General features: G+C 36.9%; 8 protein-coding genes and 2 pseudogenes across 14 annotated transcripts in view; 4 read left to right on the top strand and 6 right to left on the bottom strand.

The window, feature by feature from the left end:
* Nucleotides 1-2,153, top strand: part of LOC119983195 (NADH:quinone reductase-like) — a 4,297-nt gene extending 2,144 nt beyond the window's left edge. The window contains exons 4-7 of one of the 2 annotated variants that reach the window (XM_038826903.1): nt 899-1,044; nt 1,332-1,548; nt 1,769-1,971; nt 2,012-2,153. In XM_038826903.1, coding sequence (XP_038682831.1) covers nt 899-1,044; nt 1,332-1,548; nt 1,769-1,957 — 552 coding nt within the window. In that variant the 3' untranslated portion in view covers nt 1,958-1,971; nt 2,012-2,153. Of the gene's footprint in view, nt 1-898; nt 1,045-1,331; nt 1,549-1,768 lie in introns of both variants that reach the window. The other variant, XM_038826902.1, reaches the window with a different exon arrangement.
* Nucleotides 2,154-2,614: 461 nt separating this feature from the next.
* LOC119981780 lies at nt 2,615-7,359 on the top strand (annotated as a pseudogene).
* A 10,478-nt stretch (nt 7,360-17,837) lies between these two features.
* On the bottom strand, nt 17,838-20,751 carry LOC119982310 (annotated as a pseudogene).
* Nucleotides 20,752-21,451: 700 nt separating this feature from the next.
* LOC119982373 (chaperone protein dnaJ A7A, chloroplastic-like) lies at nt 21,452-26,958 on the bottom strand. Of its 2 annotated transcripts, none has more exons than XM_038825702.1 (8): nt 26,809-26,958; nt 26,281-26,401; nt 25,585-25,726; nt 25,383-25,440; nt 23,144-23,186; nt 22,851-22,899; nt 22,610-22,690; nt 21,452-22,490 (listed from the first exon to the last, which is right to left on the bottom strand). In XM_038825702.1, the coding sequence occupies exons 2-8, from the start codon at nt 26,358-26,360 to the stop codon at nt 21,654-21,656; spliced, it is 1,290 nt and encodes a 429-aa protein (XP_038681630.1). In that variant the 5' UTR covers nt 26,361-26,401; nt 26,809-26,958; the 3' UTR covers nt 21,452-21,653. The 2 variants fall into 2 exon arrangements, with proteins under 2 accessions (XP_038681630.1, XP_038681631.1); XM_038825703.1 differs by having other exon boundaries at nt 26,281-26,387; nt 26,809-26,934.
* Nucleotides 26,959-27,001: 43 nt separating this feature from the next.
* On the top strand, nt 27,002-33,702 carry LOC119982371. Of its 2 annotated transcripts, none has more exons than XM_038825698.1 (5): nt 27,002-27,982; nt 28,598-28,736; nt 28,801-29,940; nt 32,056-32,517; nt 33,373-33,702. In XM_038825698.1, exons 1-4 carry the CDS (start codon nt 27,156-27,158, stop codon nt 32,440-32,442), a joined length of 2,493 nt encoding a protein of 830 aa, XP_038681626.1. In that variant the 5' UTR covers nt 27,002-27,155; the 3' UTR covers nt 32,443-32,517; nt 33,373-33,702. The 2 variants fall into 2 exon arrangements, with proteins under 2 accessions (XP_038681626.1, XP_038681627.1); XM_038825699.1 differs by having other exon boundaries at nt 33,370-33,702.
* Nucleotides 33,703-34,976: 1,274 nt separating this feature from the next.
* LOC119983140 (metacaspase-1-like) lies at nt 34,977-36,980 on the top strand. Its single transcript, XM_038826824.1, has 5 exons — nt 34,977-35,506; nt 35,812-36,142; nt 36,224-36,344; nt 36,457-36,657; nt 36,738-36,980. Exons 1-5 carry the CDS (start codon nt 35,029-35,031, stop codon nt 36,795-36,797), a joined length of 1,191 nt encoding a protein of 396 aa, XP_038682752.1. The 5' UTR covers nt 34,977-35,028; the 3' UTR covers nt 36,798-36,980.
* Nucleotides 36,919-39,292, bottom strand: LOC119983141. The gene is made up of 2 exons (XM_038826825.1): nt 38,343-39,292; nt 36,919-37,431 (listed from the first exon to the last, which is right to left on the bottom strand). The coding sequence occupies exons 1-2, from the start codon at nt 39,133-39,135 to the stop codon at nt 37,082-37,084; spliced, it is 1,143 nt and encodes a 380-aa protein (XP_038682753.1). The 5' UTR covers nt 39,136-39,292; the 3' UTR covers nt 36,919-37,081.
* Nucleotides 39,293-42,170: 2,878 nt separating this feature from the next.
* On the bottom strand, nt 42,171-43,770 carry LOC119982896 (monoacylglycerol lipase abhd6-A). Its single transcript, XM_038826492.1, has 4 exons — nt 43,068-43,770; nt 42,702-42,794; nt 42,495-42,562; nt 42,171-42,360 (listed from the first exon to the last, which is right to left on the bottom strand). The coding sequence occupies exons 1-4, from the start codon at nt 43,704-43,706 to the stop codon at nt 42,225-42,227; spliced, it is 936 nt and encodes a 311-aa protein (XP_038682420.1). The 5' UTR covers nt 43,707-43,770; the 3' UTR covers nt 42,171-42,224.
* A 125-nt stretch (nt 43,771-43,895) lies between these two features.
* LOC119982895 (outer envelope protein 64, mitochondrial) lies at nt 43,896-52,311 on the bottom strand. 3 transcript variants are annotated; one of them, XM_038826489.1, is made up of 14 exons: nt 51,882-52,308; nt 51,528-51,680; nt 51,321-51,445; nt 51,077-51,136; nt 50,857-50,982; nt 50,210-50,392; nt 49,862-50,006; nt 48,705-48,873; nt 47,736-47,870; nt 47,434-47,634; nt 46,398-46,525; nt 46,256-46,307; nt 45,095-45,164; nt 43,896-44,217 (listed from the first exon to the last, which is right to left on the bottom strand). In XM_038826489.1, the coding sequence occupies exons 1-14, from the start codon at nt 52,130-52,132 to the stop codon at nt 44,135-44,137; spliced, it is 1,881 nt and encodes a 626-aa protein (XP_038682417.1). In that variant the 5' UTR covers nt 52,133-52,308; the 3' UTR covers nt 43,896-44,134. The 3 variants fall into 3 exon arrangements, with proteins under 3 accessions (XP_038682417.1, XP_038682418.1, XP_038682419.1); XM_038826490.1 differs by lacking the exon at nt 51,077-51,136 and having other exon boundaries at nt 51,882-52,306; XM_038826491.1 differs by lacking the exons at nt 43,896-44,217; nt 45,095-45,164; nt 46,256-46,307; nt 46,398-46,525 and adding an exon at nt 46,537-47,353 and having other exon boundaries at nt 51,882-52,311.
* A 994-nt stretch (nt 52,312-53,305) lies between these two features.
* LOC119982211 (calmodulin-binding transcription activator 2-like) lies at nt 53,306-65,131 on the bottom strand. 2 transcript variants are annotated; one of them, XM_038825459.1, is made up of 13 exons: nt 64,842-65,131; nt 62,949-63,068; nt 62,266-62,381; nt 61,971-62,059; nt 61,716-61,758; nt 59,756-59,885; nt 59,468-59,593; nt 59,054-59,316; nt 57,868-58,389; nt 56,482-57,173; nt 55,357-55,930; nt 54,501-54,815; nt 53,306-53,799 (listed from the first exon to the last, which is right to left on the bottom strand). In XM_038825459.1, the coding sequence occupies exons 1-13, from the start codon at nt 64,879-64,881 to the stop codon at nt 53,686-53,688; spliced, it is 3,144 nt and encodes a 1,047-aa protein (XP_038681387.1). In that variant the 5' UTR covers nt 64,882-65,131; the 3' UTR covers nt 53,306-53,685. The 2 variants fall into 2 exon arrangements, with proteins under 2 accessions (XP_038681387.1, XP_038681388.1); XM_038825460.1 differs by having other exon boundaries at nt 59,054-59,313.
* Nucleotides 65,132-69,380: the final 4,249 nt, after the last annotated feature.

The raw sequence follows: 69,380 nt of genomic DNA, 5'->3' as shown, positions 1-69,380 counted from the left end.
TTTCTGAGTAAAGAATCGTAATAAGTATATCATTCATCATCCTTATTGGAAAGGCGTGATGTATGTTTGGAATCATTAATATTCTGTACGTTATAGAGAGTCTTAATCACCTTTTTTAGGCATTCTGTTGTTTCCAGTAAGTGAAGCTTATTATCAACCATAGGATTTTTCTATGCTTGCTGGAAAAAATTTTGAAATTTGCCCACTATTTACCTTTTTTAATTGACAAATCCTGTGGTTGTCCTTTTTATGCCTTGGCATCTTTCATATATCATTAATTTTGTGTAGAAGAATGTACCTACTTTCATGAACTATGTTCTACTACTAAGTTCTCGTTTCAGATGTTTTATCCAATTGTTGTACTTAGCATTATGATCTTTGCTTGCATTGTTCATTTCAATTCTGATATAGATTTATGCTTGCTTGCCTCTCAGTACGAGCTCCTCAAGATGAACCTTCATAAAATCCATTATGCTGCCACATTTGTGTGTTTCTCATTTTCTTCTCTTTACTAGGTAGTAGTGTTTTATAAGCTAACATTTGTGATGTAGCCTAGTGGTAAAATTGCAGGGATGCAATCTAGAGGTCACAATTTGAATTCTTGGAAACAACCTCTCCACATATTATGTGAGGGGTAAGGTCTGCATTCATCCTGGAAGTTCCCAACCCTGCCCACTGCGGGAGCCTTGTGTACGAGAGTTCTTTACTTTTTAGTTTTTACTTGCTACTAAGTAGTTGTGTTTTCCGTTGGTTTCTGGTGCTAGTCATTCTATGTGTTGAATTATATTTTTTTGATGAGAGTAGTTAATAATTTTCTATTAACCAGTGAACTGATGTTTAAATATTTTGTTGATGTGACCTTCTCCTTCTCCCCTTTTTTTTTCCTTTAATTTTTCAGGAGGGTTTGATTTCATTGTTGCCAAGGGTCGTTGATCTTGTCGGAGACCACAACATACCTGTAATTGCTGCTGGGGGTATTGTGGATGCACGTGGTTATGTTGCAGCATTGGCTCTAGGTGCTCATGGTGTCTGCTTGGGCACAAGGTTGATCTGAAGTATATCTATAATTTTTTAAAATTACATGGAGTATATCTAGGAAAATCGTTTTGAAAATCCGGCTACATGTATCAAGTTTACATACTATGCATCTCAAGAACAGTGCCACTGATAGAAAAGAGTTGCCAAGTTGCCACAGAGAGAGGAAATAGTATTTTTTAGCTGAATTCATATTGTATTCTATAGTTCATTTTGCCCTAGTTGAATCTCTAAATTGTATTCTTCATAATTCTTGTGACGGCTCCTCAATCTTCTAATTTAAGTAATTTTTGCAGGTTCGTTGCTACTGTAGAAAGCCATGCTCATCCTTTATACAAGAGGAAATTGGTTGAACTGGAGAAAACTGAGTACACAGATGTATTTGGCAGGGCAAGGTGGCCTGATGCTCCACAACGGGCCCTTGCTACTCCTTTCTTCAGCAATTGGGAATTGCTTCCTCATGAAAATGAGTTGAACCAGCCTGTCATAGGCCATTCGACGATACATGGACAGGTGAAAACTTTTTCCCTTTCTACTTAAAATACATAAATTTCTATACTTCTTGTTAGCACTTCAAATTGGAATAAAAAGGAAAGGAAGTAAATGAGTTTAAATTACGTCTGTGGTTTGTTCTTCCTTCCAGATAGTTTTGCACTCCTGGAGTCTATTTATGCTCTATATAAGCTTTTATGCCTAATTGCTTTGTGCTCAAAATATATTTCTTTCCTTATAGGAAAAAGAGATTCGACGTTTTGCTGGTAACGTTCCAAATGCAATAGCAACTGGCGATGTTGAGAGTATGGCTATGTATGCTGGAGAAGGTGTAGGCCTTATCAAAGAAATCATACCTGCCGGTGAAGTGGTTAGGAGACTTGTTGAAGGGGCTCAGCTTTTGATCCAGCAAAAATTCTCAGACATGTAAATTGCGGGTGACTTCACACTGTATAACCCCCAATGACCACAATTATTGCAACCCAAGTTGTGATCGATGTGAAGACATGATTGGATTTACTCTGTAATGTTCTGTGTCTGTTTTTAATCTTCTGTTTCTATGTGAGAATATTGGTGTGTGGATTCTTATTTCAAACAATGGAACCCATTATCAGAAGCTTCTTTCTTGATCTGAGTAATAAAAATGATAGTCTTCTGCTCTCTTTGAGAATGAGGGGGGGGGGGGGGGTGTGTTCTTTTTGTTGATAGAATCAGTTGATAATTGTGCTGCAAGCCATGCCATCCATGGATGGTCTGCAACATATTAGTCATAGGTTTTTCTGTAAGTTTCAAATTGAAACTACAATAATCCATGTTTTAAATCATTCATTTAAACATTATTAATTTATGAGTGTGAGTGATTTCAACTCATACTGAGAACTGAAAATTTTGTTATCTGGTGTTGGGCTTGAAATCATTATTTATAAGGGCCTTTTGTATTAGAGCATTGGGCTTGGTCCCTAGATGGGCCTTGGGCCTGGGGTTTTTAATCCACTTTTTTTTTTTTTTTTTTTTTTCAGATAATATGACAAAAATACATCTTCTTCAGTTCTTCTTAAGACAAAAATACAGACTTCGTAAAATAATGTATTTGATTGATTATTATACAGTACATGTATGGAGAGTTTAAAAAAGGAAGAGCAATCATAGACACCATCAGAGAGAGAGAAGAAGAAGAAATGGGTTGGAAAGAGATTTTAGGGTTTGAATATGGAATCATTCAAGCACCATTGCGGCCTGATATCTCCGGTCCTGAATTTGTAGCCGCAGTTGCAAATGCTGGTGTACTTGGGTTTCTCAGAGCCCCTGATTGGGTATGTTGTTTTCTTTTCTTTTGAAGTTTTTATTCTTTCGGATTCTCTTTGAATTTGAGTGATCAGATTGAGATGGGTTTTCTTGAATTGTGCTTCTACTGTTTATGAAGATGCTTATGTGAGTGTTGACGTCTCTATGCGGCAAAATTTTTATATAATTGAAGATGTGTAGATCACCCAGGATTGAGATAAATCCTTATGGAGGGTTTCTTTAAGGAATTTGAAATGGGTGGTACATAATTGGGGGTTTACTTCATTCTGAAATGCCACTTCTTTATCAATTCTGAAGTTCTGCAAATTAAAAATTGGAAAATATGAGTAGAAAATTAACTGAGCATATGTTATTGATAAAAATGGAAGTTCTGCATCCGTATAATTGGAAGTTGAATAATTCTCTTTTAATTCTAGTTAGAACTATGTTGTTAATTCACATAATAGTAAAGTAAACTACTTTATATGACATCACGGTATGTTATAGTTTACTTGTTCTGGATTTGGTATACTTTTCTTTCCTTTTCTTTAGTGGATCATGGTTGATGCTTGTGCTGGTGGGCGGGGAACAGGATGGAGGGATTCATTTTAATGATCCTTCACAGTTGCTGTCCATTAATATGTGGAAGAAAGTTGGTTTTCTCAAACACATTTTTCCCAGGGAAATCGGTTACAATAATTCTCTATTTTCTATGAGCTTTTGATTGTTTACATTGTATGCTTTTACTCACTGACGAGTGACGAAGTCAGTTTTCTCCAAACACACTTGTGCCAGGAGTCACCAGATTTCTTGCATGGGCTGATAAGGAAGACATGTACTTAACCGACAAAGCCATTTGTGAGTGGAGTTATTCTGGCATTTCCCCATGAAGAAAACTTAAGGGCTATCTTGGATGAAAATGTTGCAGCTTTGCAAGTGTATTGGAGAAAGTGTTCAAAGGAGCTTGTACTTGAAGCTCATCGTGTTGGGATCAAGGTTGTTCTCCAAGTAAGTTTTATATAACCATATTTGCTGACTGAATAGAATTTTACTAGTGCCAACAGCGGGGGGGCTTGCCCCCGTACTGGTGCTCTTTTACCAACTTCATTGGCATAAAGTGTCAGTTCGTCGCAGTGTATAGATACTTGCATATTTGATAAGTTGATTTGTGATATACCATTTTATTTGCCTCATATTTATATTGAGTGCAAGGACTATGCGAGACCACGTTCTTCTTTGCTGCTTAAATAATTGAGAGCCTAGCCCTTAATTACAATTTTAATACAAAAATGGTAATCTTTATATCTTGCATGAAATGTTGTATAGCATTTAGTCCACCATGCAGGCATATATGATATATGTGCTTTTAAGGAATGGAATTTGGGCAGTGAAGAAAGGTTAGAAGTTCTACACTGCAAAAAAATATCATTGATATTTGAGCAAACTACGTGAAACCACTTTTAGGCTTAGGCTCTATGTTGGGCAACTCTCAGTCCATTTCTAGAGCCTCATAACTTAGACGGCATTTTTATCGTAAAGTATCTCATGAAGTGTATATGTTTTCAATGTAGGTTGAGAGTGTTGAAGAAGCAAGAGAAGCAATCAATGATGGTGTAGATGCAATTATTGTCCAAGGACGTGAGGCAGGATGACATGCAATTGGTCAGGTATGAGTGCTTGTTTCTTTTGAAAATATATTGATATGTGGATCATGCAATACTATAGCTCATGTGTCCTGTGTGTCTAAAATGGGAAATAATAAAATGTTACAACTTACAAAATTTTCCCTTTTTCTTTTTCGTTTTTGGAGCTGAAAAGGTTACCGTTTTTAAAGGAAGAAGAAAAAGGGGAAGAAAAATTTGACATATGGGAATGGTGTGGAAAAGGAAGTAGAAGAGAGGTACAGGAACAACTCAAACACCTTCACACCGTGGTACTTGTGACTAGATTTTTGTTTGTAGATAATTTTTTTTAATATTCATGCAAAACAAACTGAATTCTCAGGCATGAAAATCATGTTTCATGGTTACCTCAAAGAAACGCTATAATTTAGCTCTTTTTTATGATTTAGATGACTGCTATATAAGTTTACCGACTAACTTTTCCTCGTTGATCATTCTCACCAGTTCACAAGTAATGTTCAAATTTTTTTGTTCCGATATTTTAGAAATCTTGATTTGAAGATTGATTGAAGTATAAAAGAATCATCCAAATAAAAATTTGATATTTATAAAAGAATATGTAAGTTTTGTTTCTAATTCGTTGTCTTATTGTAGTTTCACTGAAAACATATGCAGATCACTCAGGTTTGGTATTTTCATTCATCATCCCGAAGTTATAACCAAAGAAAGGAGTTTTTTTAATGAAAAATAATCACAAAGCAGAATTAATTGAAAATAGGATATAATATTAGAAAATGAAATCACATTATACATACTACATCATTTTTAGTAATATGTACATATGATATGGTAGACTTAAAATCTTGCCATTGTCTAAAAGTTTACCAAAGCCTTCGGTATTTTATTGTTGGACACTAGAGGTGATCAAAGGCAATGAACTTGAGATTCTTTCAATTTTAAAAAGCTGACCTGAAACTGGACAAACATTTAAAGAAAGCCTTTATTAACATGACTCAAAGTCTGAATATAGCATCTTAATATTTTTTACATCTTCTTTATTGGGAAAGACTTGATGTGTCTGTGCCACCATTTTATGTCTTCTACGTGGTAGAAAGAGTCTCAATCACCTTGTTTAGGCAATCTATTGGTTCTAGTATGTGAAGCTTGTTATCATCCATATTCCGCTGCTCGTTGGAAATAAATTTTAATTTACCCACTTTTTACCTTTTTATATGACATGTCCTGTGGTTTTCCTTCTTAGGCTTCAGTCTCTTTTGTATAGCACGTTTCATGCAAAGGAACGTGCTTAGTTTCATGAACTGACACGCTCTTCTCTAAAAGGTCTATACTTTCTTCAATGGGATTGCTCTCAAAATTTTAGGTTTTCCTTCATAGTGTTTTATTGGATCATTAAAGAAATAATGAGTGTTTCCTATTCTCTTTGTTGACATGAAAAAAGGAAGCTGTAACTTTCATCCAAGTCTTGTAGCGAGCATTATGATATTTTTCTTGTGTTGTTCTTTCCAATTCGATGTATATTTTTGCTCGTATGCATCTCAGTACTAGCTGCTCAAGATGGACCTTCATAAAATACATATTAGTTTTCAGGAAGGTTTGATTTCGTTGTTGCGAGGATGGTTGATCATGTCAGGGACCAATATACCTGTAATTGCTGCTGGGGGTATCTTGGATGCACGTGGTTATGTTGCAGCATTGGCTCTTGGTGCTCATGGTGTGTGCTTGGGTACAAGGTCTGAGATATTTGTTTTATATGAAGCATATCTGGTCAAATTATTTTGGAAATCTTGCTAAATGTACCAAGTTAACATACCATATGCCTATATAAAAAGGTTAACATACCATCCCTCCGTAGAGATGGGTTATCAAGTTGCCACAGACGGAGGAATGTTATATACTTATATTCCTTTTGAGCTGAGTTTATATCGTTTCAAGGGTGGTAGTTTTGGTCGAAATCAGAAATTTAAAAGCATTAAAGTATCCATTAGGATCATTCTTGATAATTCTTGTTACGGCTCCTCATTAGTCTTTCATGTTCATAGCTCTGTAGAAAGCTATGCTCATCCTTTATACAATATGAAATTGGTTAAACTGGACAAAACTGAATACACAGATGTATTTGGCAGGGTGAGGTGGCCTGATGCACGTCAACGAGCCCTTGTAACATCTTTCTTCATTGCTTCCTCATGAAAATGAGGTGAACCAGCCTGTCATTGGCCATTCGACGATAAATGGAAAGGTGAAACTTGTTTCCCTTTGCACATAGAAAACATAAATTTCTATATGTTTTGGACTTCAAATCATTTCGTAAAACAGGCAAAAGAAGTTTGCAAGTTTCAATTACAATTTACAACTGTATCAGTATGGTTTTATTCAGGATAGTTTACCACTTCTGTAACCCTAAAATTGATCTATGCTCGAGGAATTCAAGTATTATTCTATAACTTGAAGCTTTTGTGACCAATTGCTTTGTGTTTCACACTTTTTTTATTTTTTTACAGCAAAAAGATATTCGCCGGTTTGCAGGTACTGTTCCAAATGCAACAGCAACTGGTGACGTTGAGAGGATGGCCATGTATGCTGCCCAAGGTGTAGGTCTTAGTAGTTAGGACACTTGTCGAAGGGGCTCAACTTTTGATCCAGAAAAGGAAAAACCAAAGACATGAATTGAATGAATGACAAGGAGAAATTCTTACTTCAAAAAGATGGATCGACTCTGCCAGAAACCTCTTTTTTGATCCCAGTGAGAAAATTTCTAGTTCTATCTTTCTCTTTCAGGATGAGAGATGTCTTTTTGTATGTTTGTTTTTGGTGTCTTGAATTGCTATAGCCTATATGGACTTGACAAGGCAAAGAACTCATCGATAGAAATCGACCATTTATGCATATGAATATCTTTGTTTCCATATCTGTTAAAAGTCTTGCGCATTCTTCTCTTGCCACAATTTTGTTTTGCATGAAGAATGCGATTCTCTGTTGGTGCTTGCATGCCACCCTTGCACAGAATCCATGAGATCTTTTTTGCATACATGTTCCATGGATTCTCTGTAGCATATTCATCATAAATTTTATCTTAGTTGTCACTTGTCAGTGAAAATACAGCAATACCATAGGTGATGATTTTGTTAATATTTGTTGATGTGTTTTACTAAGAATGTATTTTTATCTCTGTTTGTGATTATCTTCAATAAAGTGAAAGGAAGATCAACTGGCAGAATCTGGATCATATTTTGTTCTTCATTCCATAAAAAGGGGGGTTGGGGGATAGTTGATACAGCCCTGGATAGCTAAAATTTAAATCTAACCTAAGTTGCAGAAAGCATAATTGAAAAAAAAAAAATTTCATTTCCCATGCATTCCCCCCAACAGCAGCTTCAGACCTCTGGTTCTGGCTTCACACTGGTCATCACTCTTGCTCGCTTTTCATTGCTTGGACCAACCGTTGCTCCACCATTGTTACCCTGCAACGTAGTCCGACTCCTTTTGTGAACTCTGGCAGCAAGTCTAGCGTGCTTCTCCTGGAAAGTTTCTTCCTTGTAATGACTCTTCACATGATTGGCAAATAACTGTGAAGTTTCAGATGAATAGTTGCATTTTGGACAGACATAGGGTCCATATTTCTGGGTAGGAAGACTGTGAGTCCTACCATCCCAAGACCTTGCGGGTCCAGATGAGCTCTGACTGCTCATGGCAGTACCAGTTGAAGAGGAAAAGCCCCACCCCTTTGGTGTTTCTTGAGGAACACTCAGAAAGTCATGATAAGTTGGCAAGCCTTGATTTGCAGGGATATGGGTGTAGAGAGTCCCTGGATAGACTTGAGAGAATACAGAAAACCCATTTGGATGGACTGGCTGATAGGGGAGATACCCATACCTATTTGTTACTTTGTGTGAGTAAATTTTAGTTGGAGCAACAACTGTTGTACTCCTGATTTCTACGTTTCTGCTATATACGTGGTTATACAGAACATATGCATGACTAATGCGAGTGGTGTAAGTGTTGGAGTTGGCTGCCATTGATGGGGAGAAGACTTGAGCTTTGAGATTGCAGTGATTGTTAGGGTTTTCAGGTGAGTTTAGTTCATTTTTGGCCAACCAATTTATAGGGTTATGAAGGTAAGTTTTCTGGAAGTAAAATTAAGAAGACAGAGCCAAAAGACTTTAAACCAACCCAGATTTTTCCTGCCAAAATCGGCTCAAAATGAATCCTCTAGTTTGAAGCAAATATGGTGATTAGTAATGAGAAAATTAAAGGAGCATTTAATGATGGAATGTGAGGGAGATGAGGACGAGTCCATTGTCTAAATGTGTGTGTTATGTAAAGAATTATCTCTATATTTGGTAATAAAACGACTTACCTAAATATGGAATGTCATCTTACATGATTTATTAAGGTTTTGATTGCTGGATTTGAAAAACATGTGGGAAACAAATACCATAAAAATTCTTCCATTTATGGGGGAGATATGGTGAACGCAAATATAAGAGGCTAAAACTCAAATCCAAGCTTAAGTTGCATGCAAAGGCGATGGCTAAAAAAAATACATGAAATAGCCTGCAATGTTAATATGTTAACTTAATGCAAATTATAGCACGATTCATTTACCAGAGAACATATATTGTATCTTGATTGATTCGCATGTGTTGAAGACTGGTTAAATATCCCACATTGCTTGGGCGTAGTTTATAAGGAAAGTCCCACTCAATCTCCATCAACAAAGCGGGCAACCCAATGTTTCTACGAGAACCGGTAAACCCAAGGCGATCAATATTGTCGATGTGAAGTGGGTTGGGAAAAAGTGGACAGTATTTCATCAATGTAGAACATCAGAAGAGTAGTAAAGGGTGTAAAGAAATACCAAGAAGTTAATACCAGAGAATTAAGGCCTACTCCCACATTGAAGTGGCTCTTTTCAATAGTCGATCCACGGCTGAAAAAACTGCATCAAGTCCAACAATTTTGCAGTTTCTAGCATTGGCAGCGGTTCAGAAACCACCTGTTGCAGGGGGAAAATGGTTCAGCTGACTACTGCGTCCATTAAGCACCCTTTTTGAAGCAGTAGTAGCTAAGAAACAGAGAGAGAAGTGAAGCAGAAGGAAAAGGAAGAGAGAGAGAGAGGTGTAGCTGGATAGAAGCACTGCTTGTATTATTGACACATATTTGTGATGGAGAGTAGTCTCCTTTATACACATGAAATACAACCAACCTCATAACTAAGATTCAGATCATTGCAACCAACCTATCTTCGGCCCATTATATCTTCAGCATGCACACCATATCTCATAAATATAATTCATACAATTCTAACACAAACGAAATTAATTTCTGGAGTCTCTGTTTCATTGAGCAGTTTGCTCCAAAAGACTTCATCCTCATTCAGGTTTGATGCTCTCATGAGTTCTATTACTCGCTCCAAGGTTTGCCACATTCCGACCAGCACCACAACGCATGGCAGTGCAGCACCAACCGCATTGGCAACTGCTAATGTATTCACTGCAGGTATGTCATGAATAAAACCAAAAGCAATCGCAGCTACAAAACTATCACCAGTCACCACAAACAACGGTGCCAATGATTTTCACCTGATCACATTTCAAGAGAATGGTTCGTTACATTAAGATATGATACACTAATGGAAAGATAACCACTTAGGTTAAACTACAATAAGTTTAAGTAATTTCCTCCCATCTGAAATTCTTGATTCTTCAACTGTTGAAAGAATATCTGATCCAAACTTCATTAAGAAGATAGGTTGAAGAAAAGAATAAATACATACTAATGATTTTGACGGTTTAGGGTTTTGCTAATTTGAATTCATTGAAACAAAATTTTAGAATAGAAAAAAAGTAAAAACGATGTACATTAAACTGTTTTAGAAACACTCAAATGAACCATCTCCAAAAACAACACCCGAGTAGGCATTCTAGTACTGAACGGACATGATTATAATAATGGAAAGTATCATCATAGCTTTATGTCAAAAAAATCTCCAATTTTTCTTTTTTTCCCTCTCTTTTGATCAACTGAGTCACAGACTCACAGTTGATAAAGAAAAATATCAATACCAACCACTTGGACAATGACTTAATTCTTGGCAGGAAGAATATCAGATTGTGGATTGGTACCTTGAAAGCAGGAGCAGAAGATGTAGTCGATATTGTGATCAGCAAGGAACCTCTACCAACCAATTTAATAGTCACCCATTTTGTGCGGACCCCTTTTTAAGCAACTCCTGCCCAGTCCGTACCGGATTTCCTATGCCTGTAAGTGATTCAACCTGCATGAAAAACAACCCTGACAAGTTAAATCAACAGAATAGCCGATAAACTAATAAAAAAGAATAAATTGCAGTGCAAATCAACTAAATCGCGTATATAACAACTAATCTTCAACAAAAAAGAAAAGGCATATCAATGGCCACAATAAGATTAAACTTAGCTACATTATTCTGGAAACTCCAAAAAACATTGCTGATTCAACAAAAAAAATGAATTTAATAATTTTCATGCGCATGCCTGGTGCACGTGGTTTGCAAGCTATTGGCGAGCAGAGGGGTTTTCCAATGCACACCCAAGGGGTAGTGGCCGCAGGTTCCTTGTAAAAAAATGGAAAAAGAAAAAAGTGATCAAAAGGAATGGATGAAAGGAACTATGACCATCATCATACCTAGTGCCCCACTAAAAGTCTTACAGTAATTTTAGGTGATGCTCTGATATCTCTTGGTCATTCACGAACTGATACCATCCTCAGTCATTTTTTAAGTTACCTAGGATATATAATAGTAAACTTTTCAAGTACGTCAGGAGATTTTAAGTTTATTGGTAGTTGCTTAAAAATTGGAGATACCTAAGTCATCACGTTATACAAAATTACGTAAACTTGGACAGCTTAAGTAACAACATTACCACACCTTTATATTATCGTAGAATTTTCTCTAATTTCTTGGTGAGAAGTGTTGCAAACAATTTCGAATATCTTACTGTAAGGCTTTATTAGATCGATGTATTTCCACTGTCACGATTCTTTGAACAGTTTAGGCACAAAGGAAAAGAAATTGGTGAGACTCACACTTTTTGATAAGAATGGGAATCCCAATATTTGCTTACATTATTGTATATATATGATATGTTTCACATCATCAATATAAAATATCAACTAGTAAACAGTACGAAAGGGGGAGATGGGTGGACCATATATTACGGCACATGACAATTTTAATACAAAGGGAAGCAAATTATTATATTCATGAATTATTGGAATATCAAACTCTTAACATTTCCATATGATAAAACAGAAACTACGTAAATATGATAAGATAGATAGTTGAAAAAACCAGGATAGCTAACATTGGAAATCACGAGATTGCTCAGAGTTTGACATTGCAAAGCAATAACTGCAACCCATGAAGTAATAAGAAGGCAGTACACAACAAAGAGCTTGCAGGTCATCAGAAAGCCAAAGACGGTTCAGGTCAAAGTAGTCAAGAGAGACTAAGGAAATTATGAAACACGAACATTGGCCTTCTAAAGAGTAATCATGAAGCAACAGCAGATGATTGAAACAAGTACAATACTTCAACACAACGAAAGAAACCAAAACATGATCAAACAAAGACAAAAATAAAGAACAAACCCCACGGGAAAACATACCCTTGAAGAGAATAACGGACCACAACAAGGAACAAGTAATCTCACACATTTTGTGAAAAGCCATGTGCCAAACCTCATCAGATATCAGAAGAAGAACATCACTCATCTTCAGGAGGATGGCTTAAAGCTCTCTGTTTTTCAGGTGACCCAATAGATATTACCCTTTTCACATGGTCCAGGATCAAAGAAAATAAATGTCCCAAACTCAACAGTATACTCTAAGGCTGAGGTATCAATCCAGGGGATAGCTCATCAAAACCATATCCATCACATATTAGGATTTTTGACTGTTTTTTCATTTTTACATCTTCAGATAGATTGCTCATCCACATGAATGCAGGCTCCTTATTAAAATCAGTTCGATTGGAAAACAAAACAACTTTATAAAAGATCATCATCCCTCGCAGGGTAGACTAAAGTACTAAACTATTGAGGAAAATAAAAGAAATGATACAAGGGTAGTGCAGTCGATTTGCATGGCATGCATGAAATGAGTACTGGGGTAGTCTGGTGGACGTGTGTGGCATGCATGAAAGACGAAGGCTTTTATGGAAATAAGATAACTAAGCGGAGTAGTAGCTGGCAATCAGCTAAAGAATGGACTACTTTAATTACAAGATTTTTGGTTCGAATAAGGAAATCCCCAGATAGTCTTATTCAAGTTAGTCATTTATGATTTACTTTCCGTTATGTATGCCCTAATCTAGGGATTGATATTTCCGTTATATATGCCCTAATCTAGGGATTGATATATTCCCATGATTATGTAGCTTCTTTACTGACATTGTACGAACTGGACCATAGCCATATAAGGCACTGCTGATTCGTTAAGAGATCCATTACAAAGGCTCGTGAAAGGAAAAAAAAAAGAGTAACTCATATAACTTTCAGAGAAGCAAGATGGAAACATTTTCTGAGCAGCTTGGAAGATAAAATCAATAATTACAGTAAATTTACCTGCAGAAATCATGTCTATGCAAAGGGTCTACTAGAACCCAGCACAGAAGTGTTTCATATGGGGTACCATAACTGTCAACAACATCTGTGCCTTCACTCATCCAACCATTCTGATTCTGTCATCGTGAAGCACATCTAGGAGGAACTACCCGTAAATGTCATTACCCATGTGACCAATGGCAACGCAATGAAGCCCCAATCTTGCAGCTGTTATGGCCATATTGCAAACGCCACCAGCTTCCCAATATCGCTACATGCAAAACGATGTAATAAAAGTTGCAAATCGGTATGAATTACCACTTGTAAAATAAATTTATAAATTATACCAAAAAAGATTGGACAAGGAAAAAAGAAAATGCATATTCCATGCCATGCACACGTCCAGAAGCGAGACCACCAAAGATTTGAGAAGTTCAATAAAGAAATTGCGATAGCACCCATTTGACATAACTTGCTTTCAATAAATAACTTACTAGAGTTAAAACTGGCTGTAACACAACATAAGCTGTTAGAACAGGTTTGATAATTGAATGTGTGTTGCTTGGTTGATAAGAGAATACATAAGGCATTTTTTAACAAGTGTCCCAAACCGAAGTAAGCAACTAAGAGCCCAATCTCAACCTTCAAGATAGTCAATCAGATCAAAACCCAAAAAACCTCAACAAAAAATTGCAAACTGGTTCTGCTCAGCTAAATGTCATTTTCCATTAATTTGAGGGGTGTATTATCCTAAGATTAGAAGGTACCAAATCCATTTTACATAGTTCAAACAGCTCAATTTTCGTCTCCTTTTCCTCTTTCAAACATTAGTGTTTATCTTTTAAATGAGCAATTCATTTAACTTGACTCATCAAGAACTAAAAAAGAATAATCAAACAAGTATTTCACAGCTTCAACCATCTAGCTGCCATTCAGTGATGCTTGAAATGGAAAAACAAAGCCTGAGCCAATTTCACGCAGACCAAAAAAGCCAATGGCCAATCCGCCATCTTGCTTCCATTCTTAAGCAAATCAGCTTACCTAACTTTGGACTTTTTTTAAACTTGATTTATCTTTTTCAAAGAACTAAAGAGCAAAGCCTTGTTGTTCCCTGGTTTTACTGCCTATCAAGCATATAAAAGTTCAAATATTGTACATTTGTACTGTATAGAACAAAAGGGCATTTAAGCATTAGCCCACCCTGTCTCTAAGACTATCGCCAGGATCAAATGTAAACTAGCAATAGAAAACTCAAGTCAAATTCGATTACTACATCAATTAACAAATCAAAACCCAAACACAAGATACTCCGACAGAGACATGTGTCCATATAATGTAGAGGCACTTGAATAAACCTTATCAGAAATGGAAACGGAAAGCTGCTGCAAGTAGGCTTTGCGAGCGTCCATGGAAGGTCGGGTACGTCGAGAACAATATGAACACAGAGGATTCCCAGAATCGCAACATTAATGGCGGTCACGACGGTGATCCCCGATTGAGAGTAAAAAAAGTTCTCTCCGATTGTAGAAAAAGAATCGAGCCAATGTAGGGAGAGCGAGTCTAGATACCGCTAAACTCTGGATCCGGGTTCAGGCCCGGACCCAACAGAAATTTCCAGATGATAACAAATAAATAAATTGGGCGAAAACCCGACACTTGGGATAACAATTTATTTCCACTGGAACTCGAGTTCAGAATTTCTCGAATTCATATGCTTTGTCCAAAACATGTTCAATATTCAACAAATAATTAGAAAAACGAAATGTTTGGTTGGAAAGGGAGTAATAAAAGACATTTAAAATCTAAAATAGACATTTTTAATTAAGAAAATGCTCAATCCCACTTCATAATTTTGACCTAATTTTAATCCATGGAAATAGTTGATAAGGTCAATTTCCACCAACTCTGAAGACCTCATCATTCCATGCATTACAAATAAAATAAAAAAAACATCTTTTGATCTCTTGACTTCACTTGACTCTGTATCCAACTTGCTTCCATACCATGCAAATGCATTCCCCCAAACAGGCAAACAGCAGCTTCAGTCTTCAGACCTCTGGTTCTGGCTTCACTCTGGTCATCACTTTTGCTCGCTTTCCATTGCTCGGACCAACTGTTGCTCCACCATTATTACCCTGCAACATTGTCCGAGTCCTCTTGTGAACTCTGGCAGCGAGTCTAGCGTGCCTCTCCTGGGAAGTTTCTTCCATGTAATGACTCTTCACATGACAGGCAAAAAGTTGTGAAGTTTCAGATGAATAGTTGCATTTTGGACAGACATATGGTCCATGTTTCTGGGTAGGAAGACTGTGAGTCCTACCATCCCAAGACCCAGCTGCCGACCCAGATGAGCCCTGACTGCTCATGGCAGTACCAGTTGGAGAAGAAAAGCCCCATCCCATTGGCGTTTCTTGAGGGACACGCATCAAGTTATGGGAAGGCAAGCCTTGATGAAGGGCTTGAGTTGCAGGGACAAGGGTGTGGAGAGTCCCTGGACAGACTCGAGAAAGCACAGAAAACCCATTTGGATGGACTGGCTGATAGGGGAGATACCTATACCTATTTGTTACTTTGTGTGAGTAAATTTTTGTTGGAGTAACAACTGTTGTACTCCTTATTTCTACGCTTCTGCAATATATATGGTTATAAATAACATAACCAGGAGTACTTTTAATGGTGTAGGTGTTGGAGTTGGTAGCCATTGATGGGGCGAAGATTAGAGCTTTGAGATAGCAGGGATTATTAGGGTTTTCAGGTGTGTTTAGTTCATCTTTCGCCTGCCAATTTATAGGGTTTTGAAGGTAAGTTTTTCTGGAAGTAAAATTAAGAAGACAGAGCCAAAAGACTTTAAATCAACCCAGATTTTTCCTGCCAAATTCGGCTCAAAATGAATCCTCTAGTTTGAAGCAAATATGGAAATTAGTGATAAGAAAATTAAAGGAGCATTTAATGATGGAATGTGAGGGAGATAAGGACATGTCCGCTGTCTAAATGTGTTTTAAGTGACGAATTATCTCTATATTTGGTAGTAAAATACTCACTTACTTAAATACGAAATGTCATCTTGCATGATTTATTAAGGTTTTAATTGCTAGAACTAACGAGAGGTGACTCAGTTGACAATAAACTACGTTAGACATATGTGTGTTCAATGTTTGATTCCAATAAGAAATGTATTTCTCATCGGTATTCAAAAAAAAAAAAAAAATTTAATTGCTGGATGTGAAACAAATATCATAAAAATTCTTCCATTTATGGGAGATATAGACATATAGTGGACGCAACACATGAGGCTAAAACTCAAATTCAAGCCTAAGTTGCATGCAAAGGTAATGGCTAAAAAAATACATGAAATAGACTGCAATATTAATACGTAACTTCATGCAAATTATAGCTTGGATAAAGCCAAGCAATGTGGTTTATTCCACTCCTCTATCAACAATGTCTTTTCTTTGGGTCTAAGTATCATTAAGTGAGATGGTCCAGAAGAACATGCATGCCTCTAATATATCCATGAGAATCGGTAAATCCAAATCCAGAGCAAACAATACTATTAATGTGAAGTGGTCAGGTTGGGAAAAGCGAACTATATTTCATCAATGTAGAATAGCAGAAGAGTAATCCAGGGTGTAAAGAAATAACAAGAAGTTGACACCAGAGATATAACTTATAAGGCCTACTCCCACATTGAAGTGGCTCCTTTCAAAGGAGACTCCCATCTTTATTTCATGCAATATATATATGTATGTATATATGAATGTTATATACTTATATACAAGCTTCTTCGAATTCAATACTGCCACTAAGCAAGTAAACTTTGTCCAAAGGAAACAAAAGAAATAAGAAGACATAAATATGTATACTGGTGAGCAGTATGCAGGAGAAGATAAAGCATCATTTGCTGCCCGGCACAAAAAATCGCTACAATAGTCGATCCATGGAGGAAAAAACTGCATCAAGTCCAGAAAATTTTGCAGTTACGAGCATTGGCAGCAGTTCAGAAACCATCTGCTGCAGGGGAAAACGGTTCAGCTGATTACTGCTGTGTCCATTATAGTACCCTTTTTGAAACAGTAGAAGCTAAGAAACAGAGAGAGAAGTGATGGAGAAGTAAGAGAGATAGAACCACTCCTTGTATTATACTATTATTGATACATATTTGTGATGGAGAGTAGTCTCCTTTAGACACATGAAATACAACCAACCTCATAATTAAGATTTAGATCATTGCAACCAACCTATCTTCGGCCTACACACCATATCTCATAAATATAATTCATGTTTCATACAATTCTAACAGAAATGAAATTAATTTCTGGAGTATTTGTTTCATTTAGCAGTTTGTTCCAAAAGTCATCATCCTCATTCAGGTTTGATGCTCTCATGAGTTCTATTACTTGCTCCAAGGTTGCAACATTCCGACCAGCACCACAACTGATGGCAGTGGCAGCAGCACCAAACGCATTGGCAACTGCTAATGTATTCACTGAAGGAATGTCATGTATAAAACCAAATGCAATCGCAGCTACAAAACTATCACCACAACCAACGGGGACAATGATTCCTTACATTATTTAAGATATGATATACTAATGGAAAGATAACCATAGATGTTACTCTAAAAGAAGTTTAAGCAATTTTCTCCCATCAGAAATTCTTGATTCTTCAACTGTTGAAAGAATATCTGATCTTCTAAGTTTCATTAAGAAGATAAGTTGAAGAAAAGAGAGAGTACGTACTAATGAATTTTCTTACAAAAAATACTAATGAATTTGATGGTTTAGGGTTTTGCTAATTTGAGTTCATTGAAACAAAATTTTAGATAGAAAAAAGTCAAAAAGATGTACATTAAACTCTTTTAGAAACACTTGAATGAACCATCTCCAAAAACAATGCCAGAATAGGCATTCTAGTACTGAACGGACATGATTATAATAATGGAAAGTAGCATCATAGCTGTATGTCAAAAAGATGTCCTATTTTTCCTTTTCAATACCAAATTAGCAACCACTTGAACGACGACTTAATTCTTGGCAAGAAGAATCTCAGATTGTGGATTGGTACCTTGAAAGCAGGAACACAAGATATGGTCAATAGTGCGATTAGCAAGGAACCTCTACCTCCCATTTTAATAATCACCCACTTTGTGCGGAACCCTGTTTAAGCAACTCTTGCCCAGCCAGTACTGGATTTCCTATACCTGTAAGTGATTCAATTTCAACCTGCATGAAGATCAACCCTCACACATTAAATCAAGAGAATAATCGATAAACTAATGAAAAAGAATAAATTGCAGTGCAAACACGTATATAATAACCAACCTTCAACCAAAAAGAGAAGGCATATCAATGGCCACAATAAGCTTAAACTTAGCTACACTATTCTGGAAATTCCAAAAACTGGTGCTGATTCAGCAAAAAGGATGAATTTAATAATTTTCATGTGCTTGCCTGGCGCACGTGGTTTGCAAGCTATTGCTCGAGCAAAGGGGTTTATCCAATGCACACCCAAGGGATAGTGGTCGCAGGTTCCTATGTAAAAAAAAAAGGAAAAAGAAAAAAGTGACCAAAAGGAATGGATGAAACTTGAAAGGAACTGTGACCATCATTATACCTAATGCCCCACTAAAAGACTTGCAGTAATTTTTAGGTGATGCTCTGATATTTCGCTTTTTGGTCAATCATGAACTGATACCATCCTCAGTATTTTTTTAAGTAACCTAGGATATTTAATAGTAAACTTTTCAAGTACATCAAAAGATTTTGAGTTAATTGGTAGTTCCTTAAAAATTGGAGATACCTAAGTCATCACGCTAACCAAAATTACGTAAACAGCCACATTACCACACCTTTATATTATTATAGAATTTTTCCAAATTTCTGGGTGAAATGCTATGAAAGTAAGTTAATCTAAGAATCTTTAAAAAAAAAAAAAAAAAAAAGAGTTTTAAACAATTTCAAGCATCTCATTCTTATAACTGCAACTAAAATCTACTCTTGATAGTTTATCTCCAGAACCAGCAGATACTTAATAAAAAATCTTACTGTAAGGCTTTATTAGATTGATGTATTTCCACTGTCACGATTCTTTGAAGCAATTTAGGCACAAAGGAAAAAATTTCCCTTCAGGTCCTTCACTCTCAAGTAAATGACAATGGGAATTTGCTTACATTATCATATTTATGATATGTTTCACATCATCAATCTAATAAAATCAACTAGTAGACAGTATGAAAGGGCGAGATGGACCATTTTTGGTTCAAATAAGGAAATCCCCAGGTAGTCTTACTCAGGTTAGTTATTTATGATTCACTTTCCATAATATATGCCCTAATATAGGGAATAGGGATTGATATGTTCCCATGATTATGTAACTTCTTTATTGACATTGTACAAACTGGCCTATGGTCACATAAGGCACTGCTGATTCGTTATGAGATCCATCACAAAGGCTAGTTACAGGAAGGAAAAAAAAAGAGTAACTAATAGAAATCTCAGAGAAGCAAGATGAAAACCATTTCTGAGCAGCTTGGAAGATAAAATTATAAATTACAACAAATTTACCTGCAGAAATCATGTCTATGCAAAGGGTGTACTAGAACCCAGCATAGAAGTATTCCATATGGGAGTACTGTAGCTGTCAACAACATCAGTGCCTTCACTCATCCTAACCATTCTGATTCTATCATCATGAAGCACATCTAGAAGGAACTGCCCGTAAATGTCATTACCCACATGACACAATGGAAACACAATGAAGCCTCAATCTTGCAGCTGCTATGGCCATATTGCAAATGCCACTAGCTTCCCAATATCACTACAAGCAAAACAATATAATAAAAGTTGCAAATCGGTATGAATTACCACTTGTGAAAGGAAATTTATTAATTCTACCAAAAAAGACAGGACAAGGAAATAAGGAAATGAATATTCCATGCCATGCACACGTACAGAAGCAAGACCACCAAAGATTTGAGAAGTTCAATAAAGAAATTTTGATAGCACCCATTTGACATAACTTGCTTTCAATGAATAACTTATTAATTTAACTTAACTCATCAAGAACTAAAAAAAAGAATAATCAAACAAGTATTTCACAGGTTCAACCATCTAGCTGCCATTCAGTGATGCTTGAAAAATGGAAAATCAAAGCCCGAGCCAAGATTTGATGATCCATTTTGCGCAGACAAAAACGGCCAATCCGCCATCTTGCTTACATTCTTAATCAACATCAGTTTCCATAACTTTGGGCTTTTTTTTTTTAACTTGATTATCTTTTTCAAAGAATTAAAGAGCAGAGCCTTGCTTGTTCCCTGGTTTTACTGCCTATCAAAGTTCAAATATTGTATTGTGCAGAAGAAGTTCTTGCAAACTAGACATATCAACAAAAAACAAAAAGGGGCATTTAAGCATTAGCCCACCTTATCAGGAGTGTAAGCCGAAAGCTGCTGCAAGTAGGCTTGACGAGCGTCCATGGAAGCCGGAGGAAGGTCGGCTACGTCAATAACAATATCAACGCAGAGGATTCCCAGAATCGGAACACCAATGGCTTTCCCGACGGTGGTCCCCGATTGAGAGTCAAAAATGTTCTGTCCGATTGTGGAAAAAGAATTGAGGGAATGTACGAGGAGTGAGTGTAGGGATTTCAGGTGGTTGATGCGCATTCGAGAGAGACGGAATGTTTTTCTATTTTTGGTAACCGAACACACTTTTGGTCATCCGCATACCTAACTCTGTCCGCGCTCACAAAAATTTCAAAAAAAAAAGAGTTAAAATCCGACGGAAACAGATAATATAAAATTTATCCAATGTCAAATTCATACGATTTGATCTCGGAGAGTAGCACAATTTCCGTTTGTTTACAATGAAATAAAATTACGAAAAATTCTAGAATTTTTTCAAAAATATAATTAAATTTTTTTAGTGTTTTAGACATTTTCATGTATTTAAAAATACATTTTTATTTAAAACAATCCTCAATCCACTTCATATATTTGTCCTAATTTTTATCTATGGAAATAGTTGATAAGGTCAATTTCCGCTAATTCTGAAGACCACATTCCATGCATCGCAAATAAAATAAAAAAGAAAACATCATTTTATTTTATTCCACTATGGATACACTTAGAACAACTACAATAGCGGATGGATCATCGAGACCATTAGATTTCTTTGAGAATTGGGATTTGGTGGCATAACAAGTAATGGATATGTTTTGGTTCAAAATGGTGAATTATTTTTCTTTCAAATGGGACTCTAACATGACATAAAGCAAGTCAACATGGGGCCAACCAAAATCCACACTCCCATGTTTAGTCGAACAAAAAAAGATCACCAAAATGGCACTATTATGCCATCCCTTAAAAGTTAGAACATGGATTGAGAGTTAAAATGCGGGACAATATTCAGGGACTGTAACATTACTAGAACCTGTAAATAAACGAGTCACAATGCTCGCGCAGAAATACAAAAATTCAATCAAGCGGCCATTGATGGTACAGAGAACAACAGATCCAGCTCCTTGATCATTGTATTGATTTGCAGTTGTAAAATTGCATGCAAAGCAGAAAACAAAATTGTTGCTGAAGTTTCCTCCAAATCAGCACAAAAGACTATAATTATCTCCTACTGTTAAGAACTTTGGACTTGTTAAGGTCTGCAAGCTCTTGAATAAGCTGCTTCTCTTCAATCTTGAGCCGTTTCGGGATCTGCACTTGCACCTTTACCAGCTGATCCCCTCTCTTGTTCTTTTTGTTCAGCAAAGGAACACCCTTCTTTGCCATCACCAGTACGGCTCCTGGTTGAGTACCGGCTGGGATCTTCAGTTCAACCGTTCCATCGACGGTGGGAACCTTGATAGTTGTTCCCAGAATTGCATCAACATAAGAAATCTTGCAGGTGTAAAGAATGTTTGCGTCGTCGCGTTTCAGGATAGGGTCTGAAAGCACCTCGATTACAACAAAGAGATCACCTGGATTCCCACCTTTTATTCCAGCATTACCTTCTGATCTTACCCTCAGCCGACTACTAGAATCAACCCCAGCGGGGACCTTCAGGGTAATCCGTTTTGATTTGCTTATACGCCCATTACTGCCACCACATGTGTTGCAAGCAGTCGAGATCTCCCCAGTCCCGTTACAAGCAGAACAGGTTGTTACCTGCTGAAAAATGCCGAGTGGTGTCCTTGCTGATGAAACGACTTGTCCTTGTCCACCACACATGTTACAAGTATATGGGGTGGTCCCTGGTTTGACACCTGATCCATCACAGGTGCTGCAGCTTTCTAATCGAGATATTTCAATCTCCTTCTCCACCCCAAAAACAGCTTCCTTGAAGGGTAAGACCAGATTGTAAATAAGATCTTCACCATCATACACCATATTTCCAGGGCCGTCGTAATTTAGGTTCATCCCATCGAAGATCGAGGAAAATAAATCAAACGGGTTTCCAAAGTCCTATCATGCCCAAATAACTAATATGAGAACCCACATGTACATCGTAAAGAGTAAAACATACAGAAATATGAAAAGAACAATTTGCCATTTTTTTTTTCTGTAAGTTCCGAGGAACTCACCCCCATGCCCATGTTTGAACCTTTAAGCCCGTCCTCTCCATAGTTGTCATATATGGAACGCTTCTGATCATCGGACAAAACCTGCAATAAACTCTTCTTAGTCATTTATTTCCTTGTCTTCATCAGATGTTTGTACACATATATAAGAAGTTAAAATGACATACTACACCACACATCAGGCTAACTGTTGTTCAACCAGGCATAAACACAATAAAAGATCACACAGTATCAGAATATTGACCTCATATGCATTGCCAATCTCCTTGAATTTATCTTCAGCTCCAGATTCCCTGGAGTGGCAAATTATCAGTTCACACAATATCGAAGGACACATAAAGGGAGTTAAACAGTTTATCATGCCCAAAATTACAGTTAGGCAAATATAATACATGATCGTAAGTTGGAGAGGAAAAATCATAATAAAAATGAAAGAAAAAATCATTGAAAACAGAAAAAAGGAAAAAAAATCGTTGAAAACAGAAAAAGCCACAGCTTCTAAAAGCAAAACCTAGGAATTTGTAAGTTAAAACTTACTTGTTCACGTCAGGATGGTAAACCCTGGCAAGCTTGCGATAAGCTGAAAATAAAATAAGATAGAATAAGCAAGCATAACACGAGTGAAAAAATAGTATAGATTAGCTGATGAAAGCACTTCTCAAGCTAAATAAATAACAACAAATGAAAGACTGAATTTCAGAAGAGCTACTTTTTGGTCTGCAAGGATGAATTAGGTAGCAAAAACAAAAAAAGGAATTCAACCACAAACTTCATTTTCAGCAATCAGCACAAAAATCATTGCAGGTGAAGCCCCTATATAATTAATGGATAGCTATGTGCCAGTAAGTCTGTAAGTGTTGCAGGTTCCGAGCAGGAACAATCTCTCCACCATGTAAGAGTAAAGGCAGCATATTTCTGCCATTTCCAGACGCCATAATGGCATGAGCGTTCTTCGTTGATATTGTGATAACTTCTTTTCTCATTTCAGATCAATCTCAATAAGTGATTAGTCCTTGATATTCAAGACAATGAACACAAGTCGACATTTCCAGAAATGGTACATTTAGAAGACATCATACAATTTGAGTTCAAATAGCATCCTGACCATTTTTTTTTTTCCTACACGTTACAAGAGACAAATGTTGTTTTCATTCATCTATCACATACCCAAACATATCCTTACCCATTTTGCTTATGATAAATGCATAGACAAACACCTAGAAATACTTGTAGCAAAGTAGTTATTTCAGGGTTTAAATTTTGATCAATGTCGACAATATGCCTATAATGAATCAATCTTCCATATAAAACTAATATACCCCTTTTCATCCTCCACACCAGATTTCCTGATCACTTTCTTTCCGTCAACACAACCACAAACATGATACATTGCCACAGGTCTATCATATCTCGGTCAAATATAGATACAGGCCTGGCACATAACCAAGAAAACAGCTTTAAAGGGAAAACAAAGGAAAAAAGGAAAACCAAACAAAAATACATAAAATAACCCCATCCTATCTCACTAATATTTCCCGCATGTGCCATCCCCCAGCAACCACAATACAAGTACTGATCCTCCATCATCACTGTCCAGCTCTCAATCTACCGCCCAGGGACCACCATCAAACGCAAGTCATAAGATTGTGATTTTCCCTACAGTACTTAGCTGATAAAAACACAGCATTCACAATCCACAAAAGTATCGGGGTGTAAATTACACAGAAATTCCAAAAATAAGTGCAGAAAATATGTTTTATGAAATCCAAATGCACCATAGGGATGCTGGTATCCACATAGATAAATATGTTTCATCAGTCGTCTTCTTCCCGGCATAAAGAAGGGTTGGTTGGGGGAGCGGAAGGAGAAAGAAGAGCTATTCTCCAAAATCTAATGAAATGGCTGAAAATAAATTCCAAATTCGATAATGACTTGGAACAAATTTTGGATTATAAATTAACCTTAGCTTGCAATGCAACAAGATCCGTTTCCAAATTCTAAAGACAATAGCAGAGGATTAAAATTTAAGACCAAGATATGCAACCTACAAACATGAAAGGAAAACAAATTTAAAATCAAAATAACCTGCAAGATCACCTTCAAAATCGCAGAGCGAAAGGTTTGCTTGCAAAAAAGGATATTGTGAAAAAATTGGAAATTAGAAGAGAACAAATGAAATAAGTCATTTTAAATCTCTGAAGAAACCTAAAGGCTAAAGGTGCTCTTGGGCTTCCTGTGAAGTGTTAAAGAGCGTTGACGCGGTCTAAAGACACATAAAGGTAGCAGTTTGGAAGCTTGTGAAAGTACAGTCTCTGTTAAAGATCGTGTAGGATACAATCATACAAACTTAAATTGGGGGAAAAGAACCAAAGTAATTAACAATTTCTTGCTGAAGACTTTCTAATGACCCAGATAGCGCAGCAATTTCACAAGTCATATGGATTATAATAGGTTACTGGTACAAAAGAACCAAAACCTTCTACTGCCTATTGGTACTGAGATTCTTCATATGGATTATAACAATTCCAACACAAAATACCCGAAAAGAACCAAATTTCAACTTTTTCCAGTATGTGTGCCTGTCCAGGGAGTGTCTAAGTGACGAAGGGGAAATCCGTCAAAAAAAACAGAGAAAATTAGACATTCATAGAATTCAAATCCCAAATTAAACTAGAACATAAGTACTTGCAACAAAACATATATGATTTTGAAAGCAATGAGTGGCACATGAGAGAAGTCATAAAAATATTGTACAATTGTGAGAAAGTGCACTCACCACTCTTGATTTCAGTTTTGTTAGCATTTTTTGATACCCCAAGAACAGAATAGTAATCCTGCATGAAGACGTTATTGAAAGAATTAAGCACATCTATTATCAAAAATTAAATGTAAACAATAGAACATAAGAAGGGAACAGAGACCAAATATTACCAAACTTGTAATTATGACGCAATTGACAAAGTGGAATGCTAACTTACCCTAGAAGCTTTAACAATGAGATGGTTTCTCATATGATGACGTCGCCTTTTAGATGAGTCTGAGTGGATTAACTCATGTAATGAAATTTGAGAAAGTATGCCAGAACTTGAGAACCCAAGAGGTCTTGTCTTGGTGAAGGTGCTGCAAGGGGTAAGTAGGGGGTGCCAAGGAAAAGGGGGAAAAAGAGAGAGGAAAGCACATAACTATTATATAGTTCAAGAAACAACATAAAATTGAAGATAAGAAATAAAAAGAAGATATTAATAACATACATTGGCCACTGGAAACTAAAAGCACAATGACAGGAAGAAAATTTATCATTTGATAACAAAGAAGAAAGAAAATAGAACAAAAACCAACAAAACTTTGCTACGACTTTGGAATTTCAACCTAGAGTTGCAGCCAAGAGGCTATTACCAATGAAGTCTAAGGTGCAGCGAAGCAACATAACTTCATACATGACTTCGATTTTTGGTTTCTACTAAGCTACTCTTGACAAGAGTTTGACTATGATGCTTTGCAGTTTGCATCCAAAACATTACAAACAGTCAAATTATTAGCATTGAACATCATGCTTCCTGTTACGAACTGAATGTGAAATGAAATGCACCATGAACGGCTAGGTATGAAACCATCATTCTGTTTTAATCCTCATAAGTTCTAATTGTACAAAAAATCAATCTCGAGGTTCTTACCAAGATAGCCTTGGCTGCAGCTTGTTTGTCACATCAGGCAATAACATAATTGGCGGCCGAATGCAACTCTGAGCCAGCATTGTACTGCTACAATATTTATTCACCACCTGAAAACCTGTATCTGATAAACAAAAAGCCCAAACAAACAATAAAAGACGCATCAAATCAGTTATGCAAGCATATGATTCATCCTTTCAATAGGAAACAGAAACCAACCAGCCAGTAAAAATTGGGCTTCTCCGGAAGCATGTTTATGACATCATATACAAAACAGGATGCCACAAACAACCACAAGAAACGGTCTTTCAGTGTTTTCTTCTTCTGGGTGTGTATATAAAATCTTCGAAAACAAATTCTCTCTATATAGATACACTCAGAGCACCCAAAATATAGGCCTTTCATTCCCTTTTTTCACGTGAAAGCAGATGCAGAAAACAGTAGTCCAATCGCTTACTATGTGATACATCCAAAATGAATAGAGAAACGCTTTTCCTTAACAAATGGACTCACACTGATTAAGCGACTAACCTGCAGAATCTCAGTTTCCTCCTTTACGTTTCTTCGCTTCGTGGGGGTAACATAACAGTGAGGAAGGAGGAGAAAAGTCGAGAACCCACTTCCCTTCCCGCTCCGGCCAAGGCGAAGAAGCGGCTCCAAAATATATGTTTATGTGAAATGGGGATAATGAGGAGGAATAATTATTATTATTATTAAATTAAATTTATAAAAATCATAAATTTTTATTTAATTTTGCCCTTTTTTTCTCCGCATTTACCTGCTCGTACAAAACCGACAAAATTACCGGGTTGCTCCAGTTCTTCAAAATTATCTACTCACGTCGAAGTACCCAAGTACCCGCAGTTGCTGTAGCCACTATGACTGCCGCTGTCCAGCCGCAAGCACCGCCACGGGCTCCGCCCGAGCTAAACATAAACGTGGGCTCGCTCCCTTATATTGACATGTCCACCTTGACCCAGTCCGAGCTCCAAGCCCTCTCCCTTTGCTCCCTTTCAGCTCCTCGCAATAAGGAAGACATCGTGACACCGATCATTGATCGCTCAGTTTTTAACGAGAGTGCTGGTTCCCGCCGCCAGACGTTCTCCCGCCCCCACCAGCACCCTCATCAGCATCGCCATCGCCTTGCCGGCCTACTCCCACTCTCCAAGCCCCCTCCTAACACTGTCGATCCCGATCCTGTTGAGAACAGCTACATCATTCGCTCCCTCAAACAGTTGCTCACCTCCAATCCTAATTTCAATCAACAAGATTTCGAATTTATCAATTCCGTGAAACCACCGCCCCCTCCATTGTCCATTTTGCCTAGTTTGGGATTGGAGAATTTGAAGAGGAAGAGGGGGCGGAAGCCGAAGGTGAGGACGGTGTCGAGTGTGGAGGATAGGGAGAGGGCGGTAGGGTTGCGGATCACGAACAAAAATGGGGTTGTAGTTGATTTGGTAAAATTGGCGAATTTGGAGGATCCATACGGGGAGGAATTGAGGAGGAGGACGGCAGGGATGGAGAGAGATGATGAGCTATTGGGTTTTTTCAGTCAATTGGGAGGCCAGTGGTGCAGCAGGAGAAAGAAGAGAAAGATTGTTGATGCCTCCGTTTTCGGAAATGCTTTGCCTGATGGTTGGAAGCTATTGCTAGGTCTGAGAAGGAGAGAAGGCCGCGCTTCAGTTTACTGCCGGCGATACATTAGGTGAGCTGGTTTTCTGTTTGGTATTTCACTTCCAAGACCTGTTTGATGTCTGTGAAAATGCAAGAAAGAGAAGAAAGAAAGGGATTCTTTTGATTTTTGAGATTATATGCATAATATGTTTTACAGATGCTAAAGTTGTTTAATCAACCAGCTGTTCTCTAATTTTCTTTGCATTATATCTGGCTCTCTTAGCTCCGAGGGACAGATGCATTTTAGCAACTGATATTATGTGTGCAAAATTTTATCTTCAAATATGATATTATGGTGAAATAGATGGTTCTCTTGTAATTCTTCCTTTTGTATGACATCTTATAGGGCTTTTTTCCTATTATTGGAAAATAGAACAGTGCAAATGCCTTTATGCAATAAGAGTGCACAAGTTATTTTTTCGTTTTTGTCACTTTTCTTCTTCAAGAGATCCTAGTTTATAAATTGCAATTTCAAGATTTTGATCTACTTATTTATTAACCATATACATCTGATGAATCTCAATTTCTCATAAATTTGAATTCTCTAATATAGAAACCTTATTCTCCTTGTATGATTGCATGTGGCTTCCATTCTTAAGTTGCTCTCTCTCTCTCACACACAAAATTTGTGTTAAAATGTTTTCAGTCCTGGAGGGCAACACTTTGTATCGTGCAAAGAAGTTTCTGCATATTTGCAATCCTACTTCGGATGTTCTAACATGCCGCTCATGATTGATCAAGCTGATGACAACATTCAGAAAGACAATGGTGTGGCTTCTGAAAGTGTAAGTAGATCTTTTGCAGTAGGTGAGTTAAGCAGTTTCTTGATGCTTATCATATGTCTAACAGCATGCAGGCATTGTCCATTGTGACGATAGAGGCCCCTCCATTGAATATGAGGAGGAAGACGCTGTGTTAGTGATTGACAATTTGGCAGAGGTTCCAATACTTGAGCTTTTTGAGTGCCATAAATGCAACGTGAAATGTGAAGATAAGGATACATATTTTCAGCACCTTTTGTCCTCATTTCACCGGAAGACTACAAAGAGGCATAGATTTGGTTCTGTTGGCGACGGTGTGATAGTTAAAGATGGAAAGTATGAATGCCAGTTCTGCCATAAGGTCTTTCATGAAAAGCGTCGGTACAACAGTCATGTCGGGATTCACGTGAGGAATTATGTGAGTGGGAGGGAAGAAACACCTGCCAATACGCCTTTGCAAAAAAAAATTGGATCTCCAACTGGGGAAGAGATGCGAGCAAAAATATCTAGGATGGATGCTTTAATTGAAATTGCTCAGAATTCTATTCTTGAAGATTCGTCTGCTGGTCCAAGTGATGAACCCAATAATATGTCCATTTGCGATAAACATCAGATGGTTTCTATTCCTAAAATTCCTGCCTCTATTTCTGATTGTGATATTCATGATGACTCTACTTTTTGCAAACTGGAATTGAGTGATGGAATGATTAATGAGAATCCTGATAAAGATTTAGATCAGCAGAAAATTGATTATACGCTTACTGGTGAAAAGATAGAGGAGATAGACAATGCTGTCAATGAAGAGATTACTATGGATTCCTTATATGTAAATGGGCATAGAACTGGTACATCAGAAGGATCAGGTGAAAAAGATTGTTTGGCGTTCCCCACAATTGGAGTTGATAAGTCAAACCTAGAGCAGGATATAGGTTCACAAAGCCGTTCATCACTCGCTTTGTTGAATGAAGAAATTTTTGGTGTTGAGAATAATGTGAAATGGGTTTCTGCTTTTAGCTCAGAGAATCCAAACCTTGATGAAATGAATGACTGTGGGCAAATCCTGGTTGAAATGGATGTTGGAATTAATAACGGAAGACCAACTAATGATACTATGGAGACTGTACGACAAACTTCAGAAGAAAAAAAATTACACAGTGGCGTCCCTGAGTCTTCCATGCCCTCGGTTCAACCGTTGCATGACGTTACATTCAATGACATCTTAGATCAGGTATTTTTTATTCATTTCCTTTTCTTGGTTACCATATACTATGAGCATAAAAAAGAAATTCACGTGCATGTTGAGATGTGGCATTGAGTTTATGGATTTTAAACTTCAAATAAAGTAATTATTAGTAAGTTTTCCCCCTGGAATGAAAAAATGGACATTCTATCTGATGCTGACCCATTAAAATGCTTTTTTCATTGCTTGAGGCATTCTTCGTCACTCATTTGGTTATTCTTCTTTAAAGAAAAAGACGTACTTCTCTAACTGTACTTTACTTATGATTTCATGAAAATTTTATGATTAACCTATAAATCTTGAAGTCTTCTTTAAAATTAAATTTTCTCATTATGGTCCAATATGACAAGCAAGTTTACTACAATTGTGTTACAATCGCAAATCGCAATGGGCAATCAACTAGAGAGGATATAAAAATCCCTTCTTGGTTGATCTAGAATTAGGGTTAATTCGAGGAAACCCTAGCCCTCCCAGGTAGGTTATTTGAGGTAACATGGCCTCCTTCAAACATGTGTTTAGTTAAATGATTTTTAGAGACTTTTATCCATAAATGATGCAAATCGATTTTCAATCACAGGTGCTGATTTTAGAAAAGCTGGCAGCATGTCTGTTTCATCCAAAAACCTGCGTGAAGCCTATTTAAGCACTTTTAATTAGGGTTTTTAGGGAGTTGTTGATTATTGAATTTGAGACTAATAGACGACCGCTTTTGAGGGAGAGCTGAATTTTCCCATATTCCTAGGGTGATCTAGGTTGGTGGAATAGTTGTGCTCTATCTTTGTGTTTGATTTTCTGCGTCTAACCCCACCGCGCTGCATCAATAAAAGCATCAAATATGTCAACCCTAAATTAAAGTTCGTAGGGAAGATCCAAAAGGAAATACTATTAATTAACGACATACATAGCTACTAAATAGATTACTTATTCATAGCCTAGAATCACCCATAATCCAAACTCACAACATTTCTTCCCTCTTTCGAAAACCTTTTCTGCAAGGTTTGTTTTTGCAAATTCGAAACACGACAACGTGGAAAATACTAAATCAATATTTGCAGCTTCAACACCAGAAAACCTGGCAACTACCAAATGAATGTGTTGGCTAAATTTCATTGCATCCCAGTAAGTGATCATCCATGAATGCCTTTATTGATGCTCGAAACACATATGCAATGCCGAGTTTATTGGAATTCAAAACACAAGATCACTTCATGTTACAATAAAAGACAAAGGTTTATCTCCCTTAATTGAAGCTTAGGTTTTGTTTCATGGATTCATTTTCGTTTCTTTGTCCACTTTAAGTATTGGCTTGATAGCCTACAAAGTAGGTTATTTGGGATAACCTGGCCTCTTCAAACATACATTTGATTAGATGATTTTTCAATACTGTTATTCATAATGTTTTCTTGGTGCAATCCCCGGTGAAATGGTCACAAAGCTAAGTAGTTAATGCTCTCATGAACTTCCTTCTTGGTATCAGTTAATCTAGATTTAGGACTAATTCGAGCACACCCTAGCCTGCAAAGTAGGTTATTCAGGGTATCCTGGCCTTCTTCAAACATACATTTGATTAGATGCCTTTTTTTGATACTTTTATTCATAAGAGTAATGTCTTGTATATAGATAGGTTTTCTTGGTGCAATCCCCAGTGAAAGAGCCACAAAGCTAAGAAGCTAATACTTCATGAAAATTAGTACATATCTGACCCCCAAAACTTAACACGACTAATCCAATTATCCATGAACCAATTGAGAGAAGATTCTTGGTCATTTAAGGTCTTACAATTCCTTTTCTTTCACGCTAGCCAACCAGAGTGCAATTGAAAATAAATCAGCATATCATACAAGTATGTCAACCCAAAGCTAAAGCTCCTAAGAGAGGAAAATACTATTATTTAACCACATACATAGCTACTAAAGTGATTCCTTATTTTTGTCATAGTCTAGAATCACCATGATCCTAAATTGTAACACATTGTATTATTTTTCCTTTGCTAAATTTTATAATGAAGCTTGTTAAATGTTTTTTTCCCCTTGATGATTCTGTTTAGATGTTCTCAGAGGCTTATTTATTTATTATTTGTATTGTTATTATTGTCTTTCGCAGCAAAGAGAAAATGAATTTTGTAGCATTGATCAGAGACTTGACAATACTGCTGGATTTGAGGAGCTAAGATTAGATGAAATGGAACAAATTAAATTCAGTTTTGGGGCTGTGCAAGAATCTTTGTCTCCACCTAAGGCACAGATGGAATTCAAAAACAACTCAGTGATGGGCGGGACATATGGTTCGTCACTTCAATTTGGAGCAGAAAACATGTTGAGTATGGCTTGCAGCCAACAGCTTACGACCACATGTATGTGGTGCGGCATGGAGTTTGACCATCAGGCCATTGAGTCTGAAATACAATCCAATTCAGTTGGTTATATGTGCCCTACCTGCAAGGCAAAGATTTCTGGGCAACTCAACTTTATGGACAATGTTTTACCGTGAGTTCTTGCTTTCGGACAATGTTCAAGGCCTTTTTGTCATTTCAAGTCTGATGAAGTCTGATGATAAATTTTCAGAGTAAGTTTTATTTCTCCTGAGTCTATAATAATATATTTCATGAAGGTATTCATTTATGTTCAGTGTTAAATTTTCTTTTCCAGTTTTTCTAATTCGTTTATCAGGAATGTTTGGAATTTCCAATATTATGAAATTTATGGTTATTATCTTAACATGCAATGGCTGCTGCAGTTAAATAGATAACATTAGTGAATCATTTAAATAATTGAAACACAATGTCCTTTCAGTCCTTTGTTGTCAACAATTTAAAAAAATGATGAGGAAGTCTTTAAAATGTTGACTTACATTGTCTTAATGTGGAAATTTATCAATGTTATGAATTCCTGAAAGCTATTTTATATTTGTGGCTGGTGCAATGGGTTTCTCTTTTAAATTCTCGGGAAAAATATTTTGTATTCAGGCACAATGTTGTATTCTTGTTGCGGTCAAAAAAACATTTCTGACTTTGTGAAATCAGAATATAGTTTTGTTGTTTAAATTGCAATGTAGCTTTTTACTGATAAAGGAAAAAAGGTTGTTGCGTGATTGTCGTATTTCAAGTTCTGTAGTCATTCTGATAAGAAATATTTAGGTAAGCTAATTATGCCTTTGCTTCAATTGAGAACAATATTATATGGAAATGAGATAGAATCTTGCAAACATTAAAATATGAGTAACATTGAAATCACATTGTCGTCATCATCCCAGTGCCAATGCTATGACCGAGATTGTTAAGATAAAAGACTAGGTTGCTGAATAGAATTTTTACATTTTGGTGCAAAGCTTCTACAATCATTAATTCATGTATACGTTTATCACAACTATTGATTTACTGTTATTTTCTACTAATGACGCACGTTCTTTCTGTGGCAGCAGATGCTGGTTGAAGATGCTTAATCAGGACTCAGGACTCAGGTGTAGTGTTGCAATAAAAGGGTTTTTTTCTTCTGATCAATATCAGGCTATCAGCAAATGGGTCTTCCACATGTTGTATCATGTATGTATGTAACTCTATATTCATTGGGCCATTGGCTAAATGCAGAATACCTCATAAATTTTTGGTTTGTTTATACTTTGTGGAATCTTTTATTTTTTTTATTGCAATTATCCAACAGATCTGAAACAGAGGCTGGCTAAATATTTCCAGTGAATTGTGTTCCCTCAGTTCATGTTGAAACTGCAGAAGGAAATGCACATTTTCGCGCTCTTTTTCTGTCGTGTGAATTCTTTGTAGGTTAAAGAAAACATAATGGGATGACAATGTTTGTGGGTTTGTTATTCCTTTTCATGGTTGAATGAATCTTCAAACCTATTCTTCCTAGCTGTATGTTTGGTAGCAAACTGTTCTGGGTGGATGAAGTAGAATCTGCATTCAAATAGAGAAATTGTATGCCAATCCAGGTGGAATGGTGGTACTGATTCGTGAACAGTCTGTGGATAAAGAAGTCTTCGGCTTACAATCCTTGAGCTGCTCTGACCATCTTATCTTGGTTGAGTCTCAGGAAAATCCTACTTTGCATTGATTCTTTTGATTTATTTTATTCCTCCCCATCATGTCCTCATTTCTTGGGAAGCTGAGATTTAGTAAAAACTAGGAAACGTTAGTAAGTTGCATCATAAAACTTTGTAAAAAAGACAATAAATGCCTTTTTACTCAAATGCATATCCCCAAAAGTCACACATAATAAAAGTAGCTATGAATGTTATTTTGTTGTGTGTGGCCTACATTTATTGTATGAATAATGTTTGATGCTATAAAATATGACCCCAAAAAATTCTTAATTGGTGTGAAGTGTTGAATGTTGGGTCGGCCTGACATATTCAAGTATTTTGTCAAGTATAAACCCGTGCATCATATGAGTTGTCGACTAGTTATCTTAATTTGACAAACTGTGTTTAGTTCTTTGGTCAAGGCGAATGGTTCTAAGAGCCTGGAACTTGGTCAACTTATATCCAATGGTGTGAGAGGAGTGTCAAATCACTATGTCAGATTTTGTTCACACCACATCACTCTCTCAGTCATATTTTGTTTACTACCTGTCGTTTTCTTCTTATAATAGCGGTTTAGAAAACGCAGGTAATAGTTACCTATAGTAAAAAAAGCAGGTATTGTTTTCGGTACAATTGCGGTACCCTATTTGTTACCCGCGATCGTCAAGACCTTGCGACGCTCGCTTAGGCTGCGGAAGGTCAACATTTTTGGTACTTTTTAACTGCAACTATAAGCTATTTCTGTTGTAGTGTAGACACATCATTGTTTTAAAAAATTGATATATACACATACATAATCTTTTGTTGGTCATTATAGGAGATTACCACAAAACCACACATATAATTCGAATCGCATTTAACAAGATAAGAGGAATCAAGATCCAGTTAAAAAAGAAAGATACAAAGTAGAAAGAAGAATCAGGTTCTCCACTACACCCCTTACTGCACTTGGGAATCAACTAAATATCGCCATGAAGTGGATAAATATTCCAACTCCCATCACCCCATTCTTTGTTCTTTGCTGGCCTTGGCACATCGGCAATGTCAAGCAAACGAGAAAAATGCAACTGGTGTGGAAAACTACTGCTAGTGCCACCGAATGCTGAAACCGTTCGATGCCCTGGGTGCCAGGCCGTAACCTGGGTTCAATCCTACGACACTCTGGTTCAAGCCCGGGACTCATTAGGCCACGCTGCTGCGAGCCGGTTCAATGATCTCATCAACACAGTTTCTAGCAACATCAGCAAGGTTTCTGATTCAGTGAATTACAGCTATTCGGGTCCACAGAAGTATCATTATGGTTATGGAAATTATTACAGACCTTCACCACCACCACCACCTCCACGGCCAGCTTTGACTCCTCCTCCAGCTCATGGAAGGAAGCGGGCGGTGCTTTGTGGAGTGAGCTACCGTCAGAAGAGTTACAGGCTTAAAGGAACTGTCAATGATGTCAAGTGCATGCGTTATTTTCTTGTTGACAAGTTTGGGTTTCCTGGTGACTCTATTCTCATGCTCACAGGTACTCACTCGTTGACAATATTGATCTACAAGAAAACAAGTTTTTTGCGACGGAATATATTCCATTGCAAACTTTGTATTTTGAATCTTATTTTGCAACGGAATTTCCATCGTAAAAGTCCGTAGCAATATATTTGCAGTGAGCAGTTTCGATGGAATTTTTTCCATCGCACATCCGTTATTGACGGAATTTCCTTGTTTTGAGACGAAAAAAACCTATTTTCTTGTAGTGATATATATATATATATATATATATATATATATGTTTCTCTTGTTTAAATCTGTAATTGGATGGAATTCTTGCAGAAGATGAGATAAACCCACTAAAGATTCCGACGAAACACAACATTCGATTAGCCTTGCAGTGGCTAGTACATGGTTCCCAGTCAGGGGACTCATTGGTGTTCCACTTCTCAGGGCATGGATCTCAGAAACCAGACTTGGACATGGATGAGATTGATGGATATGATGAAACATTGTGTCCTCTTGATTTTGAGAATGAAGGAATGATAATTGATGATGAGATTAACCAAACAATTGTAAGGCCACTGCCCCATGGAGCTACTCTTCACGCGATCATCGATGCCTGCCATAGCGGAACTGTGCTGGATCTACCATTTGTTTGCAGGATGAATAGGTATGGTAATCATTGAGTCGTATTCTCTACAAAATAGTTTCATTAAGTTGTTTTCTGTCCATGATTTTGGGTAATAATTAGGGAAGGACAGTATACATGGGAAGATCAAAGATCCATATCAGGAATTTATAAAGGCACAAGTGGTGGCCTAGCCTTCTCTTTCAGCGCCTGTGATGATAATCAGATAACAATTGATACTAACGTAAGTGCAAAGGCAGCATTGCTTTAGAAATCCAATTGTGCAAACTGAGTTATTTAAGAATCTGTAACTCCAGTGTACTCACTTTGGTAAGAAAATTATTTGGAATGTGAAGAGTTTTTCAGGGACAGCGATGACGGGATCGATGACTTACAGCTTCATCCATGCAGTGCAGAGCCAACCTGGACTGACATATGGTCACTTGGTTAATTCCATGCGCTCTGCAATCCGAGATGGTAAAACGACTGGAATACGCCTCAATGGTCCGCTCGCAAATCTGATGAACAAAGTAATCTTTGGTTCTGCATTGTCGCAGGTATTTTATATTACCTGTAAATCATGAACTTTTTCACTTTGCATTGAAGTGCAAAATAACCATACTTCGATGATTTGCAGGAGCCTCAGTTGTCATCTTCTCAGATGTTTGATGTTTACTCCAAACGATTTGTGCTATAGAATCAAGAACAGTTGCTACCCAAATCAGCAAATGATTTTTTCAATCATATAATCTAGTTATTTATCTGGGTTTTTAATGTTGTACAATAATACTAAATTTATCAGCAAAACTGTGTTATCATACTCATTGAATTTCCTCTATATTTTGCTTCTTATTATTGTATTCCAAATAAATTATAATGAGTCGAATTTACAATACATATTTTTTAAATCCTATCTACAGATCATATATATATATACTAGGCTTGAATGAAATCAAATACATGAATCATGTAATTTCACATTCACCGGAACAGCAAGAGCTTACGGGAAACAGTGCACCAGCGAGCGTAAGAGTCATGGAGGTTAGGCCAGTCGGAGGAGGAGCAATATGTGAAGTGGTGGAGCCAAAGAGACAATACTTGCTCCTGCTGCTCTTCCTGTTCCAGTGACTCTATAAGCTCTTCCAAAATCCTCTCCGAATCGACTCTTTCACGAAGGTTGAGGACGGGTGCATCCGTGCCATTGCTAGCTCTGCAAAGCAGCGGCAGCCATGAGATCAACATCTTCTTCCTCGTTTGCCTAAGCTGCTCCTTTTGGCATTCTTCATCATTGTCCTCCTGCCCAATTTCCCTTGCGAGCTTGAACAAGAATGCTGAACAGAAGTTCAAGTAAATAATTGGATTAGCTAACTAAACTCTACAAAGAGCATCATAAATTTACATTCTCTCTTATCAGTCATCAAAACTTTAAACGCAGACACTTGTTTTGGTGGTGGATTTATCCTTTCAATAAACATGAGTGTGAGCATTTTAGAAGAAAACATGCAAACCCTCGCAGGTATTATGATATGCGGTAATAATGTAAAGTGGGGAGTTTGGTACAATGGCTTTTCTATATGTGCAAACGTTAATAAATATCAGATGTGTAAGTAATAAGACAAAAAATTATGGGTAAAAAAAAAAAGTAAAAACAATTTAATCCACATAGGGAAACATAAATTAGTGGACGATAAATCTTTTTCCATGGCCCGATTAGGCGATTAGTAGAGTTTTTTCTTTTTTTTTCCATCTTCAACGTTAGTTTATCCGTTCTAGAAACTAAGCCGTGTTTTGATGAAACGTATAGCTGACGCGAAAGGATAAACCATGAAAATTACGTTTTGTTTATAATTTTTTATAAATATTTATAAGTATAAATTATAAATTTATGAATATAATTAATTATTGACTTTGACTTTAACTATCAATTATAAGATATTTTTATATAAATAAAATTGAATTTTTTTTTTTGTAAAATTCATTTATTTTACTATGAATATTTATTATTAAATATAATTTTAAACTCAAACAAAAAATATTATAAAAAATAAAAAAGACTGACCGGTAGCTGCACGAAACATGCAACAGGCACTACATATGGGCAAACAGAAACAAACACGGTTAGGTTAACTGTCAACTACGAAGGTAGTTGAATTGCGCAATTTCTGCACGGCTGAATGGAAATTTAATTATTGACCGAATTACTTAATGCACAAAATATGGAAATGGAAGGAAACAAACATACCTGCGATCTTAACCAACCAACCTTGCAGCCTTGGCTCAGCCGATAGACCAAGCCAAGCCAAATGTGAAGCCGATGCCCACCTACCCACAGCTTCCTCCCCGACCCCACAACTCGCCATCTTCTGCGCCAACCAGAGCAGCTCAGCGGAAAGCTTCTCCGCCGACAAATTGCCCTCCACCTTCACCTTCCAAAGCCGGCCCCACGCCCCATCCCCCAACTTCCGAGCCGTCTTAATAATCCGGTTCAACCGGTGTGGTACCAAACCGGCCCTTGAAGCCCCAAGTTCAACCCGATCGCGGTCGAGTTTCTCCACGGCGGCTTCAAGCTGGCTAAGAGCCCTAGCAAACGCCGCCGATAGAACTGCTCGATTGACTTCATGCAGAGCCGTCGCATTCTCTCCATGGTTCTCATCAATAATCCTCTCCGCTAAAGATCGAGCAACTTCATACTTCCTCGAACTGACCGGAATATCGCTAACAATCAACAAAAGCTGCGAAAGTGCTCGAGCGATACAGGAGTCTCCGCCGCCGTACTTCGGCACAAGCTTCTCGTTCTTCGACTGCTTAATCGGGAAATCGTCAAGTTTAGGGTTCAGAGAAGGGAAGAAAGAAGGAATTAATCGTAAAATAAAGAAGAAAGAACTGATTAAAAGGTATCGAATGATTTGGAGAAGCTTGTACTTCTTCGATAAATAGAGAAGCGGCTTGTCGACGTGTATAAATAGGAAGGTAATCATGTTTCGGAGAAGTGCGAGAGCCATGGTGGTTGGGTTCAAGCCTTCCATGACTCCCATAATGTAAATTTTCTTTCGTTTTCTCTCTGATTTTCCAGCACTTTCTTGCAGAGGGGAGGGCAGTTTCAATCAATAATTGGGGATAACAAAAGAAAACGAAGAGGGGATGTAAATGGTGTGATGCAAGTAGAGCCGTACGAGGAGGGGCAAATGGGAGGACGGAGGCCACCTGTTTATGACCAGTTGAAAACGACCGTTGGAGGCTGCGTTTTGGACCGCATAATTATTAACTATTAACATAAGATAAGAATCCTCACCATACAACGTAGACACCAAAATAACCAAGGGTATATGCTTATCATAAACATAAGATTCTTTTTTAAAAAAAAATAATAAAAAACGTGTGTAAGATTTTAACCGTCGGATCATGCATTCAATTATTGGAAAAAAAAATTTAAAAATAAAATATATTAAGATAATTTGCATTCGTATTATTCAAGTTTTTAATGCATTGTTTTTAATGAATTTGGTTTTTTTATCTTACATAAAATATATCATAAGTAAGAGAAAGAGGTAGCCAATCCAATCAAATGTCGTACGTAGGGATGAAAATAGACCGAGTCATCCGTGGATGACTCACGGGTGATCCATTATAGGTCAGGGTCAAGGTCAGGTTTTGCTCATATGATAAAAGAGCCGAACTCGTGCCTATTTTCAACTCTGTTATGTTATACGGGCCAAGCCCGAGCTTCAAGGAGCCTGACTCGTAGGCCCTATGGCCTATATATACATTATTATCTTTTTGAATACATGAGAAAGAAAATGGGGAGATTCAAACTTGAGACCTCTATGAAATACAATACATATAAATGTCATATGAACTACTTATGTTTCTCAACATATACATTATTATACATATATAAGTATCTAACATATATACATACATATATTAAAAATCCAACTACCAAAGCCCACTTAAGATAAGTCCAAAGTCCAATTATTTCTCTTTGGTGGGCCTCGTCAAGAGCCCTCTCTTTCATGCCTTTGTCTTTCATCAGATGATGAGTAGACCAGTTCTCGTCCTCTTTGATTTGTAAATCATATTCGGTGGACAGACAGGTTAAAGAATAAAGAGTCGATAATGTCGTGGTGGGACAGCAGCTACTTTGCATCCAAATCATTCACGTTTTCAATGTATTTGGTTCTTTAACGGGAAAAATAAGGATAAGTCACTTAAAAGATAGGGTCATTTGTAATTAAATCACGGAAATAAATTTTTTTTTAATTAGGTCATTTCGGTCCAATTCCTATCAATTTATTGTTGGAAATTGTTGATCTGGCTTATTGCGGCCACACATCAACAAATTTTGATTGCGTGGCGCATACATGTCATTATTAATAATAATCCAAAAAAATAAATATTGACATGTAATACATTTATAATTAGAAAATGAAAAACGAAGAAGAAGATTTGAAGAAAAGCATCCAAAATCAGAACACCAAGCGACATTTTCCTGTCTATTCCAGAAGCCATCATCTTCCTCCAAGCGGCAACTCATTCTCAATCATTAGCAATGGATGATTTGAAGAAAAGCATCCAAAATCAAAACACCAAAGAAATCTCTGTGATTGTTTCGTGCATGAATTGGAGATCCTCGACAAGATCCGACGCGAACGAGGATTTGGAAGCACGAATCAAAGATCTTCATCCAGATCTCTCTTCCTGTTTGTCCAGATCCGGTCCGGAGTGGATTTCTCCGGTGCGCCCATATCTAAGTTAAAAAACTAGTTATTAACCTATTATCTAAGTTATCTTTTGAGTTAAGGAACTCTCCTAGTCTCCTTCACAACAAGTTGCACATGGAATTGTCAAGTCAATCCATCTTTCTTTCTTTTTTTAATTATCAATTATCAAAACATCATTTCTTTGCGTTTGCATTTATGAATGTAGTTTTAATTATCAAAATTTTTTTCCCAGAATTAAAATTTTAAAAGAAATTTTGGAAGGAAAAAAGTACTCCAATTGAAATATTAAACTTCATAAAAAAGTTAGATTATTTTCCGAATGCATCAATCACTTATAGAAATTTATTAACGATACCTATAATAGTAACTTCTGCATAACAAAGTTTTTCAAAACTTAAACTTGTAACAAATTACTTACGGTCAACTATGTCACAAAAAATGATAAATGGATTGGCTACGTTATCATTTGAAAAATAAATGTTAGAGAATCTTGAATATAAAACTTTAATTAGTGTTTTTGCATCTCAAAAAGTAAAAAAAGTAAATTTTAAATAAAAAATAAAAACTCATATTAAATTTAAAGGGACATCGATTATAATATTTGCTCGGGGCCTCTAATTATGTTGAGCCGCCCTTGCTAATTGTGAACCAGATCGAACGAGAGAGAGGGGGTAGCAAGTTGAGATGAGAATGAGAGATTGTGTTATTTTAGGGTTAAATTGTTTTTTGAGTTTTGTCTTTTTTTTTTCTAATTATAAATATATTAGATGTCACATTTTTTTATTTATAAATATTTTTCACAATGACATGTCAAATCCACATCATCAAAATATGTTGATGTATGGCCGCAATTAGCCAGGTCAGTAATTTCCGATGACGAGTAGATCAGAGTGGGACCGGAATCGGAATGATCTATTTATCTAAATTGAAAACATTGGGTGACCTAATTGGAAAAACAATTTCTTTGAGTTACCCAATTACAAATTGAGTGGTTTATCCATACTTTTCTAATTTTTTAATATAAAAATATTATTATTATTTATTATTTTTCTAAATTTCATTAGATTCAAAATCATTAAAATTGATCATTTATTAATCTTCTGAGATTTTTTTTTTACAAAATATTAATATTAAAAAGTAAGTAAAAGGAGGAACCACTCAAAAAAAGCAGCCTACCGCAATCCCAATCCCAATCCCAATCCCAATCCCAATCCAATCAAACCTCGTACCATGTAGACTCTGTATGGTTCCAATTTTATGGGATGCGAGCTCCATCAATTAATAGGCTAATTGGAAAGTTCATACATACTAAACCATCTCATTTGGTAGAAGATTTTTTAAATCTGTAGCTAATTGCGTTTAATAATCACAAATTAAAATGATTTGACTCTGATTTCTTATCATTAACAAGAGGATACATTATTATTATTATCTACAAGGAAGGATCTGAGGTGCCTGAGGAACTCCTTTGGCCTTTCTAGGTTCACTGCATGCCCTGCATTCTTTACCACTACTAGGCTTGCACCTTCACCGATATGCCTAATATATATATATATATATATATATATATATATATATATATATATATATCACCAACGATATTAACATATAATTAATTAAAGTTGTTGTTGTTTTAATTATAAAAAAATATTAAATTAAATTAGACCAAGTACCTTTTTAATCTGTTTCCCAGCTCCAAAGGAAATATTTGGTCTTGCTCTCCCCATACTATCAATGTAGGCTGCTCCAATGGCAAAACCAAAATATGCATGGGTGATGATCAGATCAACCACACATACATGTATTTTATATATATATATATGTGTGTGTGTGTGTGTTAATTTGGTGTAGGACAAGAAATTAACAAAAAAGAATGAAACCTGTGTGATTTTAGGAAGATTAGAGAGATGTCTATCTTTGAGTATTGCGTGTATTAGCTCTCTCTTCTCCTCAACATAATCTGTGCACATCACCTGCACAAATCCACACCAAATAGTTATTAGGTTGCATTGTATACATAGGATGTCAGATATCCAAACACAAACACATCAAGAATATTGTCCGCTCTGGACCACAAGCCCGTACGGATTTATTCTTCATGAAGAATCGCCATTGGTTCTTAAGCTTACAAAACGTGTTATTGTGTGAGAGGTGCAAAGCTTTTACTTATATAATACTCGGTTTGGTTATGTTAATCCGATGTGGGATATTAGTCCTGACATAGGACGTGAAAACATGTATCTTACATGGATGAAATCGGAGAGGAACCAAGAAGGCACGCCCCGGGCAGGCTTAACGAACGAAAACCGCAACAACTCCCTCAGTTTCTCAGGCGTCTGAGGCAATAAAATACTGGAAGCCTCGTCCAGATTTGGCACCTTAAACAAACCATCTTCCATGTCCTTCTCCTCCAAACAAACTCCTGTACAACACAACACCAACCGCTCCACAGACTCCGGAAACTGCACCGCCATATTATACCCTACAAACCCTCCATAACTAATCCCCACAAGGCTCATTCTATCCACTCCTTGTGCTCCCATCATTTTCATTACACATTGAGCTTGGAACGCCTCCGTCCGCTCATTCCTAGCCGTGTAGGATTCTCCGAAGAAGAGTAAATCGGGGACGTAGACGTTAAACGGGGCAGTGAAGTGGCGGAGATGGTCTCCATATTGCCACATTGCGTTGGCACCAAAGCCATGGAGGAGGAGGAGATTTGGCTTTGATGGTTTGTGAATTTTGGGGATCCAGCAGTGCATGATTGTGCCATCTCCAATGTCGGTTTTCATGGATTGGAGGCCGGCATTTGCGAAGGTGTAGCGGTAGAGCCAGTCCCTGGATGCAGCAAAGCTGAAATATTTGGATATCTTAAGAGGAGACATAATGCATGGAGATTGGATTCAGTTTCTGTACAAACCAATTAAGACATCAAACAATAATGTTTGTACAAGAATGCTATTTATGGTCATTCATCAGCTGCCATTAGATAAGAGTTTGTGATGGCATGGCTTAGAATTAACAGGAGATCAATAAAATGCAAAGCTGTCCGCGCTAATCGGAATCTCACATAATTAGGAAAAGAAATGAAATTTTGGTAATATAAATGAAGTGTCCGGTCAGCTGTTATTTCCATAGTTATGGAAGTCAAACTATGACAACTACAGGAAAAATATGACAGTAAAATTTATTGACAAAACTTGCAGTAGCCACGGATAAGGGAAGCTTCAACTCGCAAATATGCTACACCATTTACCGGATCGTTGGCCGACGCACACACTTATGTGTAAGAAAGGCTATAGAGAAGCAATAATCAACTTAACAGTTTCCTTAGTCTCTTTTCAGCATGATTAGCTACTTTGTTCTGTGGTTCAAGAACAAGGGCATGCTTGAAATCTGCAAACACCAAGAAAAAGAACTGATTGTTAGGAAATGACGCAGAAACACATTACCAACACAAGTCAGATCTCAAATGGAAACTAATCACCTCATATGTTTGCACGTGTAAACACAGCATGAAACATTAACAATAACCTTTAATTAAATGCACGAGATATTAACGAAAAACATTATAAGGAATATCATAAACAAGTCAGGCAATAGATTATTTCAGCTCAGGTTTATCTAGCGAACAATTGATATATACCCAAGGTTGAGCTCGATTTTGTAACAAAAATAATGGTTTCAGCCAGTAACTCAGAAAAGGAATTCCAGCAGTATCTCAAGATTGGCTCGGTTGTTTGTACCAACAATCTTTAGCCCAAAATTCACGAGCTCAATCTCAAGTTTAAACACATCCCACGGAATTATTTTCTTTCGGCGTATAAAATACTATTTTTGACAAGTCTACCTGTTAACACAGCCAGTCCCAGGCCAAGATTGAGGAGAGGATAGCAGCAGGTTGGTGGCCAGAATAAAACTTATCAAACCATGTGAATATGAATCCAAAAAAGTAGTTCCATTTGGACGTCCCCCAGTTGCAATGCACAAGATTCCACATAGTGTATTCGAACTAGTTTTCTGGTCAATCATTACTAAAGTTTGAACTCTTATATGGAAAAATTGTATGTGCCCAATCGGCATGGCATATGCAAACCTAAATAGTACAACTCACGACACTAAGAACCACTATTTTACTTGAAATTGGTAGAAAAATCACAGATACCCAATTCATACTGCATTTTGAAACCTGAGCTTTCCCAGAGGGAACAAAGTCACCTATCTGAGCCAGTCATTGGTGCAACAGATGAGCAACAAAAAACCAAGATCTCACCTTCGATAGCCTCTTTGTAATGAAGAAGTGATTCTCTAGCAGTTCCACGCCTCAGATAAGCCTTCACATACTGCATAGCAATGACGAACTTGCTTTCTTAATTCATAAATATATTAAATGTACCTAGTTGTGGGTGAAAAAATTCAAACTACGTCATTCTGAGAAACAACAATAAGAAGCCTAAGAATTGTTCAAAAATACATTATCAGTACTATACAAAAAAAATTCTCAAGAGCAGCAGGGTAAGGAAATAAGTTACAAGAGACCGATGCAGGTATAGTTCATCACAATTTATAAGCATTTCGATGACCTTGTCATGAGCTATGTACAATGTAGCGACGCTATTAGAATGTCAGCATGCACATCTTTCTCAATCAGTGTGTCTGCCAACAAATTACAGGTGTATTTAATGAAGTAATTTAAGCAAATGGAATCCAACATGTTATTATGTCGCAATGCATGCCTTTATTAATCAGTGTGTCTGACAGCAAATGACAAGTGCAATTGATATTTTGATGTCAAAATCATAGTATTATGAAAATCCAGTCTTTCAATTTTATCTCTTGTAATTGCTGCGCTACTACATACTAAAGTTGGAAGCACAACATAAATGGATATGTCATATGTGTCATGAATAGCCAACGGCAAACAATTGAAGATCCGAATCATACACCCAACTGTAACCCTAAACATCTAAACGGTAGTGCCTTTAGAATGCATGATTAACCCCCCTCAAGAAACCCAAGAAAGAATTCCGAGAATATCTTGAAGGATATTACAGGGCTTGAAAAGATCCAAGGAAGAGTGGAGAAACAACTGGTCATAACAAGATTCTATTCCATGATTTACGACAACAGCGAGCAATGGCAGGGGAAAAGCTCAGTTTCACACGAGTTCTGGTCTTGAGTTTAGAAAGCATACTTGTAATTTGATTACCTGACAAGCTACACCCACAGTGAAATTTATTATACCGCAATATCATACATGGAGTCATACTTGAAGAAACAGATGACAATAACAGAGAGAAGCAAAATTAAGCAAAGTAGGACACATTTTTGGTGCCAAAGCTGATGGCACAAATAAACAGGGTTAAAAGAATGCAGGAACAGAAAATGCTCGTTTCACGAAGAGCACTGAATATCACAAAGTTTGTCCCGTCACCTTTTTATCAAGTGATATTGCCCTATTGCAGTCCTCTTCAGCTTCTCGAAAACTGCATACAGTGAAACCAATAGTAAGAACCATCTTAATCCAAATCAACAAAGGGAAGATGACATGTTCAAAAAATAAAGAAATATCAGACCATGCTAATTCTAAATAAGCTGCAGCGCGGTTGCCATAGTAAGTTGCATTAATCTCGTTTAATTTAATAGCTTCACTGTAATAATTCACAGCCTTATTCCACTGCTTTCCCTTAAATGCAGCATTTCCCTACAAAAAGATAGCTGGTCATCAGAATTATAAAAAAGCTTACAACAGCCATTTTGTTCTCTTTCTTATGCATTTTCTTTCTTCAAATCGACATAGGTGTAGCTTCAGAGTGCAAGCAAAATGGTATGATCTAGCGCATCACATAGGAGTGGTAACTTTTAACAGCAATCATCTGAGAAATCATTTACACTGCGATGAGAACACATGGCAGATAGATACATGAAGCAACCAAAAGCCAGATTTTTGTAAATAGCCCGCTGCAAAAGACCCTCCTAGATGAATAAGTGAAAAGAGGTTGTGAAGAAAACCAGCACAAGTATGTAAATGGGAATAGCATAAGAATTTGAAGTCCCCCAATGAGAATTTTATCAAGTCAAATTGATTAATATGACTGAAGAGACATTGATACAACGATCCTTCAACTGCATTCAAGCAAAGTTGAAAGTGATAAAATTGAAGATAAACGGATAGCACAAATAACTCAGGCTTCCATCTTACTTCAATGATTTTCCTTGTTTCTTCTCTTAATAATATAAAGTAAGAAACATCTTCAATCACTTGCATGCTACCTGGCATTAAAAACTGAAGGAAAATAAAGGATAGATAGATGACTAAGCCATGCAAATTCACCGAGTCCTACATGACAAAAATCCAACACCACATTTGTAGATCACATGGAAAGATTTATGTCCACACCACTAAGAGCTTTTAATAAATGGGCTCAAGGAATCTAGCCCATAAGACCTTATCCAAAAAGTTCCCACACACGTACCTCTTGAGCATGAATCACTGATAGCATAGTAAATCGTAAATCCCACTTTGGTTGGTCTAATATAAGAAAGAACTACTGATTTTTATAATATGAGAAAAAAATTATGAATCCATTTCTCACAAAGACACAATCCTACCTTCTCTTTCAGGAGCTCAGAAGCATCCATATTTCCATTGGTGTCTGGCAATACTGCTGATTTGGACACAATGCCTACTTGCTCTTGAAGAGGTGAGTACATGTCCAACAAGGTATCAAGTAGAAATTTGTCTGCCCCGTGGTACGATATCAATGAAACAGATATGGGACACTCGCCATGCTTACCCAAAGGAATTGTCACCTAGCAATGAAATGTAGAAATAATGAAAGAATTAAGCAAAGAAAAGTGAACCAAGGTAGTTAAAAAGTGCGGACAAAAGTCATATCATGCAACTTGATTACCTGACAGCAACCAGACACGCTAGCAATGCTCAATAGAACCAAAGCTTGATCACGAAATTCAGTGGAATAAGCTCTCTTTGAATTACGCTTCAATGAGGACTCCACAACTGTTGGAATTACCAATATTCCATTATCCTGGAAATGAAGAGAGTTCAGATATAAAATATAAGAACTGCTACGTAATCTTCACTATATCGAAATTGCCCCTTGATTTTTGTGTCGCAAATCATAATACATTTACGTAATCCAAAAGTATGCAGCCCAAGAAAAGGGAAGGAAAAAGAAGCAAGTTAGCAAAATACGAGAAGTATATAAATCTCCTTCAAAAATCATCTAAGCCACATACTACTATGATTCCTGAATTTCAATGGAGTACCACACTAAGCATGTCCTCCATGTCAGATAATATACACTGCTGACCAGTCAAGGGATCTTACTAAGGGAAACATTTCAGACATAAAATCCTACAAATAATTTTTCCTCATGTAGTCTACCAAAGAAACAGAAATTTTGCTGAACATCCTCCTTGATTAATTGGTATCAAGGTAAACGCTTTCCATCATAGGTAGCCCAACAATAAAAGCACACATGGCCATTTCAGTCAACTGTGAACTAAACATTAAAGATTATGTCATAAGAAAATATAATCCCACACTTCCCAAGTACTATTTGTTTGAAGTATACTATCCTCGGTAGTTTCACCTTAATTATTCACATGAATTATAATTTAGAAAAATAAATAAAATCAAACAGCACATTGAGTGATCAGGCATCAATGCATCATATTCATTAGCACCCTGCCACCACAGTGGATCCTTCTACAACTGAAACTTCCATTGGAAGAGAAATAACATTATGCTACTCAAAAGCTTCCAAGTTCAAGAATAAGAAGAAAAAAAATTGCACAATTTGAAGTACATGGCTGTCTCATTGAAATTACAACAACAATTTCCCACAAGTAGGGTTTACCTTCAGTAAACTTTGAAGAGCTGCTCGCATCTCAGTCCTGACTTTATACAGACCTTTGATGTACCCAGGCGCAGAGTTAACTGCTGCAAGAACATATTCAGAGACATCAGATGCTAACCTGGGTTTGACTGATTTAATCCATTCTTCATGGTTGGTTTTGAATTCATATCTGAAAGACATGAACAATCATCACGTATGTTAGTCAGAATAGGAACAAGGATTAGCAGAAGACAATTAGGTTTAACCCTCTTCAAGTCTTCAATTGCCAAGATCTGGTCAAATGTCAAAGTACACAACAAACAGAAAAGCGCCTAAGCAAGTAAGCATATTCGGAACTCTAAGCATATCAGTCTCCCTCATCAGTTCCCAAATTCTTTTGAGTACACAAAACGCCTCCAACAATAACAAACAGGCAAGAGTGGCAAACTTTTCATATTAGCTTTAATTCTTTTTTTGAATAGAAAATTTTCATATTAGCTTTAATTCATGCTCGTCTGTAGTTTTCTCGTCTCTTTCTTCTTTTTCCCCCTTTTTGGTAGGGCAGGAAGAATGAGGAAGGAGAGGAGTATTTCCAAACCCCGTTGAAGGGTGGGAAGGTAATTACCAAAGTTGGGAAGGTCCCCACAAACTATAAATAAGAAACTGAAGTGATAATGTACAACAATTACTCTAGGCCTGTTGATACAAAAGTCTCCCTCATTGTAAGGAAAAACTTATTGAGCTGCATCATAAAGCAAACATTTAACAAAAATTATAAGGCAAATATTTCTAAGCTTGCTAAAACATATACAAAACCAATCAAATGCACTTAGAGGAGCAATGAAAAATAATCAAATATTTGTAGCCCTTGCTTAAAAACTTTGACTTGTCATTAACCAAGTCACCCTCAGCATCAGTCAGACATTATTCATTTTAGAATAATGTTCCAAATGCACATAGAGAAATCGTGAAATTGTATAGCTCCTTCAAAAGGAAGCAGAAATTTCTTAACATTAATTTAAATATATCAGATAAAAATAGATAAGAATTATGACAACTCAGTAACTTATCATAACTGCAGTTAATGTGACAGCATGATGAATCAGCTGATTGATGTTACCAATATGTTTGTATTCACATACACGATATACATGGAACACAAAAGCATCTTTAAATACCTTTGTAGTGAAACCATCACAGAAGATAGAGCTCTCAAAGCTGATGTTCCATTATGTACAGTGGCTGATGGTTCATGAAAACCTTTTAAACTTGGAATATTTGAAGCAATATACTGACCAAAATTCATATTCTTTGGAGGCTCATCTGTGAAATAAATGAAAAAACATGATGGCTTCAACACATTTAATTATCACTACATTATTTCTCATCAAGATATACTTGGTCTAATGCCAATAAAATTGTCTAGCAGAAACTATAAACTTAGTTATAGAGGTATGGAACTGTTACTATAAAAAATGTTATGAATACATAATCATAAAAAATAAAAACAGAATCCAGCAACTTACACCCAGATAGATTTTCGATTGCTTTGCTAACAACATATGCTGTCTTCTGCTTGGGAACATTTGAAAGCTGAAACAGATCATCAGCAAAAATAAGGCGTCTTGTCCTTCTAGGTTCCACTGCATTCAGCCGCAATAGTGCATGTCCAACACGATGTAAAATTGATGGATCACGAGTAAACCATCCTGAAAGATGTGATTAATATAATGACCAAGACATCAGAAATCAGCAAATATTTTTTGGAACAAACGTCTACCATGACTTTCTAAAATGGCCAGCATTACTTCGGTAGCCTTAATATTATTCATTGTCTGACAGTATATGCATCGTCAAATGCATAGTGCATACATAGTCATCGCCACTTCTACCCATTTTTCCAATTTACTGTTACTCGAGATAGAGCTCCCCCACTGTTGCAAAGCACTGGTCTTTGACTTTTCTAAGAATATAATATATGACTTGACGATAGATAAACATTTTATATGACTTTAGGTTAAAGGTGAAGCATAATGATGAATATCATCAATCACTAGTCTAATTCCTGCAACATAATTTACAAAAAAAAAATTATATATATATATATATATATATAAATGATCTACATTACAGGCCAAAACTCACATGATAGAGAATTACAAAGATGGCATACCAACAGTATCTAAGCTCTGTGAATTTGGCAGAACTCCAATTGTAGAGATTGCCCCATGCGACGGTCGAAAGCTAAGGATACCACAAAATGATGCTGGAATTCTCAATCCTCCCATTGTATCAGTACCTATAATACCATTAGAGCATCAAACAATCAGAAGGTATAACGTGAAAGAATCAAATTAGTTAACTCTATTATATCTAAGAAGATTAGTAATAACTTGGATCTTTCTCCCCAGAACACACTAATTTTATTAAATGCAACCGCGACCTCCAACAACCTAAAATGGAACAAAAGAAAAGGATTAAGGCAACAACCTGTGATGACGAAAGATTCAATTCCTTAATATCGTAGGAGCTTTAAATACAAATATAAGTCTAAGTTACTTAATGCTCATCTGAATCTATTACTCCAAGGGTTGAAAATCAACATCACAAAAAATGCCACAGACTAATAAAACTCACCAAGGGCAAAGTCAACAAGTTCAGCTGCAACAGCAACGGCTGAACCACTCGAAGAACCTCCAGGGACATATGAAGGCATTTGAGGATTGACGGGGGTTCCATAATGCATATTTTCCCCAGATATTCTGATACATAAAGGAGAAGACTTGTTCACTAATTAAAGCATATCTTTCCTTAATGCGGATTAAAAAAAACATAAGGGCTTACCCTAACCCCAATTCATCCATTACAGTCTTGCCAACACAAGTAGCTCCATTCTTCAACAGAGCAGTCACCGCTACTGCAGTTTTGTCAGCCTCCCCATGTGTTCTTTCCCAGTCTGGATTCCCAAATCCAGTTACATAATCCTTTACATCAAAGCTGCAAGAACCCACCACAAAAGTATAATTAGAACCACAAAAAAAAAGAAAGGAACACTTCATATGTAAAACATGGTACATAGCACAACGCTTTGTACAGGCACGTTAAATACGCACAACCGCACAAGCACAGGTAAACGAATATTCATAAAGATATAAGTACAGGTTTGATGGATAAATAAAACAAAGATAGTGAACGAACATGTCACTGATGGCAAATGTAAGGCCAGCAAGGGTCTGCTTGGCGGCTGGAGGAGGAGGCTGAGGGAAGGGGAGAATCTCGAATCGCTTAATGAAAGCACCGAAATCCTTACTCAGCAAGGCTTTGGCATTGCGTTTCCGCCTCTGCGTCTCTGCCAATATTACAATCCCCGCCACACTTACGCCGATCACCACAACCCATACCTTCGGGTTCGACGCATTCACCTTGATCAGCTTCAACGCCTTTGACATAGATAAATGGTTGGAAAAGTCCAATGTTTGTGTCACAGAGAGAGGGAATCGGGGATTGAAGAGAGAAAAGGGGGTTTAGGAAGGGTTTTAGGGGAAGGAGACACTGACGCGATTTCAACGGAATCAAGGAACGGTGTACTAACCTGCGCTTGAGGTTACGTTTTCACCTTTTTTTGCTTGTTTACCACGAGCGAAGCTTCTGGATGTTCGTTTAAGTTTTTGCCCTTTTGGACTGCCGATCCAAACCCGGGCTTTGGAAATCAGGACCGACCCGATGCTTATCGGGCACATATTTTAATGATTTTCTAGTGAGAAAACTCAGTAAATTATTTTTTTACATTTTAGGGTTCTTGGCAGTGGCCACAAATGACATAAACATGCACATAGCTTCAATTGGCACAGGCCCAGAGTCTATCTTCCTCCACCGTTTTCTTTTTAGCAAAATTTCTGTCAACTCCACAGCCTTCAATGAACCAAAAGATGTTACGATCTCAAGTCCCACCTCGAAAGTATGAGATTTTAGTGTGGGGATTATATGGACATTGAGTTCTTTAACCTCACATGCTACCTTTTGGAGTGTGGTTCTCTCAAGATTCATATTAATTGGTTTTAGAGGCTACACCACGTCTCTTAGTTGCAATCATGCAGCGCAGGTGGTGAGTAGTGACATTGACATAGTAGGATTACGGAGCTTATGGAATGTTACAATCTCAAATCCAACATCAGAAGTGTGGGGTGTGGGGTTTATATGGACATTGGACTCTCCAACCTCACAAGTTAAGCTTTCAGGGTGTTATTCTCCCAAATACATATCAATAGCTGATAAGTTGTATATTCCATATTTTCTTGTACATGAAACTAGAGAAATGTTGCTCGACTGTGCAGTTGAATTGGGTGGAATCATTTGGCTTAGGTGCAACTCACTTTGACATGATTTCTTGTTTCTTTTCCGTGTAGTCAGTAGAGATCTTACCGTTTGACTTGGGACTGTGCATCCCAAGGAAGCTACCCCCAAGGCGGTTCGATCAGTATTAAACCAATTGATGGGGGGTCTTATTGCAAGTACTAAACCAATTGATACTACCTTGTGCTTTATACTATACAATCAGGTAAAAAAAAAGTCACAATCTTCCTGAAGGCTGAAAGATATCAAATAGCACATACATACACATGTAACGCAAAATCTTTCCCACACAATAGACTACAAGAAATTCCAAGTTAACAATCAATAATTACTGCTATTCCTCCAATTCTTCCATTTTAAGTAATTATATTATACAAGAAGTCATTAACTCAAATCAAATAAATTACTATTACATAAGCCCCATAATGCGTGCCAAAACTAAAGAGTCGCATAATTTAAAGTCGTAGATTCTAACAAAGTGTACAACTAGTATATCATGCGCCTGCAAACCTTCGATCCTATCATGGAGCATTTGCTGCTTTGATTAGATATCATACACACAGACAAAATGAAGTTAGGCTCTTCATAATCCTGCAATGAAAAGTGACCCACCTATGTACACGGAACAAATCAGAGATGTTACAGGGTTTCAATCGAACGCTATAGACATGAAATTGTCATCATCCAAAAGTGAATCAATATTGACAAGGTCTTCTTCATCATCTGCCGTTCCTTCAGAATTCGTTAATACCATATCAGACACCTGATAAAAACCACCATTGAAGGGCAATGCATTAGGACATCTGTTGATGGTAATAAAACTTGAAAGCTTGGTGTTTCTTAGACTTGGACTAGGACTAAGTTATATCCAAATTGAAAACAAAAGTTCTATTAACAAATGAGATAAAACTCTCAAACATAGATCACTGACTGTGACAAACATCAACAGTTCGCAAGGAGAAACACCAACTTCAGTCTCTGATCTCATCAAGATCAAAACAAGTTAGCCAAGGCAACCTTGGACTGATTTTATGGCCGTTTATTGATGAGTGGTGAAGTAGAAAATATGCCAAAAAATGGAAAATCTATTTTGGTTAAGGGCTTCATAATCTTGGCACACATCTCAAGAATTTGCAACAGCTAAACAAGAGCTTGTAGAATGCTCAGTAACCTCTAGTAACTAAAAGTGAGCAATGGATGACTACCAGCAAAAAAAAAACAAACGGAATATATCCTAAAGAGAGAAAAAAAATTAAATGGGTTTGTCTAACACTAATAGCAATGAAGAGAGAATTCTGAACTTTCCTCAAACGGAATAAGTAAAACAATTGAGGTATGGTGTCAAGCAAGTAGTAACCCTTAATTAGTAGTTAAGGATAAAATTGACCAGTAGTAAAATCAAAGGCTATTGAGCTTGCAAAGTTAACATTTAAAAAAAAAAAAAAAAACACGACATATATATACCTTCGATTCACGGAACCCTTCTACTACAGTCAGCAGCCTACGGTATTGAGCTCGTCCCTCAGGATACTGAACCATGGACTTCACCCTGGTGAGTGCTTTTTGTAACCTTTCCTCAGTTTGTTTTCTTCCTTCCTTGAGAAAATCATAATCATCCTCTTTCGAGGGCAAGCAAGGTGGATCCGGTATTACATCTCGTCGAAATCCTCGCAAACCACTCCCTTTCCGCCTCCAGCGCAATATTACTTTCTCCAGAATTCCTACTGACCAGGTAATTGCCCTATATTGTTTCCTTACTTGGTGTCCCCTCACATGGGCCTTCACATAATTGATATTTAAAAGTCAGTACGAAACATAATGCTCAAAGAATGACACTCTATACAAGAATGATTTCCCAACAACATTACCATTGTTCAGCAATTAAATGTATAACTTCAAATTTTAGCATAATAAAGTAGATTACAAAGCCATTTACAGACCAGCGTGACTAAATGAGTACAAGGTGAAAAGTAGCCTCAGTAACAAACCATATTGTTATACATAGAAATAACCATACATCATTCCATAATTCTTGAAATCCAAGAAGATGATTTCCATGCCCATACTAATAACTAAATAACCAATTATTGAAAAGGATCACAAATTCACTAGAACAACCCGTGGTATCTGTCTTGCAAACGGATTCTTTCAAAATAAAAGCAATAGTTGCTGATGCAGAACGAAAGGGAAGTTCCTAACAGCATAATGGAATTATTCAAAGAATTTATGATGAGATCAATGAAGTTGAAAATAATAGTAGAAGGGACATCTAAAGACAACAAAAAAAATTAAAACTTGATAAAGGTATAAAGAAAATAACCTGAATTTTTACAATTCTTTGTCGAATTATCAGGAATTCTTTTCTCTTCTTCCATCCACGAAACTTCTTTTGGATGTGTATTGCAGCAGAATGAGCCATACCATCAGGCTTTCGTGACTTTGCAGCTACAACTGAAAGAGCAAGCTCATCTGACAGACCAAATTCATCATCCTCATACTCAGTTATTTGTTTCCGCTGGAACGATTGCAACCTAAATACTTGATGTATGCGATTAGCTGCTTGGGTGGCGTTACAGACAGCAGTAAGTGAATCCTTCAGTGACAGTACATCTAGGACATCACCATAGTTAACAGGAGTTGCAGTCCGCTCTGAAACAGTTTGCACAGCTTTTGTTCCTGAGACCTCCTGTGCACCGTCTTCTTTGGGATCATTCATAGTAAGGGATGAAAGGTAGCTGGTCAAAGAAACCTCTGCAAGAAAACCTGAAATCCCTTTGTGCCCATTGCCAGAAGCAAGGTCTGCAGGTGGTCTGCCCAAAGGAAATTCTGGAGATGGATCTGTCAATGCTCCAGGTGCTGCACCCAGAGAAACAAGGACAGCAACCGTCTGCTCTCTGAAGTTTTGAGTCCAGGGAAAAACAACCACAAACAACAAATTAGAAGTTTTATGGAAAACCATGTTGAGCATAAGCCCAATAATAAACTAAAAATGTTTATAATGTAATTAAAGTGATCCATAAGTACTTTATTTGCAAATGGACAAAGCAATATGCAGCTCAAGCACTGATATAGACAAGGACGGCCGTCAGTGATTATGTTCAGAAGTCAAACGTAAAACAATTCACAAGACAACATAAGTTATGAGAGCATAAACCCGGGTAGATAATGCAATCAATCCTAAAGGGAGTTTATCAGGAATCTATCATTCCTTTAGTTGCAAATTATGAAACAAAATTTAGCTTCAAGCTTTACACAGTTTCGTTTATTAAAGCTGAGATTGATAAAAAACAATTAGTCTCAATAAGACTTTGTATCACCGCAGAGAAAGAAGGGGAGGCAGGGTATTCTGTCCAAAAGCTTTTTAATTTTTACATCATAACAAAAGACTACGCATAATAACATCAACATATATCATAAAGGAGGGAAAAAGATCAAGAGGACTTGCCTGCCGCAGAAGGCAGCCCAATGGAGTGCAGTCCATCCATTCGCATCACGGAAATTGATACTAACTCCAGCCGTTACAGTTGGTTTTATGGCCCAATCATAACCAAGAGCAGCTGCTAAATGCAATGTACCCTGTCCATCAACATCTAATACACTTGGCCCTTTACCACCTTCAATTACTTTATGGAAGAGCCACGAGTACAACTTCTCTTTCGTCAGCCACTGAAAGAGATGCTCTTTCACGTTGTGTTGAGACAAATCCTTTTGCGATACTCGTTCTACCATGGGGTAACTTTCCTCTTCATCCCTTAATAACATAAGTTTCCCAATTAAGTTTTGCTTCTCCCTCGCATCTTCAAAGAGGTTATTTGGAGAGCTTGTAGATCTCAGAGATAGTAATCTAACAAGTTGCATGTGAAGAAGCATTTCATCTGTACTTCCACCATATATATCCGTGACATCAACATCTTTAGCAGAGCCCAAACAAAAATCAAATTCTCGCACCTCACTACAAGCAAACCTGTTGGAACAGGTCACATACAAAGGAACTCTTCCATCTTTATGAGGTGGAGCATGGCAACAAAGAATACCATCTCCCAGAACCTCTGCTGGAACCTCCACTTCCCCAAACATGCATGACCAGCTATATTTTGCCCCCTCTTGACGCCTCAAAAATGTTCCAGTGATAAGAACCTGTGTCATGGTAAATATAATGAGAAGACTTTTCAACTCTGACAAGATGAGCACTATAGAAACAATTAATTTGGAGAGATGGGGATAAAACATTATGTAGCCAAGTTATAATACAAATAATTATAACATTATGCCATCTAAGGCTTCTCCTAAAGTTACCTTCTTCTCCTGACCGGTTATCCAGTCACCCTCTTTAACACTGTTCATAGTCTGAAAATTTTGGTCAAATGCACTAAATATGACGAGGCTTCAACAGGTTCTAAATTTTTCATTAGATAAAGAACTTTTAGCTGGAGATTAATCGGGAAGAACAAATATCAGATCCGAGGAGCAGTATTCAATTGATCCCCATGTCTGTGACTTGGATGATATGGATTGAGAACAGTGTTCGAGAACAAGGATTCTTCAAGTTCTCTTAGATACCAGGGATTAATTGTCTTTTGTTTTGGTGATTTTTTTTCTTCTGGGAATGTAATTGATGATATAAATCTTTTCTCATTGTAATCCTTACGTTCCCCCCTGGTGCTTTAATAAAATTTTTCCAACCAAACAAAAATGATGGCCAATACAAAAAGGCCATTATGAAGCCCAATGAGCTTTAATGAATGTAAACATCTAGTAATTTCATGAGAAATATACACAATGTATGCCTAAATGCTAACTTGCAATTGTAAACGGAGGATAGATATCATACCTCAGATTCCGAGTCTGTATAGCTCCACTTTGGTGAAAAATCAGCAATGCTGAAAAGCTGGTCCTGGGAGAGAGAGGGACTCATTGAGGACTCATCAACTACATCTCCACATTCAACAGTGCTCCATGTAATGCCAGATGAGGACTGCATCTGCAAATCATCGACCTCCACAAGTTCTTTATCAACCCACCGAGAGAAACTGTCAACCTTTTTCAAGCCTTCTTCTCTATCTAATAATGATTGTTTTACAATTAAAGAATAGTTGATGTTTCCTTCCAGGGTCATATCATTCTTGGAATTTGATTTTGTTGCAATTGCTTCTGCATCTACCAGCTGCTTTTGAAGTGCCTGCTCGTTCTCCTGAGCACTGCAATTATAAAACGGCTCCAATATATTCTGCATATTTGCAAGATGTGGTCCTTGTTCAAAGATACTGGTATCGAAATCATATCCCAGCTCCAAATTCGACTGTGGGTCCATGGAGTGCCCAGGGAAATGCATGGAACCGCTTTCAAATGGAATCTGGAAGGGAAAGTTTCAATTGACAAATAAAACCCTGATTGGATTAAGAAAAGTATATATCTGTGATGCTCAATACATTCCCAGAGATACTTGAGGGAGGCAAAACTAAATGCCTCAGTTAATGATAGCATTCTTATCATTTCTTCAGTTATCAATCATCCATGTCGTACATTCTGAAATCAAGTAAACTAATAATTGGATATCTTTCATGGGGAAAAATGGGCACAGTGGCAAACTCACTTCATATTGAAGTCAAAGGTTAAAACCATGACACCACAGTATAAGGAGCCATGTGCACTTAATTGTGTCTCTTTTAACATTCTAGTAAACTTTAACTGGAAAAAATAATCAACATTCCCTGGTCTATGGAAAATATATGTGAAATTAAGCTTACCAACTCCATATTAATGCTTCGGAAAATTCTAACAGATGCAGAAACATAGTAACATACCCAGATAAATCATTCTTAAATTACATTCCTTTAAATCTTGGTCAAAATATTATTATGAACTTGATATTTGAAGAAGAGTTCTAGATAGCCAATTCAGAGAAATCCTATAAGCAAACTTTGAACTCTGCTACACGCGGTTCAGCTTATCATTTTATTTAAAATCGAGTAAACATACCGACGCAGTACGAAAATAGTAGAAACAGCGTTAATTACCTGCCAGCTGGATTCGCTAGGCATAGATCTAACAGCAGCTCCCCCTGCTAAAAGCTCTCCAAACAATACACTCTCTTCTTCAAGCATGACTCCCATGCTACCAGCTTGGTTAGAAGACACATTTACATGAGAAGGTAGATTATCATATCCCTTTGTACACTGCTCAAAAATATCCTCCCAAGAAGCTAAATTTTGAGACTCCATTATTTGAGTACCACCATCATTATTTCTAGGTCCATCCACACGACGTGCAACAGCGCCTACTTCGGGAATAAGAGTTCAAGTATACCATTAAATACCAACAGCAGATCATATAGAAGTTACTAAAAGGCATTACATAAAGGACAGAAATCTAAAAGTAGGGAAGCACTCTCTGGTTAAGAAGAAAAACTGCAATAACTATAAACATGGTACCTGAGCTAGGATGCATAGCAGAAGAGTGTCTGAGGTCAGCATTTATAGTGTCCATCATAGTACTTTTTTGCATTTGAAGTGATTCGGGATATGAGTGGCATCTAGAACTTGCTTGGTGGATATCCTCTACATTAAATTGCAATATAAGTCAAAATTAAGAATTGTTGCATGGCAGATGAGCGCACTGGCATTACCGCAATTAAATTAGAATATTCAGCACAATAAGGTAATTTCTTCCTGGAGGTGAGAGATATGTAAGCAGTATTTGCAAATCAAGGCAGAAATTACCTGAATCAGCATCTTCACATAGTGAGGATAGTGTACTTGTTGGACTTGTTGAATCCGTGTTTACTGAAGGCTCGTGGCTATGATTTTGCTGAAAGCTAAAATTCAAAGGACTGCCATTCGCCCTGTTACCCTGATTGAAAAGTAAACCAGATAATCCATGTATAAAATTCAATGGTGAATATGTTCACTAGATTATATAAGTATAAAATGAGGGGAAACAATGAAAAGAACTCAACAATGAATCTGGATGGTTGGTTGGGAACTTGGGATAATGTACAAAAAATTTGAAGATTTATAAACAATAGACAACCAGAGTACCACAAAGGGGATATCTGAAAAATTAAAAATTTATTATTCTTCAAACAAATTCTGCATTTCTTCATACTGCTGATATTGATATCCGATTGAAGGCTTTCCCAATTTATGAACATTATTTGCACCCCATTTTTTACTAAGTACACCCCACTCTAATGTATTTTTAAAGGGTTAATGGAGTGTACTTAGTCAAAAAGGGGTGCAAATAATGTTCATCTTAAATTTAACTATACTGTCTGTAATAGTATACCTGCTAACCAAAACTGAGATATTGAGAATTGTTCTTTCTTAATGGAGTCCAGAGGCCAAGACTTGAATTTTGGATTCTTCTGTCTTGTTTGGAGGTTAGACGCAAGTTATCTATGGGGAAAGTTGTTTTTGCAAAATACAATTTCACCAGTAAGAGATCCATGAGGAGTGAATTAGGGAAGATGATTAATAAAGAATGGGATAATCCTTGTGTGCATTTTTATAGAGAGCATAAACAGAACTTCTACCCTGCTTTAACCAGGATATTAGAGTGGAATCTCTTCATTGAAATCGCCTTTATCCTGATCTTTACATTACCTGAGATAAGGATGTGGTGATCTCTAACAAGATGCTGCTGATGAAGTTATAATGAGGGATATGAATTTTGTTCTATAAGGCCAACTTTGAGAATGAGAGAGGTTTACACATTTCTCTAATTTGATTTACAATGTGGGGTGAATTTACAATAGTTATATCCAAATGGAAACTTGATGAACAGGAAATTTTCAGAGTGCAATTACCCATGCATCCTAAATAGAAAGACAAGAGAGTCAAAAATTGATATTTGAGAGTTGACGATTTGAAAATTGATAATATTGGTGTAAAATATTATAGAGGCGAATTAATATGTGGCCTAAGTTGCAAGGGTGCAACCTAGATGTCACAAGTTCAATTCCTGGAAGCAACCTCTCCACAAATTATGTGGGGGCGAGGTCAGCCAACATTGTCTATCCCCGACTCCACCCACTGCCAGAGCCTTGTGCTAGGGAGTTGTTTAACTTTTTTAAAGAGTTGACAATAGATAATCTTGGCCAAAAGCTAATTATTATGGACTTTCTTAACCATTTTAGTGATGAAAATTATGAAAACCAACAAAAACCTTGGTTAATATAAGCTATTTCAAGTAAATAAAAACAATATAAGGAATCAGTTCGCCAATTAGTGTTGCATTGTAGTTGAGTTGGATGGTTTGGAGGTGGCTTACAGAATTAAGTTTCTTGGGTAGTCACTGAGACAATTGGAGATGAGTTATGGGCTTGAAGGAGTTTCTCTCACTAATTTAGTCCCTCTCCCTATTTGGTGGGAGAGGAACAGGAGAACATGTGCCAAATAGTTTCCCATCTCAACCTCAAAGATATATGGCCCTTTTTAGTAATAATGTTGTAGTTTTTAAATAGGGAGGGGGGGGAGAGAGAGAGAGAACACTCCCAGTGGAGTTGCACCCGCTAATGTCAAATTTGAGTACAAATGGCAAAGAGTACCAATTTTTCCTATCTTTCCTATTATACTGACATATTAAAACTTATGGACAAGCCTGTTTTCCAAATTCAATAAAATTGGGAAGAGTTGATCATAGCATAAAAAAGAATGATGAAGAATGACAAGTATAAAGTACCTTAACTTCCAAGTAGTGAACAAAAACTATGTGCATTAGCTCCCTGCAACATTGGACAAGATTATAAATGAGAAATCCCATCACAAAATATTATATTAAGGAATCAGAATAAATTTTTCTAAAAAAAAAAAAAAAAGAATAATTTGGTTTTGACTTTTTAGTACCACAGAATTACAAGCATCACAGAAATTGTCATTTACAAAATGGGCTCAGAAAAAACCTTCAACACGGGGAAAAAAAAAAGTTCATACTTACTGCTCAAGCATCCAGTAACTGCGCCTCTGAAAGTTCTCATTCTCTTCACCATGGGCATAGTAGCAATGAAGTACATCAACACTTCCAACCTAAAAGTGCTTGAGCCATCAGAATTAAATACATCTTCTTTTCAAAACCAACTCTTCATTTGATGTATGTAAAGTTACTAACAATACAAACCAAGATGATTTGAACCACTAAATAGCTCAGTTATTTGTTTATTATAAAGAACATTATAAATTGCGCTATAGTAACACCTGTTTACTCAAGATGCAATGTCCTTCTGAAAACATACCTTCAGCTTCTCATGAGCTTCCTTAACAGTTTTTCCATCCTTTTTCTTCCTCCAAATATGACCATCCTTTCTAAAGTATCTTAACACCTTTCTATCGAAAAGAAAAAGTGAACCACCTGACATTGTTCCACAAAAGGGGAGAAGGAAGATAAGAGGTCAAAAATTCATGCATTTCTATGCCAAGATTATCCCAAATATGACAAAATAAATAAAACAAATGTTCAGAGTGGAGAGTACATTGTTCCATGGCCAACTGGTGGAAAATAAAAGAGAAGGAGTGGGGGGGGAGACAAACAAAAGAGGGAATTACATAAATGGTTTTATACATGAAATAACATATTCAACCAAAATAGAAATGAAAACAAAAAAATTAGAAATTTATTTTTTTTGTTGGCAAGTATATTAATGGGCTCCAAAAAAGGGAACTTAGAAAAAACTAAACTGCCTCGTTACAAGAGAACCCATAGGACTAGGAAATCAAGTAGCTAAGCCCTGACTTTCCTACTAGGCGTTTTTGCATTAACATGGCTCCACAGACAGCACTGGAAACAAAAAACAATAAGGATCTAAGTGATAATGTTAGAGGCCTCAAGGTCAATGCAATAAGTCTAGACAATATGCAACCACCATATAAACAGAAATGATAGTAATTCAACTGTATCATATTATTTCAATGATCATACTTGGTGGCCTGTTTGGAGGCTCTGAAGAGATATGGAATTTCTGAAAATTGCGAAGAATTTCACAGATTTCAGCAGGTCTCAACCATCGATGTTGGGCTTCTAATTGTAATTGCTGCGTATCTGCACAGAAATAAAACTATCAATTACTTAAAAGGTTTTGGAAGCAAACTACAAGAAGGTGAACAACTGATCGAGTGTTACTGTAGTGTAACAGCAATTTCCCCAGAAAATTCATACATCAGGAAGACATCCATTAAGGTAGAATTTAGAACTTCAGGGACTAACGAATAGTATCTGGCCAGGGCCAGCGCCAGGGTAAGGGTATAATGTAAACCTCCTCACCAAATAATGATTGCTCAGTAATAATAATGTGAAGTCCTTTTCCCTTTCGTACACAACAATCTTAGTTTCATTATAGATTTCAATCCCAATCATGTCAACAACCAGCTGATCATAGATATTCAAGCATCCACCAAACACAACAGGGTACCAAATTCAATCAGCTATTCAAAAAAAAAATCAATCACACAACATATAACCGTTCAAGTGTCCTAGTTCTTTCTATTTGTGTAGTCCTGTATCACTGCTGGGCAAATTTCTTCTCTGAATTATAAATCACGATGAATAACGACATTAACTCTTTCATGACCAGCTGACACAACATCATTTTGCACTTCCTCTCATATCTTTATGACCCCTAAAAACTTGAAATTGACAGGTGTCATTTGAATTTTGCTTCAAGCAAAGTTCCATGACTTAACAGTTCACATATACACATTGATGTAGGAAGTAATACAAAGAATTAGAAATTTTTCTGCATTTCATTAACAGCATGCACTACAATTTTCTTGCACGGGGTTTAAGTATGTAACTTTTAGGCTTGGGTCCTTCAGTAGTTAGGAGTTTAATTAATATTCTAGTCTACCTTATCTGTACAGGGTTAGAAGTTAAAACTACTTTATTTTATGAGGAAGTCCTTCCATTTTAGCCCTAGTCAGCCGATTCTTTTTTCCTAATAAATCAGAAGAAGTTCAATTTCTACCTTCAGACTAGGATTTATTTCGGCAAATAAGGTAGTTTCATACACATAATTTCCAGTAGAGGTGCTCAAATAAACTTTCTTTGCATAATTTTCCCAAAGAAAGAAAATCATCTGCAACTCCACCAAAGTCTCTTCAGAGGATAAATTTTGGGAAGGACTTCATCATAAGACATCTATTTGTTTCATCTATTTGCTCACATGGATGAATTTGTTCACAAAATGCATTGCAACTATATGTCAGATTTTGTATGGAGGGGCCTTCCAATAGGACACCAGATTGTTCCTACTGGACCTACTCTGTACACCACTCATTCGACCTGTCGGCTTCCTTATTCAAACACACTTTTAAGGCCACTTAGACCACTCTGAACATTATTATTCATAACCATTCATACCGCAGAAGTTAGATTACTTTCATACAGCTTTTATCTCTACACAATGCTTCACAAAGAAATAAGCTTATCAAATAACCACGCCTAATTCAATAATTAGTCCCCATGCACCGCATAAGCCTCCATTGAAAAACTAATCAATATTGATCAACAGTTTCTTCTGAAATAATCCATTCGTCCCGATTACCATCCCCTGACCAAGCTCCAAACGAACTTTCTTCAGTAACTGAGCTTTGCACACACATACACAAAGTACATAAAATTGATTGATTTCTAGGAAAGAAGGTTCAGAGAAACACGTATAAAGAAACAGAGAATTGACGGAATGATCAATCCATCGAAATTAGGAGGAAATTACATATCTCAAATTTTTAAAAAGCAAACAGATCTAAACCACAACCATTGAAAACAAATAAAATAAAATAAACGATTAAGAAAAAGGACTTTGAAAAATCTGACCTAATCGAGGACCAATTCCGTACGATCCACGATCCGCCATGAGAAAGAGAAAGTGACCGATGCAGAGAAGCTGACTGAAGCTAAGCAATCCGATTAAGTTTAGAGGGAGGAACGGCCTCTCCTATTCAGAGATTTTTGCTTTTCTTTTTCGTTCTTCTCTTTTTTATTTCTTATTTGGAGTCAAGTCAGCTTCTTTGAATCTGAAATGTGAACGGGAAAAGTGTGGGGTTTTGTAAAGATGCGGGAGTCGAGGCTTTTTCGGGTTTTTCTGGGGAAGGCAGACGAAACAAGGAGGAAAGTGTCGCTCTTTCTTATTTAAGGGGATAATTGGATGAAGATGGCTCTTGTAATTCGAAGAATATGTCAACCAACTCCCTCTACTATATTTTGTTTCATACAAGTCTATAATTTGCGTATCAATTTGCTCAATACTTTAAGATGTGTGGATACACTTGACAATACACTCCAAAATATTTCAAAGATATTGTCGAGCACTCCAATCCAATACACTCACAATGAGACATGTGTTGGAAAATGATAGTCAACTATAGTTTGAGTATTATTAATTGAAAGCTCAATAATAATTATTGAATGAAATTTATGGGCAATTGATCATTGTTATAAGGACAATAAATTGGAGTAATTAGTGTGACCAAATCATTTTTTTGTTGAATGTAAAAAGACTCCAAAGCCAAAGTGATCATGATGAGCATGGTGAACATAGTGCAATAAGTGTGTGTATGGAAATCTCACATTCGAAAAATATCATGTGGATGTGTAGTTTATAAGCTCAAGTGTAGTAGTAAGACTTTGGGCCCAAGGGCACCCAAACTTTTGTAGGAGTGAGAGGCTCTATATTATGAGATTGGACTAAAACACACACGCTCGCCCGCCGAGCCTGTCGGTTGGTCGGGCGTGACGAGGCGAGCGTGCGTGTGGGCCGGGCCCTTACGCGGACTTCTTATATACTCTGTTACAAGCCCATAAAAGAGAGGCCCAAATGCATTGAATATGGACTTGAAATTGTTTCAAAGTCAAAATGGAAATTGCAGCCCATGACTTGGTCAAGTCTGGTTGCACCTTACCTGGTCAAACAGCAGTTGCAACATCCCAAGATATGGGATAGTGGTTGCAACAATTTTGGCTTGAAAATCAGTGATTGTTCACTGAATTTTTTGGGTTTTGGTTGCTGGGCTCTCCTATATAAGGAGAGCTTGGTTGCAGCTTTCTAAGAACAACAACACTTCTTCTTCTTCTGTCATTCTGCTCTTCTAAGTCTTTGCTTCTTTGCCATCATCTGTCTGAGAGTGTAATTCTAAATTGGTTCGTCTAAGTCCATTAGTATTGAAGTGTTGCTTACTAGTGGTTTGCGGAGCGTTGTATCTTGGGAAGAGTATGTCTGGAGAGCTTAGCACCAGTGGCTGGGACATTTCTCTTTAAGGAGATTCGCGAAAGGCGTACATCGCTCCCACAATTCCTATCAGCTGTTTACGGTTTTGGTATTTTAATTTAAGCATCAATTATTGAGTTCATATATACTATTGTGTTATGCATACAATCTCCTATGTTAATGTTACTGTTTCTGTTTAATGTTACTGTTTTATTTGTGTAGCTTAGTCACTGTTCATGCAATGTAAATATTTATAAATTGGTTTATTGCATGTTAAATTTCCAACAACATGTTCTCAAGCACTCCAATCTTTTGCATGTATGTTGAAGAATGAGACGGGGATTGATAGGGAATAACTTGGAAATTATATTTTATATTAGGTCAAATGGGATATATATATATATCAGGAATTCTTCTATGTGGACCAAAAAGTGTGAACCAAGTTTATGGACCAAAATCCAATGGTTGTAATCAATCACAACCAAGGTTTTTAAAACCGGACCGGTCATCAAACCGGAAAAGTCTTCGGTTCATGGTTCAAAGGTTCAACCGGGGTTCAAACCGGTTCAAACCGGTTTTAACGTAATGAATTATTTATATATATATTTATATTATATGCATATAATATGTAAGAAAACTTCATAAAAATACAATATATTCAAATAAAGTACCATTTTAAACAAAGAAAATCTCATAGCCTTAGTGGTTAAAGCCTTTTTTAATGAACAAAAGGTCATGAGTTCAAACCCTACAAATAACAAAATTTCAAAAATATTTTATTAATTTTAATAAATGACCGAACCGGTCAAAACCGGCCCGGTTCTAACCGGTTCAACCGAAGAACCGCTCGGTTCAACCAGAAATATCCCGGTTCATCAATTACCGGTTCTGGCACCTCAACCGGACCGGACAAGTGGCCGGTCACCGGTTGGACCGGTCCGACCGGCCGGTCCGGTCCGGTTTTCAAAACCTTGATCACAACATAAGTGGGGGCCACACATTTATTATGGGACCCACCACATCTATGGTTGAAAAATAAGTCCACAAACTTGGTCCACACTTTTGGTCCACATAGGAGAATTTCTGATATATATATACACCATCCTAATTTCTAATTCTACAAAATGATATTTCTTTAGGACTTGAATTAAGGCGAAATTCGAATTTCCTCTTTAAGTAAATATTAATATATTATAATTTAAGAAGTTGTATATTGCTGTTAATACAAAATATATTGTCTTGTCAACAAGTACAAAATTCACTTGCCTGGTCGCTGGCGCATTGCATGTGGAGGCAGAACAGATAGTGGAGAGCCTTATTGTTGCTGACGATGACTGTGACGTATGACTTTGACATGCTTGGCCTTCTGAACCTGGCGTAGTCAGCCAATCCATTCGGCAGTCTTGCGTCCACGTATATGATGGAAAAGTGATGACGTGGTAACACCATGTTTGTCAAAACCTAAACATTTTGTTCGTACTTATATCTATAGACTAGTATAATGGATGGAGTAGATGTATCAAGCATGGAAATGTAGATTACGATGCATCGTTTTGTCTTTTTATTATGGGATTGAAGTATTTGAATATTAATGGTCATGGGTCTTACTTGATGGCTTTCTTCCTTGTTCACATATTTAAAACGTGTCAAAGATTCAAGGTTTTTTTTAAAAAAAATTATGTAATGGACCTATATATGATTCAATGCTTGATATAATCAAGTGCTTACTTTGATTTTTTTAAATCATCACGTGCTTAGTATTTTATTTCATCCACTCTGAAATGATGTGTTTTTTATTGTTTCTAATATGTTTTATAGATTATTGTTAGTGCTTAATTAACTTTCATCACGTATGAACAGCAAGTATAGCTTAATCAACATTAATTTATCATGTGTCTATTATTAATTTTCAATACTTTTTTTTTTATGCTAGGAAATCCCCTATCCAATGACCACTTTCTGACCCCTAGATTAGATCCAAACCTGAGCTTGCTACCGCAGCCCGCACTATAGCAGCAAGCGGTTGAGACATGGGCCTAAGCCCAGGCGGGATACCTTCGGAGATAGACACCAGTTGGGTTTGAACCTGGTACCTCCTCCTCTAGGGATGACTCATCCTCCATGAAGCCCTAAAGCTCTGAAACACCCTCGAGTATGACCAATGTCATTGATGACCTCGAACACCATCCCTACAATACTAAACTCTTTTTTGTCAAGACAGCCGTGCAACCATTCCTACTTGGACCATACTCTTACTTGTCTACACCCTGGCGTAATCATGCGTCATCAGTTTACTCATGTACTAAATACTATACTTTCACTAGAGAGAAAAGACACAATTGACTTGATCGTTGAAATCTCCTTGACCGGAACCCCTCTGATCAAGGAATCTTTAACATCTCTTGTGAATTTTGTAGAATTGTTAGTAGCTCTCTATATTAAATTCATGATTGTGAAAATTTCACCCCACAATCATACTCTTTTTCAATGCATTTTTGGCAAGCCTTAGAAATGAGTGTTTGCACCTTTGACCCGTAAGGTCAAATGGGTGGACTTACGTACTAATATTCAAATTGGGGTGCCATCCATATTTTTAGACCATCTCCAATGGGAGACTTGAAATCTATTTTTCAAGCACATAAACCATCAATTTTAAGTGTTATTTGGCTACGATGGAAGAAAAATAACACTTGAAACATACTTCAAATTTTAGGTACTCTTGATATATCAAGAGTGACTTGAGAGTACTTTTTAGAGTTGTACAACCAATAAACACTTGACACTTGTAAATTTAGCCAAGAGAGAGAGTATAACAGAAAAAAGGGAGGAAAATTATAGTTGAAAACTTTGAGTTTTGGAGTGTTTCATATTATGTATCATTGTAGATGAGATTCTTGATAATGTGATGGTGCACAAATTACAAGGTATTTTGAAGTGTTACAATTTGTATACCATTGGAGATGCTCGGTTCTATACCATTGGAGTTCTTCATATTCCAACTGTTGGAACTCGAGTTCGAAAATTCACAAAACTTTAATATAAAAACATTAAAACGAGACCATTTATTCCCAACTCAACCTCAAAATAATTATGGGATATTTGGTTGGTGTTTTGATGGGAAATGAGGGTGGAATTAATATATTCTATTG

The sequence above is a fragment of the Tripterygium wilfordii genome, chromosome 17 (assembly GCF_013401445.1).
Source record: "Tripterygium wilfordii isolate XIE 37 chromosome 17, ASM1340144v1, whole genome shotgun sequence".
In the NCBI taxonomy this organism is placed as follows: domain Eukaryota; kingdom Viridiplantae; phylum Streptophyta; class Magnoliopsida; order Celastrales; family Celastraceae; genus Tripterygium; species Tripterygium wilfordii.
Note: the sequence above shows the minus strand (reverse complement) of the source record. Positions and strands in the feature narration are given on the sequence as shown.

Excerpts from the sequence above, each read along its gene's own strand:
- LOC119983141 (XM_038826825.1), bottom strand. The coding sequence starts at position 39,135 with ATGGGAGTCATGGAAGGCTTGAACCCAACCACCATGGCTCTCGCACTT. Across the intron at positions 37,432-38,342 it reads TTGGTTGGTTAAGATCGCAG|CATTCTTGTTCAAGCTCGCA; the intron begins GTATGTTTGTTT and ends ACTTCTGTTCAG.
- LOC119982371 (XM_038825698.1), top strand. The coding sequence starts at position 27,156 with ATGACTGCCGCTGTCCAGCCGCAAGCACCGCCACGGGCTCCGCCCGAG. Across the intron at positions 27,983-28,597 it reads TACTGCCGGCGATACATTAG|TCCTGGAGGGCAACACTTTG; the intron begins GTGAGCTGGTTT and ends AAATGTTTTCAG. Across the intron at positions 28,737-28,800 it reads ATGGTGTGGCTTCTGAAAGT|CATGCAGGCATTGTCCATTG; the intron begins GTAAGTAGATCT and ends TATGTCTAACAG.
- LOC119982373 (XM_038825702.1), bottom strand. The coding sequence starts at position 26,360 with ATGCTGGCTCAGAGTTGCATTCGGCCGCCAATTATGTTATTGCCTGAT. Across the intron at positions 22,691-22,850 it reads AGATTGGCAATGCATATGAG|GTTTTGTCCGATGATCAGAA; the intron begins GTCAATATTCTG and ends AGTTTATTGCAG. Across the intron at positions 22,491-22,609 it reads GTTCAAACATGGGCATGGGG|GACTTTGGAAACCCGTTTGA; the intron begins GTGAGTTCCTCG and ends TGGGCATGATAG.
- LOC119982896 (XM_038826492.1), bottom strand. The coding sequence starts at position 43,706 with ATGTCTCCTCTTAAGATATCCAAATATTTCAGCTTTGCTGCATCCAGG. Across the intron at positions 42,795-43,067 it reads TCCTCTCCGATTTCATCCAT|GTGATGTGCACAGATTATGT; the intron begins GTAAGATACATG and ends GGATTTGTGCAG. Across the intron at positions 42,361-42,494 it reads CTGGGAAACAGATTAAAAAG|GCATATCGGTGAAGGTGCAA; the intron begins GTACTTGGTCTA and ends TATATATATTAG.
- LOC119982895 (XM_038826489.1), bottom strand. The coding sequence starts at position 52,132 with ATGTCAAAGGCGTTGAAGCTGATCAAGGTGAATGCGTCGAACCCGAAG. Across the intron at positions 51,446-51,527 it reads ATGGATGAATTGGGGTTAGG|AATATCTGGGGAAAATATGC; the intron begins GTAAGCCCTTAT and ends TTTATGTATCAG. Across the intron at positions 51,137-51,320 it reads ACTTGTTGACTTTGCCCTTG|GTTGTTGGAGGTCGCGGTTG; the intron begins GTGAGTTTTATT and ends GTTCCATTTTAG.
- LOC119983140 (XM_038826824.1), top strand. The coding sequence starts at position 35,029 with ATGTCAAGCAAACGAGAAAAATGCAACTGGTGTGGAAAACTACTGCTA. Across the intron at positions 36,345-36,456 it reads AGATAACAATTGATACTAAC|AGTTTTTCAGGGACAGCGAT; the intron begins GTAAGTGCAAAG and ends TGGAATGTGAAG. Across the intron at positions 36,658-36,737 it reads TTGGTTCTGCATTGTCGCAG|GAGCCTCAGTTGTCATCTTC; the intron begins GTATTTTATATT and ends GATGATTTGCAG.
- LOC119982211 (XM_038825459.1), bottom strand. The coding sequence starts at position 64,881 with ATGGCGGATCGTGGATCGTACGGAATTGGTCCTCGATTAG. Across the intron at positions 62,382-62,948 it reads GCCTCCAAACAGGCCACCAA|GTGGTTCACTTTTTCTTTTC; the intron begins GTATGATCATTG and ends GAACAATGTCAG. Across the intron at positions 55,931-56,481 it reads TGGGCTGCCTTCTGCGGCAG|AGAGCAGACGGTTGCTGTCC; the intron begins GCAAGTCCTCTT and ends TCAAAACTTCAG.